Source organism: Rousettus aegyptiacus, unplaced genomic scaffold (assembly GCF_014176215.1).
Source record: "Rousettus aegyptiacus isolate mRouAeg1 unplaced genomic scaffold, mRouAeg1.p scaffold_m13_p_10, whole genome shotgun sequence".
In the NCBI taxonomy this organism is placed as follows: domain Eukaryota; kingdom Metazoa; phylum Chordata; class Mammalia; order Chiroptera; family Pteropodidae; genus Rousettus; species Rousettus aegyptiacus.
In genome coordinates this window covers 24,102,735-24,174,823 of record NW_023416285.1, presented here as the reverse complement: position 1 = coordinate 24,174,823, position 72,089 = coordinate 24,102,735, and positions in this window count along the sequence as shown.

Below are 72,089 nucleotides of genomic sequence, written 5' to 3'. Positions count from 1 at the left end.
AGAGACTATAAAAAGAGAAGGTTTAGAGGCAAATAATGATGATTATTGGACACATATGGAGATAGATATAAAAACAGGTCTGGAATTTAGTTGAGGGATGTAGACTGTGGATAATTATATAAAAACCATTAGTCTATAAACAGGTTGGTGTAGATCAAGATTTCTTATCCTCTCAGTATTGACATTGTGGGCTGGCTAATTTTTTGCTTTGGAAGGCTGTCCTGTGTGCTACAGGATGTGTACTATAGGACTTTTAGAGGCATTCCTGTCCTCTATCCATTAGGTGACAATAGTAAACATCTCTTGCAATTACAACAACAAAAAATGTCTCCAGATATCGCTTAATTCTTCTGACAGCAAAATTGTGGCAAATTGAAAAAAAAAAAAAGTCATAACGAATTGAGAAGCACTAGTGGAGATGGAACCTGCGGAACGGATGAAATTGTCCTTGACTGACCCTTGGGGCTGGTGGTGAAGGAGGAGGGTCCAGTGAGAGACTGAGAAAATGTTCACAAAGATTGGGAGAAAGTGGCATCGAGGGAACCAAGAAAGGCTGAGTTCTCAGAATAAGGTGGTTGGATGCTAAGCATTACCCCGGTGAATGAGAATTGCGGAGTCCATGGATCTGGTGATATGAGGGTCGTTGTGAAACAGATTCGATGGAGACCTCCTGAAAAGTATACTACTGAAGATAGTAGTATGTGGAAGAGTAAACAAGCAGAAGCAGAGACTGTCAATCTATATTACTTCTTTAAGAAACTGGATAGGGAAATATAGAGGAGGCAATAGACACAAAAAGGATAAAGAGATGGATTATTTTAGGACAGGAGAGATTTGCAAACATGGTGGACTGATAGAAAAGTGTCAGTAATTCAAAATAAATATAAAACTTCGGGGAGGCTCGGAATCTTTATTTCACTAAGAGCTCAAAATATGAATAATGTTAATTATGAAGGAGAGTCTGAGAGTATAAATTATAGCAACAACACACTGAATAATTGCAACAAGGTGTTTCTTATTTTACGATAACTATATATTAATTTTTACAATACAAAAATTAGTTAATTGGGGAATGCATTCCATCTGTAATAAAATAAAATCCTGTTTATGAGATTTTGCCTCTGGACAAGGTCACCTTAATAGTAGTAATAATTTTCTTTTTTTTCTTTTTTGACTTCCTCCTTTACCCTTTTCTTCCATTTCTCCATAGCCAGCATGGAGGCAGGAGACCTACAAACCACTAGGAACAAGTTGTCGGCCTTGCATCTGGAACTGTTTTTGCAATTAAACATCTTTTTAAGATGAATCAAGAAGAGAAAAAAGCTTTACTATAATGTATCTTTTCATTGGTAACTTTTTTGTTGCACAAACATTGTCTATATCTGAAGAAATCTAAACATTTTAACTTATGTGTGTGCATGTACGTGTGTGCATGAGTGTGTGTGTGTTGCTTCGGTTTCTGGGTTCCCATCATGGCTGTACAGTTTGGCTTTACAGCTTGGCCTTGGGCATCTTATTTATTCTTTCCGGATTTCAAGTCTGTCATTTGCACAATGAGCAGGTGGGACTCGATAAGCTCTAAGGTCGTTTCTGGCTTTAAAATTCTATAATTACATGATTTCCTTTCTGAATTATCTTTGTTTGGTAAGAGCTTGCCTTAATCTGATCCATTCCTAAGCAAAATATCTCAGATTGACTTAAAGCTCCAATTTTTACTCTGGCTTTCATACCTTTTTGCTTATTAGGTCAAAAGTAATGAGCTCTGAACATTTAAGAACGTGCCCAAGTTCAGGTAGGTAGCTCATCAGTGGTGTAGACAGAGTGACAAAGAAAATAAAAGCTCTCCAATTCTCCACTGCAGTACTTAAATTCAGAAGAACAAGTCACCTATGGAAATGTAGAGTCTTCATATGTCTGTCCTTTCTTTGAAAGATCTCAAAGCATTTTCCAAATGTATTGAATGAATCCTTCCTTTTTGAATCCCATTTGTGAATAACTGGAGTGGTATATTTTAAGCACATTAATAGAGACTGATATCTGAGTTTATTTCTACCGGTAGATACTGTAACTGTGACGAAAGGAATCAACCATTTGCAGGAGTCAATGGATTCCCTAGAGACTGCACTTAAATTTATTAGCGAGGTTTGTATTAACATGCTTAACTTTTAAACACCCACTCTTGTGTTTGCTTAGCTCACAGTTTCGAAGGCTAGATAGTATAATAATAAACCCATCTTGAATTCCCTCACCGCTGTGAGTGATACTCAGTAGGTGGGGAGGATTATCGCAGGGGAGTGACAATGTGTTGCCCTAAATAACATAGTTTTTCTTAGGATTAAGAGTGGACAAAGTTTCACTTCTGTCTTGGAACTTCAATTTAAACGAAGAATTTTTTTCAACTTAAGGTACAAATTGCATTCCTACATCAAACTAAGCATATGGTACTGAAGGCACTTACTTATCTTAAGGTAATGATTTACATTCTTTGCATGACAGTCTATCCATGGAAATTGAGCAAAATATTTTGAGTTATAGAAAAGTTTTTCCTTATAGCACACTGGCTCTTAGGTATTAGAGTTGTGCAAAGTGAGTCCAAAGTATTAGCAGGTGTATGTTCACATGGCCGGTTAGAAGTAGGATTGCTTTGAAAAAAGGGAAAAAAGTTCTGAAACTGTTCTTCCACTCCATCCTTTGCATATGAGCGGGCAGGAAAAAGTGGAATTAAAATAAGAGAGAGGAAATGAAGAGAAGTACTTCGATGGCTAAGGTGAACTGAAGAGGTGTTTGTACTCACTGAGAAATAATGATTTAAAAGTGCTGAAGAAGAACTGGAGAAGAGTCTCTATACATCAAACACTTCAAGCAGAGCCAGGGCTTGAGCGAACACTACTCCAGGAAGAGCTTTTGTTGCCTTCGTTCAGTTCCACTGTTTTGAATTATCGACACTGGCTGGAGTCATAAGTTTTGGAGACTTAACCGTTTTGCGTTAATGTTTCTACCTGTAAAATCCGAGATAGTCTAACATCTGGAGGACGAACCAGTATAACCAAGACTGGCCCCTTCTCTGGGAGTGCGTTATAGCTGACACAACTTCCTTGGCCTTCTTATTTATCTGTCTTTTTTTCCTCCTGCTTTTTAAAAAGTCTGAAATACTTTTTCTTATCTAAATCCCACATCTTCAAAACACATTTTCAAATTCATGTCCTACATAAAGACTTTGATGACTAGACTAGATGTCTTAGCCTTATTTTTTACCTCTTTAGCCCTGACATATTCAGTTTGTACCAGCAAGCTGTCATTGTCCTCCGGATTGTCTACTTGTGACTCAAAAATATCTTCAGATTCTTCAAGTAGGGACTGATTTGCCTGCTTCTTGTTCATCTCCTATAATATCTAGCACATGCTGGGCCCTGAATACTTCCGGAATGAATCATTACATGCTGGAGTCTGTGAAAAGATAAAAAGAAAATCACCCTGAAGCTCTTCTGGCAAAGGGTCAATTGGAGTTTATTACAAATGTCAGTAGCGGAGAACGAGATATGGGTGTTGCTCCCAGATATGAAGGGGAGATGACACCAGCACAGAGAAATGTGAAGCAATTGTTCTGTCTTCTTAACAGTCTGTATATAATCCTGAGTGATACACACGGGCTGGCCTAGTGTGCTTAGTCTGATTCCAGGGATATCTCTGGCTCATTTAACAATGCTGCCCTTGCAACAACATTAGCATGCTAATCTATATTATTAGCCGCAAACCACATTCCCAAGTATCTTTTAACTAGATGGATTGAGATTATTGCCCTAGAAAACCAGGATAATATTTAGCATAGTGGCCTAGGATTTTAAGAGGGCAGCATCAGAGGGAAAACTCATGAATTTAAATCATTTTTCGTTTTCTAAGGTTGTTACCAACAACACACACAGTGAAAACTCCTCTGAAGTTGAAATATTTTTTCCCCCAGCTTGTGCCGTGTTATCATGCGTGTGCACTTCACTGAGCTTGAAAATTGCAAAAGAAAGACCTAGCTTCCCTACTGCCAGCTCCTAAACTACTCTGTTTATAGTCAGTTTGCCTCCCTGGATCTTATGTTTTAACACATGCTGTAGTGTTCAGATTGCAAACACAGCAGAGGGATGTTTAAAGCCTAAAAACAAACTGTTTTCATTGCAATGTGCAAAACAGCATTCCACGAAGACATTTCAATTAATATTAGCTGAGTGAGGGGAGTCCTCTCTCTGTGGCCTGTTCAGTGTTTGGCCTCTCTCTGCTGAGACTGCCAACCAGGGTGCTGCCAATTAATGCCAGCTGTGATCTATTGTTTGCTTCTGACACCTGGGAAGTCCCAGATCATCAGAATCCTGCAAACAGCAGCTGGCTTAGTGGAGGCTGCCAGACTTCAGGGATTCCGAGGTCTCTCAGCGAAGGTAGGGGGCTGCCTTGTTTTCGTTAAGGGAATAGTCTCAATAGCCAGTTTAAAATCCAAGATGACTTACATTAAACAACACCCAAATTTGGGGAGGCCTAGCCCTAGCCTATAACCCCCACATCACGCTCTCGGTCTACCCCCAGGGCAATCTTCTAAAAAATAATCCTAAAATTTTCCTAATATTTTCTTATAAAGTCCCAACAAGTTCCTGTTATGCTGTAAAAGTATTTTCAGGACTCCATATATCTCTAGGAGGTTCTCGATTTAGTCCAGTCGTGCTATGATTTATTGAAATTTTATTTACCTATATTGAAAAATGTGTATATTCTCCCTTTGGTTAAAATGCTTTATATTATTATACTCCATTTGACTGTCTTGCAGATAAGACCTAAGAGCCAACATTTACTGAGTGTTTATAATGTGCCAGGCACTAAGCCCTTTACAAGTTTATCATTTCATTTATGTTTAACAAGCATGTTTCAATGTAGAAGTTCCGTCAAGTAGATTAAAAGTCACTCAGGTGCAAGGGTTTCTTTTTTCACATTTTCATACTCTTGTTCTTAAATGATAACCACGTTTTATTCTGAACTTGGGTTCACTCTGCGGAAGAACTTCAGCAGGTTATGATGCATGACAGTGTGACCGCATTTCACTGTGGTGGGCTTGTTTGGCAAGTTTCCTCATTCTTCTTCCTTCGTTGGGTGGTTTAGGGAGAGTGCTGATATTTCCTCTTAGGCTTCTTGAATGATAAATGTCAGGAGGACAGAAACTGCCTCTCAGTGCCACATTGGTGCCTGTCCAACAATCTGTAAACCTTAATAAAGACCCTGAAGCAATAGCAGATAATACCCAGAGACCTCTTCTCCTGGGAGAGACAATGTCAAGAGGGCTGGTTACTGGCCAGGTAACTCAGACCCTGAAATATGACTAGGTATTTTGTCTCCTGACACTTTCTTTTCATATGAAAGCAAAGGTCCTGAATCCATTTCATATGGATGCTCTTCGGAGCTGGCTAGTAGCCCTCCTTCTATTCTGGGCTCCTGGTTCGCCATGCGGGAGCCTGCTGATTGTGTTAAATACACAGTCACTTTCTAGTGTTGATCATTGGAGGCTACATGAAGCCATTTGCACTTGATTTATTCATTACATGATTCCATGTCTCAAGAAGTGAAAATCCAGTGAAATAAGCCACCACTCTAGCTCTCATTAACAACTTGATCCAGATCCACTCAAAATGCTCACTCTTAAAGTCATCGGGCGATGATTACATGATTTGTTTGTTGAGGTCTGTTAGTTCAATTGGGTAATTATAAATAGAATTTATAAATAGTTTCCAAATCATATGCTATTTATTATAAATCAATCTAAAGTTTCCAAATTTTAAATTTAGTTTACATTAATAAAATACACACATAATATAAAGATGAGAGTACTTCTAGGTTCAATGTGCAAAATTGTAGTCATTGCATATATTTCTTTGAAATAAGGTGTGTAAAATCAAGAAAATGAAAAAGAAAAATTAAGAAAAAATATTCCAGATTATTTCTTCCAGACAAATCATGATCAGTTTTTAATTTATATGAGATATTTGATACATTTTATTTTGACCAGCTCGTTTAGAGTCAAAGCATTTTCTGGTTCAGACTCTTCTGAGCAGAAGACTATCTGTTGGCAGTGAACTCCACCACTTTATTCAGAGTTTGATCCAGGGCAGGGTTAAAACCATACTTTGTTTTACCCCCCCCAGACAGTCAGTCACTCAGTACTGAAAGTTTGCTTCTTACAAATGGCCATCAACACTCTTCTTTTGTTCTGAAGATCTTTGAAAATCAAGTCAATTCTCAGAGGCCCTATATATAATTTTTATAGTCTAAAGAACAAAAGAGAAATATCTCTACTCTCCCCACCCACCCCCTTGACACTATTAGATCTAGAAGATGCCCCAGCATTACATAACGTCCATACTAATAAACTCTCCTTACATTAACCATGATTGTCCTAAGTGTCAGTATTTTCTCCTGGTCTACTGTGTTACATAAATGGGAATACTACGATTTTAAGCAAACCAGATAGCTACTGTACTACGGTAAATGTGGCTTGATGCATATTCTCCTGGTGAAAGATCTATTGAGGGTTAGAATAACATTTTGGGATGCTAGCCAAAGCCAAATCTGAAGACCTTTCTGGTTTTGACCATTGCTAGGGAGCTGCTACTTCTTGAAATAAAGCAAGGATGTTTTACACCTCATAGAAATTACTGAGCATGTCAAGATCAAGTTCAAAAAAAATATTTTCACTTCAACTTAAAAAAGTCATACAGGGAACAAAGGTAAACTTAGAATATGGCTATTTTTAACTGAAAATGACCGACTTTCTTTTTGAAGATGCTGATACAACTTCTGACACTGTTGGTGATGAGTGGTGTGTAACAGCCGTCTCAGCTCTGAGGCTATCAAATAATGAAAAGGAATCTCCTAAGCACCAGTCCCAGGACACTGGACCGGCTCTTAACAGCTCTCCTTTTCCTGAGTAAGCTGGAGGTGAACTAAAAGGTCTGAGGAGAAACTACTGCCTAAACAGTGAAGAAAGGAGAAAACCCCCAAGGAAGACAATGTAAAGATTAAGTCACATGGTTTGAATTTGATACAATGTGGGGAATTCTAGTTTAATTTTCATTTACAGGAATTTTTTCTAACAGCTTTTCTCTTTTACACAGAGATCAGTTTGGATAAAGGAAACAGCTATGAGAATGCAGTTTCTCAGTTGAGTCTAAAAGGCAAGTTCTGTAATCAAAAAGAGGATGTCAGCAGGGAGGGCTAATCATATGTTCTTAAACCAAACTCCTTTTTTCCTTTTCATTAGGCTTTCTTGAGGCATTCAGCTAATTAATGATAATAAATAGTTATTGAGCGCCACTAATATTCTGAATCTTCTTGTCATGTATTTGGAAGTAAAAGGGCCAAGAGATAGATAAACTTAGGAAGTGTGTGTGTATGTGTGTGTGTGTGTGTGTGTGTGTGTATGTGTGCGCGTGCACATGTGCAGCAATATGCCTTAAAACTCGGATCATGGTTGTAAACTAGGAAGACCTACATAAAAGATGGGATGGCCTAAGTCACAGAGACAGATGAAACCTTCACTCCATGTGATCGGTAGAGATCTCCTAGTACATAATAGGTGTAAGAATAATCATTTCCACATCTGTATTTGGACTTTGGTCCCATCCCTTAAATCAGAGTTATAAATCCTGTGAAGCTAGATTAATCTTATTTTATGGATGGTTGTAAAAAAATAAATAAATAAAAAAAGGCTATCCTTCAGCTTTACGTAAGAAAAAACAAGACATCTTTGCAAAATGATGTGAAAAGAGATGTTCAGAGGATATGGTCCCCCAGGACATCCTGGGTTTGCTCTTGTTATCTAGAGAGTGGAATGGATGTGTCTCATGGAAGCAGTGGGTAACAAAAAGAGCTTAGCCTTTGTGGTCAGGCAGCTCTGAATTTGGATTCTGGCTCTATACTTACTCGCTTTGTGACTTTGAACATGTTCCTTACCCTTTTATGAGCCCCAGATTTCATTTGTAAAAAATGGAGATAATACCCAGATTACAGAATTGTTTTGAGAATTAAGGATGGATATGTAAAGTACATATATGTGGCACTTGATAACTGGTAGCTGTTATTATCTTTCAGTTGCATAGATGAATGGGCCTCAGAAACCATAATGAGACAGAAAGCTCATATGAGACCATGATAGGGCACTCTCTTCTGAAAAAAGTACAGACCGATTAAAGCCTGTGAGAGGAATCACAAATGAATTTTTTTAAATGGCAGAGGCCTAATTTCTTACCGATTAAACTTAATTTGGTAGCTCTCATTGGTATGTGTTGGTCAAACCTCTATATTCCCCCCTTTTCCAGGAGAGAATCTTAACTCTGGAATAAAAGTTACCCAGATTTATCAAAAAAGCACATGCTCTTTTGGTCACTTGCAGAGGTTTTTTTTTATTATTATTTTTTTATTTTTGAGATTCTCCCTGGCTTAAGGAGAGATTTCCTTTTCAGATTCATTCAGATGATAGGGTATACTGCCAACTTAAAAGTAACTTCATAACTGAAAGTTTGAGGATCAAACATGTGACATAATGACTATAGCTGATAACACTATTGTATAATTAAAATTTGCTAAGAGAGAACTTAAATGTTCTCACCAAAGGAGAAAAAAAGGTGAATATGTGAGGTGATGGATGTGTTAACTCAATGGGGGTTGCTTTCACTAAACATATAGTACACTTAAATATCTCATAAGATATTTTATTTGGTAATTATACCTCAATAAAACTGGGGGAAAAGTAAATTTGTGATGAAAAATTTAATGCAAAAAGCATAGCATGTCTGTTACAGAATGTTGGGCACAATAGATTTACATTTGTGTAGTCGTAACATTTTTACATTTTTTTTTCCAAGCAGCCTCAAAAAGTATGTTAACAAGACTACTTGAAATTAATACTCTGCTATTAGACTGTATACAGATGGGCTCACTTCCTTCCTTTCCACCGTGCTGGAGTTCCTAGAAGAAAGATGTACTCCCTTCTTAACAAATTCCATCCCTCAGATCAATAAGGATTGGCAAGAGGCCAGGTTGACTTCTCTTGGACTCTGTACGAGACTTTGTCTTGTATTTTCCTTTTATTAGTTCTTACCACTCCAGTTTTTCTCACTGTTAACGTTTTTCATTGGTTAAACTCTCAGTAGTCTTGCTTTCTTGCCAACTTAAAAATAATAATAATAAAAAAGTTAAAACAAGCGAGTCCAGGGGTGGTTTTTCCCCAACTCACAGCATTAATTATATAATCACTACTCAGAACTCAACACGGTAATCCAATTTGTTTTTAAACACAGGCAACTCTTGAGCCTTTGCATTTGTAAATGTCTTTCTGTCCACTTGTTGGATTTAGAACAAACTGCCTATGCAAACGCGGAAGAGCCACTGTGTGTTAGCCTTCCTTCTGCAGCCATCTCCTCAACTGCCTCTCAACAATTCACCCCTACAGTTCTTGTAAAGAAGCCTATTGTCAAAGTTAATGGTTATAAAAAGCATTTATTTACATCTGTTTTAGTGTAGCCATGAAGAGTGCAATTAATTAAGAAGTTTCTGGTGTGGTAAGAATAATCATACAGCAGGAATGCAAACACATGATTTCCAAAGAGAATTTTATTCCATATGGAATTTTTCCCCTAACTAAGAATTAATTGCAACTTTAAAGAAGGTTTGATTGTGTCTATGAAAAAACATTTTAACTACTGAGGAATTCTAAATGACTTCAATTTAAAATTTTCTTTCTTTACATTGTTAGAGTTAAGAGAGAAGGGCTTTGATCAAGCTCTGAGTTATAGAATTTATTAGAGTGGAGGGAAGAGGATAACCTTCAGATGTCTTCTGTGGTGAAATGTTGAAGTTAAAAATTTTAAATGTTTGCAGACTAAAGACTTATTCGGCTGTGAGGCCTAAAAGGATAAACAAAATGTGACATGTTTTATTTTGTTACTTAACCCTTGTTTAAAAAAGCACAACAAAAAATGTATGTAAATCATATTTTTATGCCTTTCTGAAAACATGGACATGGAGTTTTGGTGATTATGCTCCGTGTAGTGGCATCATGCCATATGGTATGAAGTGGTTAGTAGATATGCAATAGCTTTAATTTTGGTATGGCTGTTTCTTAAAGCTGAAAGCATTTAAATATAGACAACATAAATTCTGTGAAGGGGTGTCCTTTCTTTCTGTTGCCATGTGCTACTCATTCCAATATTTTGCTTCAGCCCGGCAATGAATAATGCAAAGAAATGAAGAGGGAAAAACACAAACATGCAGCTGAAGGCAAGATTGGTAGAAGGAAGATGCCCAGTGCTGCTTAGGTACAGAGTAAGAATGTGACATGTTAGAGAAGAGAAAGAGGAAAAAAAAAACCCCACAACTTGAATGCAGGCAGAGAAACTATTTCGATCAAATGCAGTTACAACAGTTGCTGAGAAAAAAATTTCAATCAATAACAAAGAGCTCTTATCACATGCAACTTTAATTTGATTGGCATGGCATTTCCATTATATGCTAATGAATTACGGATGATGAGAACTGCTGTCGCCTTCTGAGTGCAATTGAACATTCATCAATCAGTTACTTAAATGCCAGACTGTCTGAAATATTAAAGGAAGTTGTTGCTATTTTGGAGATGAAAGTAAACAAACTGGAAATCTTGAATTAATTGAGAAAAGGATACACGTTGATAAGTAGGATTTGGCAAGTTATTACTTCTCTGAGTGGATGTCAGTGCAGGTATCCTATTCTCAGTGGAATAAGTGCGTTCCTGCAATGCTAACTGAAAAACAAATTCTCTTAAGGAAATCCTGTTTTTCTATTGACCAGCATTGTACAATTATTGACTATTACTCTTGGGGAAAAAAGAAGCTCATCCTTGAATGTAATACAATCACTTACAAGTACATAACATTTTTGACAATACATGTTTAAAGGAAAATAACCATTTGCAAAAATATTTAAATTAATCCTCAAAATAATAGCAACATTCAAATTACTACAATTGACTAACAGTACTCCAACTATTGCACAATAAAAATATAAAAGAAAAAGAAACTCAAAACACTTGAAAAAAAGTTACTAAGTTTTCATCTTTTGCCCATCAAAAGACAAATTGGAGCTTTAGAATTTTGGGTAAGCTTTTCGTCAGTCTCAAAACATCTAAAGATTTCTAAGTTTGTTTTTCATGATCATTTCCTTTTTTGTTTTTTTTTTTTACTCATTCTTGGCATTTTTCTCTAAACTTTTTTTTTTTTTTTTAATAATTTTAGAATGTTAGGCTAAGGCCTATAATATCTAATCTTTGTAAAACACAAATTCTGTTCTGATGTTTGCTGAGACATGGTCAGCTTGGGTCCTTAGGTAATGGCAAAGACTATCAATTTGCAAATATTTCTTTTGCTATAAAAATTGATTCGTTACTACCACCTCATACCTATTATTGTGCCACTATCACAAAAACAGAAAATAACAGATGTCGGTGATGATGTGGAGAAACTGGAAGCTTGCGCACTGCCGGTGGGAGTGTAAAATGGTACAGCCTTTGTGGAAAACAATATGAGAGTTCCTCAAAAAAATTAAAAATCAGATTACCATACGACCCAGAAAATCTGCTTTGAGGGATCTACCTAAAAGAGTTGAAAGCAAGGTCTTGAGGAGATATCTGTACATCCACGTTCATAGCAGCATTATTCCCAACAGCCAAAAGAAATACACAACCCATATGCCTAGCTCTTGAAGGATAAGCAAAATGTGGCACCCACATACAATAGAATATTATTCAGCCTTAAATAGGAAGGAAGTTCTGACACATGCTACAATATGGGTGAACCTTGAAGACACTACGCTAAGTGAAATAAGTCAGTCACAAAAGGACATAGAAGTAGAATTCCACTTATATGAAGTAACCAAAGTAGTCAAAATTGTAGGGTCAGACGGTAGAATGATGGTTGCCGGGTGTTGGAGGGAGGGGAGAATGAGGAGTAGTTTGAGTACTAAGTTTCAATTTGGGAAAATGATAGAAGTTCTGGAGATGGATGATGGTGATGGTTGCACAACAATGTGAATATACTTAATGCCACTGAACTGTACACTTAAAAATGGTTAAGATGGTAAATTTTATGTTATATGTAGTTTACCACAATTAAAAATAAAATTTAAAAAATGTAAAAAAATTGATTTGTTATTATGTTACCTAAGACAAGGTTTACTAAGTAAGGTAATTCCTGCTTTTCTGCTTAGGCTGGTATTACTGAATTAACACAGTTTGTTGAGCATTACTAGACTCCTCTAACATCCACAGAGAAAGCATCAAACAAATTTGGCTTCCTGTGTTGGTACAGAGGTGACACTAAATGCCCACGTTCTATTGCTGTGGGGGTGCCTCTTCTTAAAACACAGACTTTTATTTACTTTTTTTGTAACTTTTTAAAGTAAATTCTGCAGAACAACAGAGAGTTAGAACAAAGGCCTGAAGTGTTTGAGAAACAGCCAGGAGACCAGTGACTGGAGTAAGGGCAAGAAGGAGAGGTAGGAGAATATGAAACAAGGAGTCAAAGAGTGAACCGAGGACTGACTTCTTTGCATGCTGTGGTTGGGAGGTCATCTTAGGGAGTATCATGCATGTTTAAATGTACACAAACTATACTAAGAGGGAGAAGAAAATGCAGAAATGGCATGTCAGAGGAGGGTGCAAGATTCCTTTTATTTGGGGGAAATCATGGAATGAAAACCTAAGGCAAAGCTACAGAGGAAGAATAAATCTATTCCTTTTCACATTTGAGCATGCTTGAGAAATCTCTAAGTAGCAAGAACTAAAGAGATTCTCTGCTGGTCATACTCTATACTATTAATTTGTTTATTGTTAGTAAATCAGCCTTCATTTACTGAACCCTGTGTGAGCCCAGACTATTTCTATTTCAGTACGTAAGAGTCTGCAGTGATGCTCCAGAGATAGATCTTAGTGTGGCCTGGTTTTTCCCGTAATTTATAAAGCACCTTGAAATTTTTCTCAATAAGAAGAGAGTTTCTCTAAAGAGTTTGAGATAAAATTACTGGCCATATCATTTTGTATTTCAACATTTAATTGTTAGAGAAATTAATTTAACAACCGACATTAAAACACTTAGTCTTTCTTTGCTGCTTAGTGGTTTAGGTGTCTTCAAGGAGACCACCTCTTAAGTTGTCACATAAGAGATACTGGTTCTACTTTTGAACCTAGGAGCCAGTTTAGGTGACCATTGACCATATACTCAGTCCCTTTCTTGATGGAGCTGAACATAATCAAACAAAGGGTGTAACTCATGGCTTGGGCCACAGATTCTAGAGTTCTTGGAGGAACAAAAAGAATCTTGCTTTTATCTCCTTGAGAAAACCTTCTGTATTTATAGTAATGTTTTTCTCAAACTCAGCTTGACTGTAAAGAGTGAGGGAATAGTATAATGCACCAAATAAAGTCCGCATGTGCACACACATGGTAAGAATTATGAACAATGAATTCTAAACATGCACCTCAAGTGTGCTAAAAACCATAATACGATAAAAAATCAACTGATTTCAAATTCGAAGTGCCTTGTCAATGTTGTTTTTTCTTTAACCCCCAAATGCTCGCATAACTCCTTCTCATATTGGAACTTTAAGTCGCCCCCCCCCCAACCCCAACTTGTTTTATTAAAAACAGTGCTTCTCTGACCCTCTTTAAGTCTCTATTCCTTGTTATTATTTTAATATGGATTTTCAGAAGTGAGATTGTTGGGTTATGGACTATTGTACATCTAAATTTTTCATTATTTTACAACGAAAATCACCAGTTTATACTTCCAGGGAAAGTATGTATGTAAGAGTCAAATTTCTGATTCTTTTCACTAGTGAGTTGTATCAACTTAAATTTTTTCCAATCTAAAAGATGAAAAAGTTATTATGGTTTTAACTACTATTTTTAAACCATAAGTTAAGTGAACTACCTTTTCATGTTTATTGGTATATGTATATATATTCTATGAATTACATATTCCTATGCTATGTTGTATTTCATTTGAATTATTTGTCTGAAATCTAAAATATTAACTCTTTCCTATAAGTATTGCAGATTACTTCTTTTAGTTTCTTGCTTATCTTTTAAACTTTGTTATTGCAGCGTTTGGCATATAAGAGTTTGAATTTTTTATATAGTTAAATTTTTCTATGTTGCTTTAAAAAATATTGTCTCATCAAGCTCGAAGAGAAATTAATACTTATATATGTTGTTATTGAAAATGTCAGTAATAGTAAAAGTGAACAATCATAAAATTTAGCAAAAATAAATCCCACCAGTTATCTCTATACAGTAATATTTAATGCAACATTAAGTGTAAGTATAAATTCACCAGATGTTCATTTCTTCGATATTCAGCAAATATTAATCAAACATTTTTTGTATATAAAGCACATGTGAAAGTTTAAAATTGAATATCCAAATTTCCCCTAATATTTTTAATATATATCATGTGGTACAAAAACTAGTATATTTTTGGAATTTTCATCTTTAATGTATATGTGTTTCCTGGAAGAAATGGAAAACATACCATAATGTTACTTCTTCCTGCAATATGTATTGTCATATTTAGCAAAGTTAGGGTTCAGAGTAGCTTGCTAAAGACTAGAGAGAATCAAAATTAAATCTCCATTTCTCTCTTTTTCAATCTCATACATACATTTACACATCTGACCTACGAATAGAACTAATTTTATTTAATTCTACTTTTTAGTTTGTGGCAATTTTTTCAATATTAGTTTACCTAAACTAGGTACCTTATTTGTAATTGAAATTTCAATGATAGAAAACAGTATATATGTATTTATTTTGAGGATGATACAATGACCCAAATTAATATAGCAATGGGTTACAGAAGTTTTTCTAGGTTTTCAGCTTGAAAAATGTTATATTAATCCTTAATGATTATAGAGATTGTTGTGGCTTTGGGGTAGTACTTGCTTATCTCTGCTCAAAGAACCTGACCCATGGGGCCCATGTGTAAAGAATCAAATGTGAAAAAAGCAGCGTTTTTGAGTCTATGTTCACGTACTCTCTACTTTGCAACCCAGGACTCTCTTGACATGCTGGATTTAGGCTTTCCTGCCTTGACCTTCGCATCCACATGTTCGGGTTTGCCTGTAGAGCTCTTGTAGTCTTCAACACAGACTTTGAAACCGTATATTGAACCAGTCGCGTGAAGAAGATTGAAGTTGAAAATCGCATGTTCTGTCCAAGCAGAGTGGAAAGGTAAAGCAGGTCTTCTTACTCCACAGTGACTAGAGGGACACGATGGCCCCAAGCCCGAACTCAGGAAGGTAGAGAACAGAGAAGGGCCTCTCCTGAGTGTGCAAGAAGTTAAAGGAGAAACTGTGCCAACCGGGCTCCTGTTCTTGAGGCACAGCAACCCTAACCACAGTCAATACGTCTTGTGAGTAAAAGGCTCTAGTCAATGGAATTAGCAGCTCATCTTTTGGAATATAGAAATGGATAGGAGTGTAGAGCGGGTCAGAAAGAGCGAGGCGCAAAAAGCCCTCTCCAGCGATTATTCATGTGGAGAGAGGGTGGAAGATTTATTTCTCCAAGCTGAAGCTGAAACGTACGGAGAAGAGGGGAGATGTTTTCTCTAACAGCATCTGTAAGGCTGTCATGCTTTTACATTCATATTTTACAACTTAACTTGAACGTTGACCCAATTAGCACACAAAATGTTAATCTATGAATATCTCTGTGATGCTGTACTGAAGTTTTACCATGTTGAGGTTTACACCTTGCAAATTGTTTTCAATTGCCACAATAGTGGGAATGAACTGTGGAAACCCTGACTGTATTATTTTAATTAACTGGCAGTTGTGTACTTGTTACTGCATGCAGATAATTATATGCTAGATGCTGTGGGAACACAAATATGAGTATGACTGGCCTCTGGCTAGATAAAGGCCACAGTTTAATATAATCGTTAAACGTGAGGCTTTCAAGTTATACTGTCTGTTTGAGTACTAGTTCTTCTACTTAATGTCTTTGGCTGTGAAATGGGGATAACAAAGTTATATAACAATTAAATTAGACAGTGTATATAAAACATTTGGCACAGTGCCCGGAACTAGGTAAATGCTCAATAAATGTTTACTATTGTTATTATTATGATTGTGACTACTGTACCACTGCTGCTACTACTATGGCACGGTGCATGAATTACTAATTGCCTATTAACCTCCAAATCACCATTCTGAAAATAACAGAGTTGTTACCTGATTTAAAAGTGACCATGTGACTCTGCTATCCTGACCACAACTGATTAAACTAGGAATTAATCAATGCCTCTGAACTGTTATCTTCATGACATATTTTTGAACAGTAGAGCTTCTATCAACATTGAAGAGACTTAAGTACATTTATAATACTAACGTTGGTGACTCAGTCGCCTTCGACGCCATGCGGCTGTCTAATAATTTCTGTACTGATTCCACCCACATGCTCATGTCATAGGTCTGGCACTGAACCACAGCTAGTCTAAATCGTCCTTGCAGTAACTTATGTCCAATGTTCCCCGTATCCCACATACACAGCTCGATAATCTATATTGCAGGCATTGCCTTAATAAATAAACTCCTCAGATTTGTGAGTAATCGAAAGGCATGATGTGGTGGTGAGGGGTTATGATATATTATTTGAGAACTACAGTTTTTGCCTAGGAAGCTCACAGAACAAAGGATCCCAATATTTCTGTACGTGGATGGGGTGTGGAGCAGGGAATAAATGTATCAGAATTACCTCCACTCCCAATAAAACATTTGAAAATATCGCTATAATATAGTGGATAAATAACATGGAATTTTTGTTTATTTCTCACATAAGTGTTTCCAACATGGCAGGGAAACTTTGCTCTTTGTGTTCTTTTTAAGACTCAGGTTCCCTAAAAGTCATCTTTCTGACAGCTGCCAGGGCACTGTCATCATCTGCATGGTCTTCACTGGGCCACCACCATGTCCCTGTTTAGGCTGATGACAAGAGAAATAAAAACATGGGAGGGGCAACCTCAATACCTTAAGGGCCAGTTCCAGAAGTGGCACAGAGGGCTTCTCTTTAATCCCATTGGTGAAAACAGCATATGGCTATTTTTAACTGCAAAAGAACCCGGAAAATGTAATCTAACTGGGCAGTTATACTTCCAAGATGAAGGGGAATTGGCTTTTTTGTAGACAACTAGCAGCTTCATCATCGAGTCCTTGTTGAGGAACATTAGGTACACAATGAGAGCATCAAATATTATCTGTAACTAAAGCACTGTTAGAAAAATCAACTATCATTGAGCGCTTAGATAAGATTAAGTTTATGGCTTATTAAGATTAGAATTTTATACTCGATTCATTTACATATGTATGTATGGATAGGTATGTCAATGTATAGATATATGAGTACATGAACATATATATCCATACTCATAAATGTACCTTGATTGAATTCTCAGGATGATACTAGAATAAACATATTATAAGTGTGGAACATGATGTGAAAGACTATAACAATTAGTGTAAACCAGGGCATGTGGGTCTCTGATCTGGGATACTGGGGATTTTGTGCCAGTATGACCATTATCTGCATGACTTTGTCCAACGCATTTAACAGGATAGTCTTATCTGATTAATTTTATCTTCAGAATATATCTTGAAACCAGCTACCCTCCTTCTACTACCACAAGCCAGGTCCCATCTCCTTCCAGGGTCCATAAATCCAAGCCTCATATCAGCTTGTTTTTGTCAAATTTATACCCAATAATGGTTTTCAACTTCTCGACCACTCTGAGTTTTTCTTTCTTGGAATCTCTGCACCTATTAGTCTCTCTGCCAATATCTCTCTCTCCATCCTTTGCGTGACCATATCCTCCTCTTCTTTTAGGGCTCAGCTTTGATATTATCACCTTTTTAGAGAGACTTCCCTGATCATTGTATACAATATAGATTTCTTCAAACAGTATCTGCCTCAAGCACAGGTAACTTTTTTCAATCATATTTGGTGTGGATCCCAGGTCTGGCTGTGATCCAGGCTCACAGCTAGGGAGAGGACTCTGGATTTAAAATGTTACATTAATGTAGTAAGGTACCTGCCCCTAACTTATGCAAGTATGACTCAGCTTATTGTTTATTATGCATGTGTGGCAGAATACCTTTATATATGTTCTCTGTCATATATAAAGTCCATGTGGTCCCCTAGCACAGAAACACGCGGTTCCCCACAATAAAGTTGGTACCTGCCGTTTTATTCTCATGTTGGCTCCTCGTGCATTGAAAAACTGGGCATCTTACCATTGAAGCCTTCTCTTCCTGATCAGTTGGGCGCTGACATTTGGCAATTGTCTTTATTTATTTATTCGTTTGTTTGTTTGTTTGTTTTCTCTCTATTTATCTCATTGCACCTTTAGACTTCACTGAATGATTAGGTTTGTTAAGAGAAGGTAAATGTCTCACTAGTCATCCTTTTGACTCCATCACCCAGCACTGTCCTCCACTTTGCAGGTGCTCAATAAATACTGTGGAATAAAATAATATAGGACTTTTCAAATGTATAATTAGTTAATTAAAACATGATTTAGTGCAATTAAAATAACATCATACATTAACTTTTATAAGGAAGGCATTTTAAATAATGTCAGTGAGTGAGTCCTATTTTAAGACAAAAAATATATCATAATACAAATTTCTTTTCAAAATTTTGTCTACTTTATTTTATATTTACTATCTTATCTATCTTTAAATATTCCATGATTCTTGTAGTTTCTCAACCCAGTTAAGCTGGGAGGTTTTTGAGGAGGGAATTCATTATTCTTAGGCCTTCATTTTGTTTTGTATAATTTTAATCATGATGATCTTTATCAAATCCGCGTTTATTTAAATATTTGTTTCCTTTTGCGTATGTTGAGATTGAATATGTTGTTTTAATTAGCGGCACTGCTTTCTTGTTGCTAGATGTATTGCTTTGGCATTTGACCAAGAGCAAAACAGAATCAACACAGTGTAATCTATGGCAAGGGAACTGAATCTCACTGTATAATGCCATTTCATTAGCCATAGGCTCAGGGATGGCCTATTCAAGAAAGTATGCCTTGTAGCAACTACCACTAGGTACTCCATAATAGTCATGGTTGTCATTTCTGGTTCTCAGAAGGAACTTTTTTTGTTTGGCCTTGGATCAGCCTATAACTGGATGGCAGTGAAATAAAATAAAGATTGAAGAATAAAAACAACCATTAAAAAAGCACATTAACAAGTTTCTCTTCTGAATGTTTTATAAGTGAAAAATCAAACTTCTGAGACTTTGTAATGAGAGTCGATCACATAAATGTAGTTGCTGTGTAGAAAAAATGACAAATGCCTTTTTGTGAGAACTGACTTAAGGGTAGTTCATATTTCTGACTAATTTTAGCATTTAAAAGTAAATTATCATCGTACTTTATTCTTATTATTTCACAATTATGTGCTGATTTTCCTTTCGCAAACTTTATATTTATTGAATTCTCTCTATGCCTAAGGTATAATTGGATTTTTTTTTTGAAGGGGCAATAATCTTAGTGACATTATTGTAAAAGGTACAAATACGATATTATAATCTTTAAAAGGAAATCCTGGATCTGTAATATAAATAATGTTCTTTAAAATCAGCCCCTATCTATGAACCGTTTGCCTCTCTCTCTTAGGATATCCCTTGATATTCTCTGAGTATTGGTTCCAGCTCCCTGCCTCCAATACTCAAATCAATGGATGCTCAAGTCCCTTATATAGAACACTGCACAGAGTTGGCCCTCTGCATTTGTGGATTCCCAATCATGAGTGGAAAATACTGTTGAATCATGGATGCAGATATGAAGGGCCAACTATGTATTTATTGAAAAAAATCCATGTATAAGTGGACCTGTGCAGTTCAAACCTGTGTTGTTCAAGGGTCAACTGTATTTGCGAATATCAAAGTTGTGGATTTACCAAAGATTAATAAAGGGAGCTTACTTTAAGTTTTTTTTAAGGATAGAGCACTTTTTCCTTCTTAAAAAAAATCTAAGAAAAAAAGTAAGGAGATAAATGCCTAGGAAACAAAGATCACTTAAGATTCCAGGCTGTAGAAATACAACTGTAGAAACAAAATTATTAAACATGGCTTGTTGGCAACTCAGCTAAGATTTACCACTTGCCTTACGTCATCGTAGTGACATATTGGTAATTGCAACATTTTTTTCAGATGTAAAAGAATCAAACACTTTGGAGTGTTAGTGTAACTGAAAAACATTTTAGGACAATATGTTTATTACTTATTATTCATTTACGATAACAATTACAGCCCAAATTTATAAATGTGTAGCTTGCAAAATGACATTTGGATGTAATATGGTGAATTTAAAAAAACACAAAATTTTTTGCTTTATAACACATTCACAATAATTACCAACCTAAGCTACAGCTAGGTGTATACCACTGTCACCTGTATGTAAAAAAATTTAAGATTTGGGGAATCTTTATGCAATAGATTCAATTTTTATTGAGGATGGAAATCTTTTTTTGATAAAAAATTTATAGTAAAGCAACTATTACTGTAATAGTGATTGTTTTCTTTTAAGTATTGAGAGTTAGGGTCAAGGGAGAGAATTTGAAGAAATCTATTTTCCTCCTCTCTAGAGATGGTGGTTAATTGTGTAATATTTTGGGGTTCATATTTGTTGTGTAACTATATATACACACACATATTTGTGTAATTATACATATTAATTATAGTGTAATTACATATATTTTAACTTCTCTTTCTCATGTTTATATACATGAGAATATTACAATCACTCTTTTCTTGAGTAGATGGTACTTTCAGGTCTCCTAATAAGTGGAAAAAGGAGGAATAATTCACCACAAGTCAGGTGGAATTTTAAGAAATCTTAGCACTCATTACCATCATCATAAAATGTTAATTATGAAGCTATCACATGAGATGCATACCTGCATCATGTATAACTTCTAGAATTCTGCAGTTGCTCACCAACCTTATCTCTACAGACTGACAAAAAGACTATACCCCCTACAGTATAAGGACAGATACAATTTTAAAAAGTACATAAAACCCTACATAATAGGATTGAGTATCACTGTCAGGTGATAACTGAGAGACCATGAAAGTATTTCATGTTTAGTCAAGGTCAGGCCAGGAGGAACTTGTCATTGTCTTTCAATATGTCGAGAAGAGCTTCATGAAGATCTAGACTTTAAAGAAGAGAGTGGAGTCACTAAGTTTGCAGAGAGAGAGAATGTATCAGGTATAAAGTATGTGGTCATGAAGATGGCTTATTGATATTAGAGTAAGAAGATTAGACAAAGAAGGCAAGAGTAGATTTGTTTCCTAGGAGTGGTGTGCTAATAGAATAATAAGACTTTTCCCTGAACTACTCTGAGCAAAAGAGGCCGTTGAGTGGAAAAATAAGCTCATTAGAGTGTCAAGAATCAAACAGACAAAAGCATACCTGGCTGGGAGAGAGTCCATTGATACAGTACAGCTCATAGGATTGAAAGGAGGAGAGATATGAAAAGTGAAGAAAGATGGGAAAGGTTTTAGAAAAGACCAGAAGGTGCACTGTAGTGGGCTGAATGCCAAACAAGTAAGGGAAGAGAAAAAGCTCAAGAGCAAAAGATGCACATTCAAATACTCCTTATGCAAAGAGTGAATAATTCTATTTTTCATCAGAACGTGGATAAACTGATATGATTTGGGCTTTGAAGAACTAATTTATAAAAACTATTAAAATGTTTCCCTTGTGATTCAGTATAGGCCATGGAGAATTGATAATGCCTTTGGAGGCTGTAATTCTTTTAACTGAGTAAGAATGACCTACCCCAGGGCCATAGCCATTGTCACAGCTAAAACTCATCTGAGGGCCCACTGGCCATTTGGTCCAGTTCTAGGTATTATGCAGCCATGCTTTTAGGACACAGTTTTCAAAATCATACCAACATTTTTCTGAAGCATAGCACTAATCTGCCTGCAGAATTGTGTTACTGTGAAAAGTTATGTCTTAAAATCCATAAATTTGTGAGGTTAGAATGAATCATTTTTGATATCCTTTACAAGCTAAAAAGTACTCAGGCCTGTTGACAAAGCAAAGAAATGGTGTCAAAAATAATTTTAAAACCTTTTGACCTATAAGGTTTAAAAGAATTAGGCACAGATTCTTTGCTTTAAGCCTCTTGGTGACAAGAAATATGGTACTCTGCCAGATTGTTTGATTGACAGTAGCGTTTGTAGTTTCAGCTGCTAATACAGTATGCTTCTTGTATATTCTGAGGGGGTAAATATAGAAGACTATTTGTCACCTGGGTTGATGGATTACATATAAGTGAGACAATGTGGTTAGGGTTCTGAAGCATAAATAAAAAGTCAAAAACCTTATATTATTTACAATACAGTATTTTTATGATTTAAGTTTTGTGGTTCCTCTTACATGATAGAAATGGTTTGGTTTTAAAATAAGCACGTTACTCATTTTTAAACACTTCTTTCCATGACATAGTTATTTGCTACAAGAATGCATCAATTAAGTGTACCAAAACCTGATTAGAATGAAGAACTTATTATAGATAGCTGCATTTATTTTTAAATACCATGATTCAAGTATCTTAAAATTTTTCCACTCATAGGACCTATAACTAATGCCATGTTTCTCCACCCAAATAAAGCTTGTTGTTTTCGGTACCTAATTAGTATTCGAGCTTGTTCTCACTTATACTTAGAATAGCATTTTTAAATAGTGTTTCTGAAAAATCTTTCTTGGTCAATAGCCCTCTAATAATATTGACTTCTCTTTGTACAACATTTTGCATTTGCTAAAGTGTTACAAGTGGTATAACATAATTTCAAAATGATAACATGAATAGTTCAGTAATTAATATTTTCAAAGAATCGTGCTATTCAAGATGAAAAGATTATTAAGGTGATATTACAGAGTCTTTGGATTGAGAAAAGAAAATTTGCTTTGGAAAGCACATTATCACCTTTCAAGACAAGAAGTAAAATTGGCATTTTTAGCATGCTACTCTTATCTTTATTTGCTGATAAAGAAAGAATCCAGAGTTTTTGAACACTTTAAATGAAAGGCTATGGTGAGGTTCACATTACCCAATCCTAAAAAAAAAAAAAGAAAAAAAATACCCAGAAAAACAACAACAACAAAAACCCTAAATGGATGGGAACAAAATAGAAACAATAGCTTTAACATTTTATTTTAGAACTTAAAAAAAATTACTATTCTAAACAAAACAAAACATATGAAGTCTATTTCTTTTCATCTATATAATTAATACAGTATTATACTGAAGTACATAAAAATGTATAAGTTCTATGTCTATTGCTTCATGTCACAATGCTATCATTTCAACATGGATAGCTTCTTTTCAAATCAGTTGTTCTTTTCAAATTGGTTGTCCTCTCATCTATTTTTAAAGATCATTTATATTAAATGGGAGAGAACACAATTATTATCCAACTCAATTATTGCAACTTGTTTTGTTTAAAGAACTGTGTAGAAGCAAAGCTACCATTTTTCTTGAATCTCCATCATGACATATTTGCTACACAAAACTACTTGCATCTGACTTGTTATTTGCTCACAGATAATGGGAGAATTAGGCTTAAAATTTATAAGTAAATTATAATTCAATACTTTGAAATATGTAGTATTTTAAAAATCAGAATGATATAAATGAGAACTCTATATCAATAATATACACTTGGTAAAATAAAAGTTAAGAATTCTTTAAATGTGATTTTTATCCTCTCTTTATAAATTATTTTTATGTGTTACAAAAAGTCTTTTGGATTCTTGTCCCATAAGCGTAGCATCATAATCCAGACAAAAATAGTTAATTCTACGTTACTTGAATATCAGTTTAATTTCTCACCTGCTCAGAAAAACGCTAGATTAATTTACAAATTTAAGTTGAGTAGCTGACATTAAATATACCATACATCTTGTGAAACTTGAAACCAGAGAGAACATGTCGTAAGCTGGGATTTCAAGCAAATGAGGGCTAACCAGTATGGCTAATGAAACCTAGCTATCAATTTATTATTCTGTTTTCCAGAAAGAATCATCATTGAATGTTAAAGTGTTAAACATATTGCGGTCCAGTCTGCTCATTTTATGGATGAAGAAATGGAAGCGGGAGGTGAGGAAGTACTGCAATAAAGGTCACATAATAGTAAGTGGGAAAACAGGACTCGAGAGCAGGGTTGCTTTTACTACACAGCGTGGTTTCTAATGGATTGGGATAATTTAACCCAACATTTCCTAGAACCTGTAGTCAAGAATTCCTGATTCATTACACAGAAATGCTACACTCTCTGTTGCTTACAGGAATATGTATATATAGGGCAGTAGATGGGGTAAAGGGGATTAAATATAGGAGGGTAGGGGTAGGGCGAAGTGGGGTAAAGGGGATCAAATATATGGTAGCTGAAGGAAACTGGACTTTGGGTGGTAAACACACAATAGAATATACGGATGTCAAATTATAATGTGTACCTGAAAATTATATAATTGTGTTAACCAATGTTACCCAAATAAGCTTAATTAAAAAAAAAAAAAAACTACAACTATGACACTCTGAACAAGCCAGATCCCTTCTGATCTCGGAAGCTAAGCAGGATTGGGCCTGGTTCGTACTTGGATGAGAGACCACCGAGGAAGACCAGGTGCCGTAGGCGTAAAAAATAAAAATAAAAATAAGGGGTTGTAAGCCGACAAGGTCCTTGCAATCTTTGAGGTCAACCGAGGATCGCCTCACCTAATAAATAAATAAAAATAAATAAAATAAAGATAAAAAAGAATATATATATATATATATGATGGTGACACTGGCATTTTAAAAATCGTTTCTGTGTGTTAGGACAACTGTCGGAAATTTTCAGGCAATTTTTGAAAGAATCGTTGTGTTAAGTTTCCCATATCTGACATTTTGGTTTCTGATGTAAGAATTATTATACATATATATTAGATACTTTTAGCAACCAAAGAAGGAAAAAATAAACCATTAATTGAGAGAGCACACGGCACAGCTCTTTAACAAACACACGACTCAGGAGCTGCCTTAGTATTTGCTCTGACACATTTGTGTTACTAAAAGTGGAGGGAGTTATGGGACATTTCCAGCTGCATTGAGGCTTTAATTTTTGAGGAGATTGTAGTAGAAAATATTTTCCATCTTATTTTTGTCGATAGGGGATGCCTTAAGAGGATAAAAATGGACAATGTCTCATATTTATACCAAATGTCTAAATTATTTGAAGGTACTTAGACATCACTTAATTGAATGGTTTCCAACAATTTGAAACAACTCTTCTAAGAAATAATAGCAGCAGCCTGGCCACTCTGGATGTGAAAGTCTACAGAATAGGCTTTTCTAATTGAAGTAAAGATTTAACCATCCAGGAATCTAAGAAATGAGGCAGAAGACCAATTCTTTGAGGCATAAATCAAAGCCTGCGTGCCCTGTTAGGAAAGGCCTGTTGTTACTACCCATTAATATTAGTGTTTCTTGAAACATGGACAGAAATTCTCATTACTTTATTCTTTTTTTTTTTTTTTCTGAATTAGATGTTAGTTATGAAAGTGCTATAAAATGCAAAATATTGTTTTATAAATGTAAATTATTATAATTTTAATATGACGCACAATAAAGAAGGCATTTTCAGGTACAAAGTCTGAAAAAAATGAGAATACATTACATAAAATGTTAATAAGAATAGGAATAAGAATTTAAAAAGTCAATCAAGAGTCCTGATGCTAAATTCATTGAGGCCACTAATACCCATTACCATTTATGGTGACAATTGCATTATAAACATTGTTTTTATGTGTGAGGACAACTGTCAGAAACTTTCAGGCAAATTTTGAAAGTACCATATATGAAGTTTTCTGTGTCTGGTATTTTAGTTTTTGGTGTGAGAATTCTTTTAAGAGAACAGAGGATAATTCAATTACTGGATTTTTATTCACACTACTACATTTAATATTTTTCATGCAAAATCTAAATTCAGAAGAAAAGATTCATTCTATATCTAATAGGAGCCCAGTAAACAATGTTAAAATTGTGAATAAATCAAAGTTAAAGCAAAAGCAAATCAAAGTAAAACCCGAATTAAGTCCAATTTAAACAAGCATTTATTTATTACTTCTGGTAAGTACAATTAAATGTAATAATTCATGTAAATCAATTGAAGCAATCTGACATATAAACCACTGGTAAATGTATCCAATTTTATGTGAGAGATTCAGGGTTTTATAGACTATCAGAGTAAGACTTAATAAAAAATTAAATCATAATTAAATAAGTTTATATTGTGTGAGGAACATTTTCATACCAGTGCATGAAAAACTAGTTGATCATTGACTAGACAGTCAAATTGGCAATGGTTGATTTTACCATATCATTTTCTTGTGTGTTGTGCTATACACATCACTATTTTGTATTTTAGATAAATAAAGTGAAAGGGCTCATGCTTATTAAACATCCTCCGTGTCAGGTGCTGTGAAGGCGCCTTAACGTAAATCACTATAGTTAAATCTCAAACAACAGCCCCGTGAAACAGAAAATGTTTTCATTAACTACACTGTAGAGCGTTGAGGAAATTAAAGGAAAGCCAAGTAACCGTTCCAACGGTCTGTGATTGTAGTCAGAGGAAGGATTTCGATTTCACGTCCCCTTTCTACTGTCCTGCTCCATCAGTGCAACGCGCTTCTCTGTAACTGGGTGAAGGAAACATAGTAGACTTTGCATAGAACTCGTCTCATCTACAGGCTGTTGGATAGGAAGGCCCTTTCAGTGATACTTTGATTAATGAATTCTCTGGGAACAAAATCCTTTCATAACAATAACATGTTTTTAAAAACCCTCCCTGACTTTCTGGAAGTGTGATAGCAGAAATTGCAGCTGTGTAGGACAGAAATACCTCATTCTACGGTTTCTATTTGTCGTTGCCCAGCTGAAGAGAAACAAGGCCAACTGCGACTCGAGCTGAGAGCCTTGATTTTCCTATTTTAATTGACCACATATCGAGTAGTTACATTGTGCCAGTTAGTGTGGTAGGTACTGTGCATTCGTGTTTTTTTTTTTTTTTTTTTTTTTTTTAAGTAGTGTGGTTTATTGTTTCCTGTTTTTACCCTTTTTATCCTCCCCTTCCCTGCCGCTTGTCCCTTCCAACTCCATACCAGGGCGATTCATTCTGTCACCACCGAATCAGGGAAGAATCTACTACCAGGCAATTATATTTCTTTTCTAAGACACAACTACACTTCATTTTGAAGTTATTTTTGTGTTTTTAAACCCCTGGTCAGTGTACGTCAGAGTCATTGGTGAACTTGTAAAAAAAGCATATTCCTTGCCACCATCTAGATATTTTAAATCACTGCATTTTTAATTAGCATCCCAGTGACCTACATGTAAAGAAGCCTTACCTCTTGATGGGAAAGACTTCTTTCTGGACAGAATCTAGAGATCAATAAGGAGCCTGATAGAAGCATCTTAAGAATCATGATTTTGTAGGCTTTCCAGGCCCAGATTTATGCTCATCTTCTTTTCCTTCTGTCTTTATTTATTTATTTATTGTTTGTTTGTTTGTTTTCAGGAATTTATGGTTTGTGGACAACAATGGGTTAAGAAGCAGCCTTTTTTTGGAAGAGCTCATGGTCTATGGGGAAATATACTTATATTCATGTAAACAGCATCACCCTTAAGCCCTGGCAAGAGGGGCTCCTGTTATGGCCTTTGTGCTTCAGAAAGTCTCACTCTGGTCTCTATTATTGCTTGTCCCATGGGCTGGGGAGTATGGAGAGCCAAAGAGATGATACAGAACTTGCCTCCCTTTCCAGACCATGCACTGGACCTGGAATTCTCTGCACTGTCCTCTTTCCTGAGTTCATTCCCTGGACTGTCTCACTAGTGTGTACACACCTCAACCCAAAAGATGGTCTTTTGGTAATTGTTGGCAAGGATAATAGATGTAGCTTAGGCAGGACTGGGGTGTCCACATGTGCACATGTGCAATTATTGAAAGGTGAAAGAAAGCTTGAGGAAGGAGTTGGTTAAGAAGAGATGTTGATGGTCCTGGGGTTGGGGCCAGCTCTCCCAGTGCAGCAAGTTCTGGCTGAAAACTACAAGGAGTTCATGAATTCTAACCTTGAACCCAACCATCTGAAAGATATATTTCTCAGGCAGGAGGAGAGAATATATTTTATTGCACAGTTTGTCAGTTTGATTTATAACTTTTAAATATTTGGGTATATAACCAGTGGCCATCTGCTTGTACTGTTGCCCTGGGCCCTGCAAATGTTAAGGAAGAAGTGCACTTGGACTTGAGAGAACTCTGAGAAAAGGAGTCACCCAGCATGGGCGAATCAGGGAACACTCGAGCTGAATGTTGAACAATAACTAGAAATTATTTAAGCAAGACAGATGAAGAGAGGCTGAGAGGGGAAGGCAGGGCAATGCAGGGCCAGGCATAGAATGGAAAAACGCATCCAATGCTCAAGCAAAGGCAAAGAGGCAGCAAATTTCATGGAGGGTGTTTGGAATATAATTTGGCTTATTAGGACTTCAAGAACCAGTAGAGCAGAATTTATTGGAAAGTTAGTGAGGTTAGCCTTTGGGTTCTCTCCTTTGAAGAGTCAGTCCCTGATGAGTTCTGGGGGTTGCTGGAAGTGGTAAAAGCTTTAGGTGGAACGTGGAGGCTAGATTGCAATTTGAAAGGCTTTCTGTTTTTAGAAAAATCCCTGCTTAATTCCATAAGGAGATTTCAAAGGAAAGGACCTGTATTTTTTAGGTTTCAACATTCGTCGTGACTTTTTTTTTCATTTGAAATAAATGTTTACTTTTGTAGCTACTTTTGATATACCTTACTTAAAGAGGGTTCCCTTCCCAAATTGCAGGTGCCTCAGGTGCCATCAAAACTGGGTCTGCCCTTGAGTCAAATATGTCTTGGAGAGATGAGCTTAGAGAAGTTGCAGAGGACCAGCCTAGATTCTTTGTAGGTTGTGGGAGCCACATGGGTTTTAGTAAAAGTGACTGGGGTATATTCCAAATGATAGACCATTTAGAGACAATGATTCGATTGGAGATTCTTCTCAGTCCCACTGAGTCAGGGTGTGTTCCTAAACAAGGGTAATGAAAGAAATAATATTAATTGAAGGAAATTAGCAGGACTTCATGTTTGATTAGGAGTGTCTAGCAGAAAGAATCGAAGACAAGTCTGAAGTTTCTAATTTAGGTGTCTTCATGAATGTAGCACTGATTGGGGAGAAAAAAATACATCTGATTTTAAAAGGATTGAGTTTACACTTGCATAGGACATGCAGGCAGATCTCCAGCTGTCGGTTAAATATGTGATTCTGAAGCTTGGAGAAGACACTGGGCTGGCTGGGGATACCTACAGATATTTTTGTGATTTGGGGTATGTGTGTACTTATACACCCATTCACACACACAAACACATACACTTAGGTACATTTATATGCACACTATGCATACATGTGTATCTTTGTGAGCACAATTATACATTTGGGAGTCATCAGCAATATTTAAAAGCACCAGAATGAATGAGGTCAATCAGGGAAAGCATTTAAAATTAGTAACCCAATGAACTGATGACAGAACCCCGAGAAAACAAATGTTTTAGTAATGAGCAGAGGCAAAGGAGGACAAAAATGAGAGAGGAAAATAAGCGATTACTACTCAAAAGTGTAGAAATCACAGAAGCACACTTTTTCCAAGTAGAGAATAATCGACTGTGTTGGTAAGTAATGTACTAAAAAGTATCCATTGAAATAGCAACTAAAAAAATTTTTGGAGATTTTTCTAGGGTAAGATTTAAGTGGGGATAGAGAGCAGCTTTTGGTGGACTGAGAAGTGAATTGGATATGGGGACTGGAGACTGAACTTTTAAGAGTACGTTACTCTTAAAAGTTAGGTTGCAAAGAGGAGAAATGTGCTTTTCTTCACCTTGAAGGGGATTGAGACTCAAGTGAGATCTATCTAACATCTATCATCTATCTATCTATCTATCTATCTATCTATCTATCTATCTATCTATCTATCTATCATCTATCTATCTATAAATCTATCATTTATCTATCTAATCATCTATCTATTATCTGTGTTCGACCTATCTACAGGCTGAGACAGACTTGCACTTGCTCGTGATGACTTGTGGAGTAGATCTCAAGAGACTGGGAGGCAGATATGATTTTAGAATCTGAGCGGGACTCGTTATCTGCTGCACCTGAAGGAAGTCAGTTTTGGACATATGTCAGACAGTCTGCTAGGTACTCTGCATATGCCATCTACATAATCTGTGCAACAGCCCACTGAAGTGTGTATACATGTCCCCATTTTATAGATGAGGACATTGAGAAACAAAGAGATTAAAGGGGCTATACTCACTGATTGTTAGGAGAAAAAACTTTGGGAACTTTGGTACCAGGTGGTGCTGAAGAAATTGGAAAGTGAGTTTGTGATGAACAAGTAAGTGTGTGTACTGTCTTATGTTGAGATCATAATTAGTAAATGAGCAATGTCTTTTCAAGTATAGTGACTAGATTTAAATCCTAGTCAGTTGTTCAATACCTGTGTGATCTTAGGCAGGTTATCTAACTACCCTTTAATTTTGTTACTAATAAAAAAGGAAGTGAGCATACTATTTCCTTCAAAGAGCTGTTGTGAGAAGGACATGAAACAGTTAAAACACATTTAAGTTAAAACATATAAAGTTAAAACATATCATTCAATGTTTTGCTTCTTTTTGTTTATTTTTTTTTTTAGTGATAAAGTTGTATTTATGGTTAAAAAAATCTGGTTCTAAAATTTGTTTTAAACGATTATATACAGTTGCTACGCTTAACTGTATCAACAGCCTTATTTTCTTGATTTTTAGAAAAGAGACCGTATATTTGTAAGTTTTTTCAGGGATCCGGAAAACATCTTCTCTAGAAATTTGTCTTCTGGGCTCACAAACCATATGTGCTCACCAGGTAGGTGTCAGTTGATCTAACTGCGAGCAAAGCACTTACGAGGATGTAAATGTTCTTAGCAGTGTTCAACTTTTCAACTTGCAAATTTAATTTTAAAAAGGACAGTAACAGCATATATTCAAGGTTAACAGGAATCCAAAATATAAACAAATGGAAGCAGCACTGGATTTTAACAAGACCAGGAAAACAAAGCGCGCCACCAGAAGCCTCCTCGGCTGTTGCATTACTGAATCTTGGCACTATGAACAATTTTATGGCTTTTATATCATGCAGTCTTTTGGAATCGTGATTACACTTTTCCATGAAATGTCTTAATTCCCTGGAGAAAGACAGCAGTTGTAAAAAAGCAAATAACATAACATTTTACTGACTGGAAATAAAATAAACAAAAGATTCCTGCTCGCTAGAATGAATGAAGTACCGTGTGGCTGGCAACATTAAATTCATTGTTTAATATTAATGGTAAGCTTAGGTATGTAAAGCAAGACCTTCTATTATTTCTACATGAACGCATTAACATCAGAGATAAAAGAATCTCAAAAGGAGAGGAATTTGGTTCATTTTCCATAAGCACCCAGAAATTCAGATGCTTATTTAAAGCTTATCTGAACTACCTAAACATAGTTAAGTCTGTAGATTTTAGCAGAGCAGGATTACATGTGAGATTGTCAGCATTTATGCTGCCAATTCAGACACAAGTGTTGAGAAAGGAGACTTTCGCTGGTGTGCTATGTTATTTATAGATCTTTCATTGTCGAACTTGAAATGAGAAAAATCAAATTCCTTATCTGGTTTAGGATTTGATGGTCATTTTATTCCGAGCCCCCCAAGATGACAATTGACTTAATTCATATTGACAATGAATTGTTGCTTTTAGATATGTGTTTGAGAACTCTCCAGTGTTTTAAAAGTTAATTGTGCATAAAAACACAAAGGAGCAGAGTCCTAACAGGTTCATGAGTAAATGTACCTATCGCTTGAGCAGTTAAGTTAGCAAGTTAATTTAGATGACTCTGATTATATTTATACTGGCTTGCCCTTGTCACCTTCCAAGCGTTGTACTTTGCAATGCAACTGACACATCATGACTGACCAAGAGCAGGAAGGCTTAACTATCTAGAATGATATTGTAAGGTTTGGAAAAGAGTGGCAGACCCCCAAATAAAACTATGAACCATTTCTGGACATAAATGATGCTCTTAAAATCCTCTCTCAAACATGTTCTTACATGATCAAATCTGATGTCCCCAGGAGCATTATTTTTTTTACTCCAAAGGTGAGGAAGGAATCTCTGAAATAGGCATGGAACAGTGAAAGGGGAGCATTAAGATGAGCTGATTTATTTCAAACTGTGAATGGGGCAGAGACCCTGTAGGGACAGCTAACAGGCCTCCAATCTTTACAAAGCCCTATTAATTGTTTGATATCTTAAAAAAAAACAAAAACAAAAACTTCATTTGATCCTAAATAGGAGAAGAAATTGAAAAACTGAGATTAATGTTTAATAAAATCTTTGTCCTTCATTAATTTTTAATTTTATCATTTATAAAAGTTCTTACATTTGAAATAATTTGTAGGTGACTTTTTTCCACCCTTTGGAAGATTCTCGAAATATGCATGGTAATTGCTGAGAAATTATAGCCAGCCGTGATTTAAATATAACAATTAAAAATATTTATAGGAAAAAATTATATTTGATGTGATTTAAGCATCATGTTAATATGTTTGATATAATTTTGAGTTAGTTCTCTAAAAATAAGAGGACTAAAGACCTGGATGTTTTGATTTAGAAACAAATTGAAGAATTTGAGAACCAGACACTCTAGATACATGGAAATGTACTGGAAAAGTTTTTTTGGAATGTTTATGTGCTCAGCAGCTACAAGGGTCTGAATTGCTGTAGCTACAAACAACTGTGAGTGCTGGTCAGGGAAGGCAAGTGTAACTCTTTGAATATATCTAATTAGTGTTGGGTTTAAAGTTGTGGTTAATGCATATTTGTTATTTCTTTTCATTTTTTTGTATAATGTTTCCATTCCTTTCCTCAGATTTGTATATACTGGTGTAAATAACTCTGTCTTGTTTATGTTATCCAATAACAATTTTTCTTAAAAGGGAACATATAGAAAGGTACACATCATTTATTTTGAAATGTCTTTAGTACACTGAGTTTTTGCTGTCAGAAAGAGGCATGGATTAGATTAAATCATTAGTGAATCATATCATAAAGTCTGCAAGTTAATTAAGTATGTGGTAGATGACAATGACTTACGGTGATATGTTAAAGCTGTCTTAAATTTGCCTGGTTGTTTGAATCATTTTAGATTTTTGTTAAAAGAAAAAAATTCTCAGATCCCACACTTTATCTACTTAATCTGACTCTTTAGGGGAGAAGTCTAGAAATCAAATGCCATTGGGTGATTCTTCTGATTGGGCATATTTGATAAACATGGCATTAACCTATGTTTCTCAGAGAACTTTGTTATTTGGTCTAAAACTGGAAATGCTCGTTATGATAAAATCTGTTCTGAACCACTCTCGAATTTGGCCAACTTTGTTGGTTAGAGCATGTTGGCTATGTGGTTGAGGGCCAGTCAGTTCCTATCCTACGATTGTGGATTATATACCTAACCTTGATTTGTCATCTTCCACTGATGTGGAAAAGATAGGAAGGAGGGAATGAAAGACCTAATCAATAAGAATGTAGAGGGAAAACCTCACTAAAGTGTAGAAATGCAAAAGAACTTTAACTCAAAGCTTGTGCCGTCTCACTTCTCAGAGTCATCGTTGTTGTTGTCATCCATGACAATGGCACATTTAAGATTAGAACTCAAGCCCTAGGAGCAGAGAGCTCACACATTTATATTATAAAACTGGCACTATTTCTAGGTTCAAAATAAAAAATCTAAAAATTGATCGTTTAAAGGGAAAGAAAAATTTTAAACACGTAAAAGTCATCTTCACACTATGATTGCTCTTCTATGGGGCAATATAAGATTATATAATGGAGTCAAGAAATAAATGTTGAGAAGAAGGAGGTAAAGGCAAGAGGTCAAAATAAGAAAAGAAGTAATAGTTGGCTTAATTTTCCCGTTAATCAATTATTTTACATATAAGATAGCAACATGTTAAGTAGATCTGAGGATGTATTTTCATCTTTTGGACTCTCTTAGAAATTTATGTAGACCCTTATTCTTGCATCTGTCACCTTTGGTATAATTATTTACATATTTTCCTTATCAAGTTACTTGAGCTCCTTAAGACAAGAAATATGTTTTTTTTCTTTTTTTTTTTTTTTGGTGTGGGGGGAGGTGGGGTTTATACCAAGATGCTAATATTAGCTAATATAAAACGATATCATGATAATCTAATAAATTACAGATAGAGTGAAAGAAAACATGGTTCTTATCCACGAGGCTACTCAGGATAGATCCAATCAGAATAATTGTTCTGCATTACTAAAGTTAACTCTATATTTAAGTTGTGGGCAATTAATAGTTCGAGAATAATCATTTCTTTTTCTAAACCAAATTTATTCAATAAGGTGCAGCAATAATTCTAAATATATTTAAAGTAATCAACTATTGGGCTTTTAAACTTAAAAAAAAAATACTAAGTATCATCAGAAGGAATTATGGAATACCGGAGTTGAACAGGTGTTAAAGACACTGTTCCTTGATGATTTTAATATTAGTCTCAAGAGGTCTTCCAACTCTCCTTGGAGGCCTCTAGCACTCAGTTCAGAAAACTCTGTGGTGATCTACAAAGTAAGTTTAATCTCTCTTCTACATTGATGAGCCCTTACACATGTTTAAAGAAAGTGTCCATACACCTGCAAGTTTCTCATTGTTATATTTTCTATATTAGAAAAAACATATTCAAAATCAGATTGGTTTGCACACACAGCGCTATTTGTTATTGTCACTTTGTACCTGTGAGAACAGACTAAGAAAGCTGGCAAGGATCCAGGAATCGTTCGGAGGAGGCTGCCTGTAGCACAGGTAAAGAACAGGTGAAGTTCTTCAGTTTGAAAAAAATAGAGGATAAGAGGAAATATTATTTTCATTTGCAGGTAGATACAGTTCATATTTCTAAAACTTTAAAAATAGGAGCTGTTTCTGAATAAGAAAATTTTAAGATAAATCAACAGGAATACTATTTATACAATGACTGCAAAAATTGTGGTAAGAACCTTCTTTTTAAAAATTATTTTATGTGGGTGTAGAAGAGGACTGGGAGTGAGTGGGCTTGAGTGTAAGTGGGTGTTTATGGAAGTCAGCTTGGGGTGTATCCCGGGGTGAGGGGAATGTGGGTATGGATTGGGGTCCGTGAGGGTGCCTGGATTATGTGTATGCTCACTTATGCACGCAGAGGTGAGGGCAGTGATGTGGTGTGGGTCTGTGGGGTGTGCCAAGAATCTTATAAGAAGGAGAATTATCAATAGGTTCAGAAATGATTTAGATGCACTTGGTGGCAAGACATATGTTAGTGCTCAAATGCATGGATTTGTCTATGAATGATAGAAAAGAGTTAACAATATGATCATGGATTTAAAAAGACTTGGGCTAAAATCCAGCTTCACCATTTATTAGCTGTGTAAATTACTTAAGCATTCTAATTTTAATTTTCTTACAAAATAGAAAAGATTATAATACCTATGTTACAGTAGTATTGAAAGAATTAATTGAATTCAACTACATATATATGTTACATGTATATTCAATATATATGAAGCTTATCAAGGTTCTTGATGATTGGCACATGTTAGAGACCCACAGATATTGGCTATTGTGGTCACTGTTGCTATTACTGTCTTTACAGTTGCACACAATGACATGATGTAGGAAAAGCAATTTTGGGGGGAGTTTGATTTTAGATGAATATAAAATGTCACTTCTCTCCTGATGCACAGCCACAGAGTCATACTGGAGGACTCTGGGTCTTGTGACTAGACACTTGTCATTATTTCAACAACCCTCCTTACCAGGTCACCTCTTTCAAAATGTTAGGAACCTCAGTTTGTGAAACAGTCAACTTTACAGAAAATAATCTGTAGTTAATAAGTAAGAAGTATAAGAAATTGCTTTATTGAGGCTCTTCTTCATAAAAGCATTGTCGAAGTTTGAATGAAAAATTAAAGAGTAACGTTAGATTTTCATCAAGAAAGAACATTTGACTGTTTCCCAGGAGCCAACGTAAGTGGTGTGATCTTGGTCTGTTCTCTGCCTGGCTGACTCAGAAACTTCATTGACCTAGAGAAGGTCAGACTCAGCGATCTTGATTCATGCTAACAAAGCTTGCAAAAGACTAACACACACACAAGCAGAATGCCAGTGTGTTATTTAACAGTGAACAAAGCTCAGGCGAACTGGTTTTACTGAACAACCTACTTATTCCCTTGTCTCCTTCTGGTCATGTTGTCTGAGGGAAAGAAAGCATGGGAGGAGGTTAATTTTATAATCTTACAATAGACATCTCTACATCTGTGTCTCTTTTTATCCTAGGCTTTAGCCAGTAACCTAACCCTTATTTGACTGACATTTTTTCTCAATTTAGATTTAATACGTCAACGAGGTTGCAATCAAATCCTTTTGACCATGTCCTCTCCAATTTATTTTATATTTATTATGTATTCTCTCTCCCAGAATGCAAGCTCGTTTCCAAGTTTTTGGAGTGGAGTGAGGTGGTGTTGTTGTTGGTAGTAGTGGTCTTATTGTTAACTCTTTTCTGTCATCCATAGACAACTTTGACAAATGTAATTAAGGTGCTTCAAATATAATTCAATGTCAAATTAGGTGCATAAGCTCTTATGAGATCAAATGAACAAATCACACAAGAAATGAACGAAAACAGAATCGAATAATGACATCTAATTGTAGTTTTTTTTTTTTTTTTTTTTTTTTTTTTTTTTTTTTTTTTTTTTTTTTTTAGCAAACGCCAGTGGGAAATATAAATCGACTCATATTGACCATATTAGGGAATGAAGTACTTTTCACATAGGTTGAATTTTTGGTCTGCCCCAAATCTTTTATGGAATAAGATAATTTTTTTTTTAAATACAAAAATAGTTATTTAAATAGCCTCTGTTAACAACTTCCAAACATACCTTTTCATGCAAATGAAACTAAGGCAGCATCTGGTGCCGGTCAGGTATTACATTTGGATCGAACTAGGATGCAAGTACCACAACAAAATTGTTAACAGACTTGGTCATTAAAAACAGGTCAAAAAAAAGAAAAGAAAAGCAATTCGAGTTTCCTTTTCATGTTTGAGCTGGGCCTGGAAAATAAAAAAGGTAATAATTCGTTGACTTACTAAGTGTCCACCATGGCAGATCTGTGTGGCATTTTAAGTCGTAAACTCAGATGGTTGCGTTTGTGCCATCCTTCCACATACATTTTTCAGTTCTGGTGACTCGAATTCAATTAATAACTATGTTGTGAATGTAATGAGTGCTCTGTACTTAATCACTTCTCATAATAAAAACACTTTAAGTAGGATCAAGGGCCCCGGATTAAGAATAGCCCATTATTAGCAAGTTTTCACACTGCTAAACCATACCTAGAATGTATTCCACTTCTCCCAAGAAAGTTCTGCTATAAAACAGGAGAAGTTATATTGAGGTCGCTGCATTTTGAATGCTAATGCAGTGATTTACCTATTAAATGCACTACATAAAGCAGAATATTGTTTTGCAAATCCCAAATTTTGACACAAAATTTCTTTTATTTTCTAAACATATGCTGTTAAAAGTCTGTGAAACTACTTTTGACTTTTTAGTACATTCTTTTGTCTCTTAGAAAATGTATAAACTTTTAGCAAATACTAAAAGATAAAAATACTTGTTATTTATCTCTTTGTTTTAATGAGGCCCATAAGAAAACACATATAACTAGAATTGCAAGACAATTGTAAGTTTTCATCAAGTTCTAGGCTCTCAAAGGCCTTGTCACTTATGTGACATTGAATTTCATCTTTCAAGTAATTAAGATGCTTAAGTGGGATAGGTTGACTGAAAAAAAAAAACACTGAAATAACTTTCTTAATCAACAAAGCTTTGTTTGGCTGCGGGTTATATTCACTTGCAGAAATATGTATTTACATTCTCTCTCTCTTTTTTTAATTTGTCAAATGGATTAGTGATAAGAAAGAAATTAATTTGCTTGTGAAATGAGGGAATATTCTTCTGGAAAAAAATGTGTGTGTGTATGTGTGTGTGCGCATGCTGTCACAGCTCTTACAAATCTAAAAAGTGATGGATTCATATTTTAAGAGTAGAAGATGGATACCAGGTACTAACACTATAATAATAGCTAATATTTATTGAGTGTTTTTTTTTTTATTTTCCTCTTCAATAATCTTGTGAAGTTTATTTTATCCTCATTTTACAGATAATGAAACAGCAGTTCAGAGAAGTTGAACAACCTTCCCTTTTTTTTGTTGCCGTATTAAAATGTTTATACTATTCGTTATTTTAAGACTTTATAACTCATCCACATAATAATTCTACACTCCCTTCTATCTTAACTCTTGAAGTTCAGTTTAGCCCATCAAATATTTGCTTTATTTTTTTATTAACCCTTATCACCCTATAAAATTTGCTTGTATATTTAGTAGTTTGAACATCTGATCTCATTTAAATGTAAACTCCACGAAGGCAAGAAATTTGTCAGCTCTGTCCAATGCTGTTTTTTAGCCCATAGGGTAGTGCCTGGCATATATGAGATTCTCAATGGATATTATTGATGGGAAGACTATGTGAATGAGTACCACCAGGGAAATGGGGCTATGAGGATGAAAGAGATATGCCTCTTGCTCTCCAAGAACTGACAGTTTAACCCGCAGCCTATGATCCTGACTCTTTATTGGATAGATGGAAGATGCTTTATGTCAGGTCCATATTCCCTCGACTTGTATTTCTTCTCTTTCTGTCCTCCAGGTCTCTTATTTCTGTGCCACATCAAGTCACTTTTGCCTTTAAGGTCCTTATTTTGACAGTTAAGTGTTTTGTTATGTTTTTGATTAGTACTTTTCTCCACGTGTCGCACCATCCTTTTACATTTTGAAAAGTAGAAACAGAAACATTTACTATAATTCCAATCATGATTTTTGCATTGGACAAATAGCCCAACATGCTTTCATCTTGAAGTTGCCCTGCCAAGCTTCATTTAATTATTTCTATGGGTTTAGGATGCCCCGAGCATCCTAAAGTATTATCCATGGTAAAGTCCTTTGCGTCGTCATTCTTAGAGAGACACACATCTCTTTCAGATTTATATCTGTCCTAAATTACTGGAATTGAGATTGGAGTGGGGAACCAAGAGGCTAGCATCTGCTTGGTATCAGTTACTCTTAGGTGTGAGATAATTGAGAGGATCAGGCTAAGAATTTCTTTTTTCACTAAATGAGATGATATGTTTATATTTTTAGGCGTATGTTTATGGAAAACACAATATATTGTCCTGGGTGAATCGGCCAATGGATGATAATAGAATGAGCTTAAACTTTCTTAATGACAGTTTGCTAATTACGTGCTTTTAGGTGAAATTCTTAGACTCATGGAACCTCTGTTTCTTCATGTGTGACATAGGATATAAGTGCATTTCAGATTATTGCTAAGAGGATTAAATAAAGTGATGTATGTGATCAGACATCTCAAAATGCCACTCTAGATCCCCACTCCGGGCCCAGCATTTCACTGCGATCAGTCCTGTGCAGGTGTAGTCACTGGAAGGGGGTCAAATTCACGCAGACAAAACCTGCCTGTACCTCTCCCTATGGTTGTGCCAGGTGCTCTGACTGTCTGTCCTGGGTCTTTCCTTGAGATACTGAGGAGATGGGAGCCTTGGGACACTGCTCAGGGCCCACCCATGCTCAGCCCGGTGCGGAAGTGATGAGCTCTGTGGCAACCTTCGACAGTCGAAAAATGGGGGCTAGGATAATATCTTTCTTTTCTCCTTCTGAAAAGACTCCCTGAGATATAGTTACGAAGCTTTTGGGAAGGTGATGCAGTGAGGTTAAGCAGTCAGTTATGTTCAGAGGTGACCAGCCTGGAAATGTGTCCTCTTCATGGCTTTTCCTCCCTTCCTGCCTCCTTGCCTTTGCCCCTTGCTTTTGCTCCCGAGGATTGGAAGTCCTTTGTAAAACAGCAGCCCACAAACTTTTGCCTTAGGCTTTGCCTTCTAGAGGCAGTCTAAGACAGAATGTATGGCTGGCTCAAAATAAATGCTAAATGTGGCTATGATTATTCTAAGCTAAGACTAATATATTAGTAATTGCTGATGCCAATGAAAATAGGTAAAGGTAAAATTATGTTTAACCAGATAATTTTCATTTTACAAACTCTATGATCACTTTCAGGAGACAATATACAATCTCCAATAACAAAGAATGTCCTTATCTATAATGCTATATACCTCGATAAAATTTATGCCCAATAGGAAATTTTAATGGCATCTCAGAGGTGACATTCTTCATCATGGCCACAGGTTCCTAAAGATGCCACACTAGTAAAAAATGTTTTCTCCCTCTAACAAATTGACTTTCTGTATTATAATGACATGTGCATTCATACATGAACTACCAATGTGTGAAACCTAGAAAAATCCTTGTCACTAATGCTAACTAATAAGTCTACAATGGTAAATACTACGTGAGCACCAATATTTCTCCCCTTATGCACTGAGCAGTGTGAAGAATTCCAGCTTGAATTTTATAAACTAAATGGTTTCTTATATTCTGTCCTAATCCCAGATCCTCTCTTTTAAAACTTTTTAAATTTAAGATCTCTTCTGTTAAGGCTCCTAATTTACATGAACAGCCTTTATTTGTTCTGAATATTAATGTTAGAGGACTACTCTGGTCTGAGAAATCCATTTAGAAACAAAAATAAGACCCAAGTTCCTACTTGTATCTTCTGATCCACGGAATTTCTTTCCTTGTCATTACATGTTTGTTTGCCAGATTTTTCCTCTGTTGAGTATCTCTCAGTTTAAGAGACATACCCTTTCTCTAAACCGAAATGAATTTCTTTTCTTATGGTTATATATTCAGTTGATAGTGTGTTGCTCACTCTCATTAACTGCTTTGTAAATATTCTCCACTTATTTACAGGCATGCGTTTGGAGTTTTCTAACAATGTTCTTTAAATGACAGGGGTCCTATAATTTCTTTGTGTGTGTGTGTTCCACAAGCTGCCTAGGGTAGTGCCTATCGTAAGCTCATCAGAGTCATTCATCTTTATGAAAATCTAACCAAGGCCTTTTGTTTTTCTAAATGCATGACTTGACCCATGTCTGAGCATTTCCCTTATTAATAGGAGATATAGTTAAATGTGTTCCAATGCTAAACATGTTGGAGAGGATAGTGGTTTTTTTTTAGTCATTTTGCAAAGTGCAATGACTTCGTCAAGCAGAGTGGTAGGAGCTGTGTTGTCAGTAATTGTAAAGGAATAAAGCTCTGCTGGTGTAGGCATCAGAAAAGCTGCCAAAGCTGAAAAGTACCTGGCTGGGTTTTAAAGGACAGGAATACAATACTCTTACTAAGACACGCTTTACAGAGTACAATTCACAGCCAAGGAAAACAGCTTTTGGAGCTTTTGGGTGTCCATAAACAGCTAGATGAATGTAAGGAAGCCAAAACCAGGGATGAGTAGGGTATTTAAATGCTCAGCTTGCTCAGCTGCCACAGTGTCCTCTCTGCACACCAACGTGCTGGCACAGAGAGAACCAAGAAACGCCCTACTTGATTGTGATTTATGGAAAATCTACATGTCGGGGGCAGACAGAGAACACCCATGAAATAGTCTCTTTCTGTGATAAGTTATGAAAAAAATATGGTTTGTTTTCTTGACATGATCATAAAACATGATGCTAGAGAGAGAGGAAGGACAGTCTAGTAGTGACCCGTAGATAATACCTTGTGGTCACTCCAGTTCTAGGTGACAATTGCCCGTTGATAAGTCAGTTCTAGCATTTTCTTAGCCAAGACACTTCATAAACTTTGACAAGAGAAAAGGGCATGTGGCAGTAAGTTGTAAAGTGAGAAAAAGCAGACATGGGTGGAAAATATTTTATCAAGAAAGATAAAATAAAGAAATTATATGAATATGATAACAGCACAACAAAGAGTATTTTACAGAAAAAATTTTGTAATGTTGCCAACACTAAGGCAAAATGAATGAAGAGCAAATGGGTTGTATTTCAAACACATACCATTATACTGAGCAACAGTTACGTTTTACTACCCCAGTCACATTTTTTGACTGATGCAATAAAATTCTCAAAATACAAAGAAAAACATAGGATTCATATCATTTTTTTTAAACTTCAAATTTAAGATGGATTTTATGGTTAACTGTGCCATAAAAAGTTTTTAAAGTGTTTTGAATCCTCTTATATCTCTGAGACAGTGCCACACTATTTATAAAAAGGACAGAAATATGAAGTTCTCTATGGTTGTTGGATATTCTTAACACTTTTTTAATGAAGAGATTTTATGCTTTAATACTTCCACAATTATTATATTTAATGGTTCATAGTGATTAGAATAGTCTAGTAGGGCATCATGGATTATAAATTGAGAATGCTTTTTATTCATAGAGTTTATTCTACATATGATAAGCTTGTTCTACATTTAATTATTCCATTTGATCCAACTTCTGTTGGTAGAACCCTAGATCGAAGATAAAATTCATGAAATATGAGAAGAATGATTTTTTCCAAATCCTTTCTACTTTCTAATATTTCTTGATGCTTTTGTTCCCCAACAAAAATAAGCATTTTTTTTTTTTTGTAGGGATATCAGATAATAGTTATGATCTCAGCTTCTGGAGTCGAAATTCCCAAATTCAAATCCTGTCTTGACTTTCTTGTTGTAAGAACTTGGGCAAGTAATCCTACCCAGTACCAAGCCAAACTTTCTCATCTCTAAAATGGGGATAATAGTAGAAACTTCTTCTGTTGTTCTGAGGATTTGGGTGATAAATCATGTAAAGTACCTAGCAAAATGCTTAGTGTATAGGAAGCACTCAGTCATTATTAGTGTTCTTTGGAAGAAATGGATCTTATTAGCTCCTCGTGCATCTGTGATACCTCCCAGAGTACCCTGCACCCTCAGGTCCTTGCTTCACATTTGTTGGCTGTTTATTTTGTTGATATCTTTTCACATGTTTGTTTTCATATGTAACTTCACTTCTCAAGCCATTCTAGTTTGGCTAATCAGGGATCAGGAGGGTAGTGCAAAGAAAAGGGCTTGAATTACATTAGAAGTAGAAATAAAAATAGACTGAGCTTCCACAAGAGGAGTCTGTGGAATGCCTGCCCGTCAAATTCCTTCCAACTGGAAGACGCAATGAGAGGTGCATAGTTTCCTCTGAATGAACGTCCAGTCTCTGCCCTAGGATCTCTCTGCCTTCTCTGACTCTTCACGTGAATGTGAGGTCCTAATTATTGCCTACTTATTCTTTAGTTGTTGAGGCTTGTGACCACATTTTGAAATTGTTATTCTTGTCATGTGTGATGTTGACCTGGCCACTCCTAAGGCTCGGAATGCTGACCAAGTCACTACTGATGCAGTAAATAATTCTCATTAATGCATTCTGGCTCTCTATACCTCGGAGTGCATTTCCTGTCTCATTTGGGACACTGTCTTAGCTTCGTGTCAGTCATGATAGGCTAGGGTTTGTTTAAATATCGAATAACCCCCAAGTGCCAGCAAAATGGTGCATGTCTTACACACATTATAGGTCCACCATGGGTCACCTAAGGTGTCTGCCCCATAGCATCACTGCCCACTCCAAAACACCAGCTTAGAACATAAGCCAGGACCATTGAAGAAGCAAAAAACAACAGTGCTGTATACAATCCATTAAAGCTTCTACCTAGAAGTCACATTATATTGCTTCTGTTCACATTTCATTGGCCAAAGCAAGTCAGGTGGCCAAATTTGACTTCAACTCGAGGGGGGATAAAGTCCTCCTGCTAGGAGAGAAGCTAAGTATTGGTGAAGCATTCTATAGCTGAGGCTAAAAGATGACCATTGTTTTTCTCTTTTTTAATCTCCTCCATTACTTGGTAAAGAAACCCATTGGAGCCATCAGCTCCAATCTGCCTTCTTTCTGGGCTGTCTAGAAGACTTTTATACATGAATAGCCCTCAGTTGCTCACTTTTGGCTTCCAACATGACTTATGCTAGCTTCCACGGTCAATGAGCAGAATAGGCTTTTTTGGGGACTCTTGCTACAAATACACTTTTAATTACATGGGATGTATATAACTATGTCTTGTTTCCCTTTTCATTAATAATAACAACAATGCGAATAGCAAATGTTTGTTATGTGCCATGCATTGTTCTAAGTGTTCTATATGAACTAACATATTTAAGCTTCACAACAGTCCTAAGAGGGCAGGAGCCATAATTATCACCATTTTACGGATAGGGCAATTGAGTCATAGAGAAGTTAAGTAAGCTGCTCGAGGTAATTCAGCCAGAGGGTAATAATACCACTGATATTGGAGCGCTGTGGAGTTTGGGTCCAGAGGGTGCATGCCTAACCATTTTGGTATGCTATTTCTTGAAAAGAATGGTATAAGTAAAATACCTAGCACAGCGGCTGAGACATAAGTTCTCAGCACATAACTGCTGTTACTGATGCTCAAATTGGCTAGCTTAACCTTTTCTTTCTTCTAAAGATTGGGACCTATTTTTCATATAACTTTTCAGTCTTCACAAAATTACTGTAAGGTAGCTATGAGCAAGACAATGCTATTGCCATTTAATAGACCATAGCTCAAAAATGTGATTTTCGTGTAGGCTTGTGTATCTTTTTGTCTGCGATTGATCCACTGACATTATACCATATCCAAAATGCAGTGGGAACTTTATTCAAAAAGATATAGTTCAATATGAATGGGCTTATCTCACTGTGCTATTTCTCTGTCTATACAAGAACACAAAGCTAATTTGTAGGTGATATTATATTCTCATCTCATGCTTTATATGCAACCTCTATCCATGTTAATGGGAATTTTTTTTGTGCTTACTCTAGGGAAAATTGATTCCAATTATTGAGTATAATTTATTCCAACCCCTTGATGGAATAATTTATACTCTTGAGATACTCTTGAAATGTGTAACCAATAGGGATCTCTATTTATACACAAGTTTTTACACATCTTTCAATTAAATAAGAAATCCAAGTGCAAAACCCATCACTCAAGGAAAGCATATGAGTTTGTAACACTCCCGAGAGGTTTTTTGGTCCATAAACCAATAAATGGATTACACTTACCAGGCAAAATTCTCCTCTCAGGTCCCATGTGAAGCTCCTATTGACTTACCTGTGAGGCAGCTCACAGGGGATGGGAGGTACTTTAGGCTGCAAAGAGAGAAATGGTTATATTTTCATATAATCAATTTTAGGGCTCCAATATCGATTTTTATAAAGAATATATTTATCAGGATACAGCTATTACATGTTTAAATACACATTTATTTGTTTATATGTCATATGGACAATAGGTTTTTAGCAAGGAAAAGTGTGTACACTTTCTAACATAAAGAACACCAGATTTATTTATCTTCATTTGTATAAATGAAAGAATAGGATAAGATTGCTAAGTGGATTTTATTATAGTAGTCATATCAGTAAACTTTATATGAGAAATCAGAGACATTTTTACCTCAGTATTTCTAGAATTTCATGAAAAACTAAAAGTTATATTAAGCATTGTAATTTATATTTTTTACCTAAATTGTATTATTTATAATAAAAATTATGAGAAAAATGATGTTAATATAGACTCTAGTGTATTTAACATTTGTTTTTTTTGATGTGGTTGCCCTATGGGGAAGTGGTTTATAAACCCATTATTGCTATGTTTTATAGTAAATTTTTGTTGTTATATTTGTTTGGACAGAGGAGAAAAATATCTACTTTAAAAAGTCACCATTTAATAGAGAGATTTAGAAATTATGTAGCCCTCTGACAATTCAGAGTAGCCAAGTAGATTTTTTGATAGTTTCAAAACCTGCAAATAAATTTACTAATGTGTGAAATTCTTATTGAATATCATCTTATTTTGACTGTGATCCAAATACTTCTTATAAGTCTTGAAGGCCCAACTCCACGAGACACCAATTGCCGATGCTTAGTTTCTAAGTTAAAACTGTGGTTTCTAATTGAAGACTTTGCAAAAACAAATAACATTTATAGTTTTAATACTTTCAAATTTTAAAAGAATTTATATTTTCTAGTATGGAAATATTTCCAGAGTCTTTGGGGGGACAGTAATCTTATCCTCTGAATGGTAAATATTTAGATAAGCATTTATGATTTTTTTTTAAATCAAGGTATTTAACATATTAATAACATTGACTCTAGGTATTATATAACAAATAAAAAATTTTGTTTCTTAAATATGAAAATAATATGTAAAGCCAATTGTGATCTTCCAAGCCATTTTCCAACAGCGTTTTTATTTTTTATTTTTTCCTTTTTCTCAACATCAGGTAAGCTCTTGGGCAAGTTGAAAAACTGCTATGGAAATAAAGCAGTACATACAAACACACTCACACAGACATTTCTTTGGTCAGTTTAACCTCGCTGAATGCCACCACACTTCTTGTAATGGTAAGTAAGAAATGCCAGACTGTTTTACATCCTTGAACACAACCCAGGAAAAGATACTCTCTTAATAATACATTTGGGATGTTGACCAGTTGCTTCTTAAATTATGAGAAGCCAAGTGCCATGAATTTTATTGTGTTATAAAGGGTACGGGGTTTACACTTGTGTTAAAAATTAACTTCTAAAATAATTTTAATATATGGAGAAATAAGATAGTAATTTTAGTTTCATGTTTTTAGGTTCAAGGAAATATTGATCTTAACAATAAAAATATTTTCATTTTAGTTTATTTCATAAATAATATCAAAGTGGTAAAAAAATAAAACTTCATGGCCAGATTCATTCAGTTTCTTGTCTGAGGTCACACAAATAGTGTTGAAATCCGGGCTCGGAATCCCAGTTTTGTTTTCCTCAGACCAGCATTCTTTCCATCCCAGCTTGAAACAAGCTCAAATGTAGCCAAAAGCTTAGAAACCATCCCCAGAGGCCTGGCACCAACTACTTAATTTTTCAATAATGTGCTTTAACCAATATAAGTCAATGACTGTACACAAAAAGGGTTTGAGATAACTAGTTCAGTCACCAAAGTACAGAGAAATGATAGCCCAAGAAAAAGTAGGTTTTTAATCAGCTTATATTGAAGGAGATAGAATAGCTCAGCTGTTCTTGGTAGTGGTCTTGGAATCAGGTAGGTTTCATTTAAGTCCTGATTTGCTACTTAAGAATTTTGAGGCCTGAGTAAATTATGTGATTTCTGCTGAATTTGTTTCTTCATCTGTAAAGTAGGAATAATGATAGTATCTCTCTCATTAGAGTGGTGGAAAAGATCAAACAAGATGATGCTTAGAACTGTGTCTAGTTATAGTAAACACTTAATGTATGTTGTTAATGTTTTAAATTACTGTTGTTATAATGTGAATTTGCAATTATATTAAAGCAGAAAATAAATGACCTATACAGATACATATTTGAAAGCCATCTTATTAGATATCTATCAGAATTCTTATCCTAAAATACACATAATAATAATTGAGAATGCTCATTTTGTTTTAAACGAACATTTAAAGAGCATTTACTATGTGCCAAGCACTATTCTAACCACTTTGTAAATATTAACTTATTTTCGCAACAGCTCTGTGAAGTAGGTGTTATTATCCTCTGTATTTCATGATGAATAAACTGAGGAAGGGAGAGGCTGATAGGTGAAGATGCCATAATTCAAAACCATGTAGTTTGATTCAAGTGTCTGTGTTCTTAACCGCTGCTGTCCCTGCCTCACGTGGAAGAATCAGCTCTCAGTGTGGCACTGATCTGCTTATCTGTGGGCACATGACATTCCAAAACAATAAGAACTTGAATTTAAAGCCAGTGTAGAAATAGAACCCTAATTACATAAATATCTTTGAAGCACTAGTATAAACAATCTACTATTTCAAAAGAAAAATAGTACAGTTGAAAATTTGTGTCTATGGAGACAGTATAAAATAAATCATTAGAAGGAGATTAGAAGTAGTATGTGTATGAACATAGTGTATTCTCTGTGTATAAATATTTGCAAACTTTTCCTATTTCTTGGCTCCACTCTTGTATATATGTATATTTGTAACATCACAAGCAAATTTGAGATTATTTAACATTTGGCTAAAACAGCTTTTGAATATTTTTACCTTTAGTCTCTTGAATGATTTTAACAAAGGACTAATTTCCATATGCAATTATTATGGCAATGTGATAACATAGAATATTTTTCTTCTAAACTAAAATAAGGGCAAGTATGACAAATGCGGAAATACGTATTATTTGCAGGGCTCCCTACTTTTAATTATACAAAATCTCAGTTGCATTCTATTAAATGTTTTCAGTATTGCTTGGAAATAAAATACCTTTTTGAAAATAATGATAAAGTTTATATTAAATAATTCAGTTAGAAATCTTTTCATGTCATTAAAACTATCTGTTTGAGTTTCCCAGAGTAGAGATCTTTTTCTATATGAATTTGTTGCTTGTTAATTTATATTATAATTTAGACTAAGTAGAAATAGCTTAGTTTAAAAAATGAAATCTTGTTATCTGTGGAAATACTGAAAAATAATACTGAAATTTTTCTCGCTAAAATTAGTTAGCAATACACATGCAGGCATATACGATGGATCATTACACACACGATTAGTTCCCTTCCTTATTCTTTTGCTGCTGGAAATGAGTAACTGACAGTTCCAGCTAAGAGCTCAACTTTATTGCAGATGATTCATTAGCTGTTTACAAATGTCAATAGTTAGGTTGTGAGAAATAAAAAAAGTGCCAATGTCTGATGAATGAAGACCAACAGCAAGCGTTATTCACATTTCCAAGTTTTCATCATTATTTACTATAATTTTTCTCAGAGCAAATGAATCATTTTAAATAGAAGCAAACTGATCCTCCCATTAACAAGTCTAAATCAGTAAGGCAACATCTATTTTCAGAATCTTTGTAGCTATAATGGGATCTTTACAGTTTGCAACACTTTGCCCTGTCCCAAAATGACAGCATTCTGTTACAAATAGATTGTTTGAGCCCTGGTGCCAGCGTCTCTATTGTGGAACCTTTGGTTGGGACAGCCAACAGCTGGGAGGAGTTCAGTGTTTTGAAGGTTATGATCACAGCAGTTTCATAAGTGCTTTATTTCAGTTCTCTTCTGGCTGCAGAAGGGACAGGTGCGGTCTGGTTCTGATTTCACTGGTCTTAATTTCTTATCTGACCTGGTAGTCAATCAAGGGCATGGGAGAAAGAGAATGAGCGAGAGATAGATGGGTGGGAGAAGGGAGTTAGGCTAAAGCTGCAGGGGGTGGGGTGCCTGTGTCTGCCAGAGGCAGTGCGTGCACGCGCGTGCACATGTGCGTGCGTGTGTGTGTGTGTGTGTGTGTGTATGTGTGTGTGTGAGTGTGTGTAGTGCTAAGCATCTGACTTTTCTCATTGAGGAACTGGCAGCTCTGCCTGTTATCCCGCACTTCTGTGTGTACGAATGCTGCCCTGTGCAAAATGGATTTCTGAGTGTTAACCATCATGTTCTTCTTTTCCAAAGGGTCTTCTGTAGGATTTCATTTGCAGAGCACAGAGGGCAATATCTAGGGTAATTCCAGGGCTTAGTGGCTGTGATCTTTTGTCAACTCTCCTTGTGAGAGAAATTAAACTTGGTCAGAGCACCCATGATCACGGAGAGTACAGCGCCATTCCTGGCCAATGGATGGGAAATAATAAACCCAAGTATTTATGAGAGAAAAAATGAGATGTCAGAACAAGAATATATTCATTAAATCTTTCAATTTCTCAGAAACAGAGAATTCCCACTTCGGTAAAAGGCTTTGAGTAGATTTATCAAGTCTTCAAGAAAAATATTCTTTTATGAGATTTGACTATGCTAAAATGAGATATATTTAAAAGGAGAACAGCCGTGCAAAAAGAGGAAAACTACTAAAGAGGTGGAGTTAATATAACACTAGCTGCTGTTCTTTTGGTGGATAGTGGATAATGCCCGTGATATGCAGTGAAAAAATCTGAGCACAACATGAGTACTGAAATAAATTGTACCTTTGAATGCGTGGAAGAAATGAATATCTGACCTATATCATGTTTTCTGAAACAGTAGCCCTGACAGTTTTATAGCCTTTTATAATGGTTGAGCAATTTCATTTTATTTTAATACAATCAAACGACAATTTGCACTTAAGGTATTTGCCAGAAACACAGCTTTCATAACTGCAGTGTGTCTACAGACTGATTTCGTACAAGACGCCCTAAGCATACTGAAGCAGAGCATACTGGACATAGGCACACTGGACTGCACTCATCCATATCACCCTGTCTGTTTTTGATCTCAGAGATCCAAACAGGTGTGTTAAGATAGGGACTGCTCTACTAATGGTTGGTGGTCAAGAAATATTTTTTGGTGTGTGTGTGTGTGTGTATGTATGTGTTGAGTTCAGAATTTCCTTAACCTATTCATTGCAGATCAGACCAAGGTGTAATTTGGACAATGTTTTCAGTAGGGCAAGGGGGAAACTGGGACTTCCCTCATTTTGATTATCTCAGAGTTGAACCAGTGTTTGGACATCCTCCACTGTGGAAAGCACATTAGAACTACTTTTCACAGCAACATGCTATACTCTTGAACTTGATGATTAACAGGCTCTGAGACCAATCTCAAATCTTAGCTTAAAACTGTGATCGTTATCTGACTGGTATTCATGTTGAGATGCTGCTTGTTCTCTAAGAAGTCTGTGCTTATCTTTGGGAGAGTACAAGTACTTGGCATGCTTGAGAAAAGAAGACAAATTTGTGGCATTTAGAGTAAGTTCAGATCAAAGAACAAAACCTCAGTGGGCAAAATTCAGTATTAATTCCATATTCTAAATCATTCACAATATCTACTAGCGTTTTATGATTAGAGTTATTATATAGTATGCTGATCCCTAACAGTACATCTTAGAATAAAAATACTTAAAATTAATGTTTGTTTGAATGAGATTTTAAAAATGTTAGTTATGCTCCAAAATCTTGTTTTAGATGACTTAAATATAGCTCTTTCTTTGTAGTTTTAAAGGAAAAACAAGTTACCTATAACAGAGAGAATAGAGACAACTCTATAAAATCATGGACAATTTGCAGTAAGAGTCCTCTAAAGTAAACCTGAAACCAGTTACTTCAGATAATAATTTAAGTCTATTGCAGAAAGAGTGAAAGAATAAAACATAATTGAGCTTCAAAAATAATTTAGAAAAGTTTGTTTCATGTATATACTTGTTATTTTTAAACTGTAAGCTTCTGTCAGCCCAGTCAATCAGTGTCTGGTAGACCCTCTACACACTTATATTTTGGGTTTGTTTATCACTAAGTTTTTCATTGTGAAAAATTTCGAACATATATGTGTAGACAGACTAGTATAATGAGTTGTCATGTAGATATCACTGAGCTCTAAAGGATTTTCAGCTGATGGCTCATCTTCTGTCATTTATTACTTTTTCTTTTACCCACATATTACTTTGAAGCAAATTCCAGACATCATTATATTTTACCTGTAAATATCTTAGCAATTATCCTTAAGAGATAAATATCTTTTAAAAATACAACCACAATATCATCGTATACCTAAAATACTAGCAATGGTTCTTTAATATTGTTAAATACTTAGACATTGTTTAAATTTCCAATTGTTTCATTAAAAAAATCATAATTTTTAAGTTTATTTTTGGAATTGGTTAATATTTTCTTTAAGACTCTTTAACTAATTGTCTTTCTCTTGCATCTTACTCTTTTTTCTCTCTATAGTTTGTTTGTTTAAGAAACTACATAGTCTATGGCCCTGCTATCCTGAACAAGCCCAATCTCATCTGACCTTGAAGCTAAGCAGGGTCAGGCCTGGTTAATACTTGGATGGGAGACCATCTAGGAAGACCAGGTGCTGCAGCTATAAAAAAAAAAAATAAGGGATCGTAAGCTCACAAGGTCCTTGCAAGAAACTACATATATTAACTACAGAGTTTGAAATTTGCTGATTACATCCCTATCGTATCTTTGAACTGTTCTTTTCCTCCCACATGCTTTAATAAATTGATAGTTGAGTTAGATTAAGATTTTGTTCTTAAATTATTTCACTTATTTGTATTATAGTCTTATTTATAAATATAGTGCACCAATATAATTTTTTAAGTGGACCACGTAAGATACTTTAAAATGCTTAACGCTTGTTATTACACCAGTGGTTCTCAAAGTGTGGTCTCTGGACCAGAATCAGCAGCATCACTAGAGAACTTTTATACATGCAGGTTATCAGACCTTGCACCAGATCTACCAACTAAAAAACTTTGGGCATGGGACCCAGTAATCTGTTTTAACAAGCCATCTAGGTGATTATGATGCATATTATATTATAGATCATTGGTCGATCTACTCGGTGATTGCCAAATAGTATTTTTTTTTAATTCAAATATTTTTACACTTATAAAGAAACTATTGTGTAAGCTATTTCTTGCATGTATTGCCAAATAAATTATTTTAATAATTACACTACTACTATTGTCTTGCTAAATAAAGTATGTTTCTCTAATTCTTTCTTCTTTAACCCAAAGCGTGGCTCTAATTCTTCCATCAGTTATCTCAGTGAAAAGAAGACAAGAAATCCAATAAATAGAGGTCTAATGCACAATATAACGAAAATAGAGAATAACGTTGTACGATAACTATGTAATGCAATAAGTATCGCTACCATGGCAATCATATTACAGCACATAAATGTATCAAAGTAACAGTCTGTGCACCTTTAATTTACACCATGTTACATTTAAAATCTATTCAATTAAAGATTAAAAGAAATCTGGTAAAGAATTATTAATTTTTCAGCTTTCTGTTAAATTTGCCAGCACCCTATTTAATCTGACTGCTACTGTTAACTCTCCCTCCTGCTCCTTTTCACTGTCTTGACCCAACTTAACACATAACTTCCCATTACCCCTGGAGCAATCCAAGATTCTTGCTCTGTACTTCAAAGACCTTGTGTCTCAGTTCCGTCCGTGCTTACATGTAGCAGTTTAACCGTTTTGTTCTACTTAACTTTTATTGACTTCACCTTAGAATAGCTCTGTATTCTTAAAAAAGTTTCTATTGCCCAAGTACCCAAGAATTTATATAACCCATTATATTCCACATCTCGTCTTCTTAAAAGTCTTTCTAGATTAACCATATAATCTGAAAGTGGAACTTATTCTTAGCTACTGTTGTATTTTCCAGAAGTCTCATATTCCTAGATGTACACCAGTGTCATTGAATGAGTTCATGGACAAGAAGCAGTAGCGTAAAGATCAGAAGCATGGACCTGAGGATTTGCATCTTCTCCTTGCTACTTACTACCTGTTAGCTTTGATTTCTTCATTTATAACATAACAAAATTAATAGGACCAACCTCATTGTGTTGTTGTGAGGATTAAATAATTTACTATATGTAATATGCTGTGAAGAGTGCTTAGAACATACTTTTCCATCATTTTCTTATTATTTTATTTGATTACATAATTCCTAGAAAATCTTTCAGGTCAGGAATTACACCATTAGATTGCTATTAACATAATATTTTTTAAATTTAATGCCATTTGCAACCAGGTGCTTTCAGTGATGTTCAAAATGCAAATTGTTGAAATATAATTACAGAAAAATAAAATTCAGAGTAATATACAGGATCTAAATAAAAACTTTGTAATCATGTATCAAAGAAAAAAAACTTGTAGTTAACATATATGGTATAATGTAACGTAATAAAACATAAGTTTTTACTAGCCTCTTACTTATGTACCATGAAAACAGGTAGTTTATAAAAATGTACCTTCCTTCTTTAGTAAAGCTGCTTTGGGTAACTGAGGAAATCAGTGACCTATTCTATCATCACTTGCAAATCGTAATAATTACTTGTGTTGAAAGGTCTCTAAGTCTAACTGTAGTTAAAGAAAGCTTGAAAACTGAGACAAAGTGTTAATGGTCATGTGAAGGTAAATCTAAAAGACATATTGACAGTTACAATTATTCTGGCAACATGGTATTAGTGAGTCAGATACTGTAATTCCTTTCAGTCCTTAGTGCTTACTACGCTATGACACGAATCAAACTAGTTATTAAATGCATGTTATTTATAATATACACATAACATTATTCTCCATATGACTCCAATATTTGTCAATATTAAATAACACTATCAAACATGCCCATAGACTAGTGCTTTGGTCAGTGCTACCGTAATTCACAGATTTCTGGTTTTCGGATAAAATATTTCCTTTTTTGAATGATTTTATAATGTTCATTTTCTGAATGCTTGTCACTCTCAACTCCCTCAATACTGCTATCTACATGCACGTGGATTCTTTGCCCGGTTGCTCTAGGGATCCCCTTAGTTCTCTCCTGATGCGAGGTTAGCACCTGACTTTCCCATTTGGGAGCTGATATCAGCACATAGGACCACAATCCAAAGTCCATAGGCAGATTCTGTGACTTCAGTTGCCCCCCAACAACCTCTTTGATGAAAGGGCTTTAAGGGACATAGGTTAGCTATTTTCTTAGTGGTCTGTGCTCCACAAAGTTGTGGGGAGGAAAAGTATTTCTGAAATACTTTGGAAATAATTAAAAGAAAACGAAGCCTTTTTTTTTTTTTTATTTAGATTAGCTGAGAATCTTTGTCAGAAAGAAAAAATTAAGGTTAAGGTAAATAAAATGGGGGAATTATAATTTGTCATAAGTTTGTTCACGAGGATAAAATATTAGTATTTCTAAAGGTTTTGCATAGTGCCTGGCAGACAGTAAGTGCACTCTAAGAGTTAGTTACATAATTATCATAATTTTTTTGTTACCTTTATTATCAGTTAGTTAGGAGGTTGCTTAGAAAAGGTATTTGAAGATAAGGCGGGGTTGGTGAATACGCACCCTTCTTCTCTTTTAGACTCTCATTTCTTTTCTTTTAATTCCCTGACTGCTCTCAGACCCATGACTTGATGCCCATAGATCCTAGGTAGTGGGGTCTGTGTGCATTTGAGAGCTATCACACAGTAGTCCAATAATATATTTTTTCTGAGTTTCAGGGACACAAATTACAAGATTTTATAGAAATCTTATAATTTTGAATAGATATATAATCAATCCAGTGATTAAAGCATAGACTGAAAATGAGAATTAAATCACTTTGACTTGTGCATATACATACAAATGTATATATACACACACACATATACATACACATACATACATATATACATACATACAATGTGTGGAAGAGATGTTGAGATGAAAACAAACCATCATTCAAGCAGGTGATCATGGGGCAAAACCATTAATTTATAAGATGGGGAAAAGAAAATGAGAGTATAACACTACCCTATTATTCTATATTTAATTTTAATTGTTGTAGGTACAAGAAGCCTTGTAGCACAGAGGAGAGAGCAATATACATTTCAAAGTTCCATGTCAATAATAAAAGAGATATTTTTCATGCATTAAAATTTGTAAAGTGTATTGTATTTACAGGAGCAGGTCACATTCTAAGGGGAAATCCTACTTCCTACAGTTGCATTTGTGTATCACCCAAAATACTTGTGAGGACCAATTAGTGTCCACAACTTGCCATGTTCCTGTTAAGTGAACCTGGCACATGCACACTAAGCTAATCCTTTGGCAGCCTTGTGTGAAGTACTTCGGAAACTTGGTATGTCCTTCCTCCAACCTTTTGACATTTGAGCCAACTCTGGCCACTGGCTATTGACCCTTTATTGTGCACTGGTGAATTTCTGGCACAAAACAAGTTGTGGAGGTTACTGAGCAAGGGGCCCACAGTGATTTTGTGAGCTTTCCTTCAAGGTCTGATCTTTAGACCTTCAGAAAAATTAGCTTCAACCTTATAAACGTATAGACAGGGAGGTCACTTCAAACATGAAGTCCTTAATTGTATCAAGTAATAAAATGAGTCAGTATAATTTATTTCAATTAGAAATAAAACATTCTAAAACGAGAGCCTATTGACTAAGATCAGAATGCTGAAAGCAAACTGCCTGGTCTGGAACCATTTGGGAAATCCCTTAGTCTGTATCTCCCTGTGCCTACATATCATGTTCACCATCTTGGGGGTACCTTGGAATCCTGGGGTGTCTTCTCATGGCCTTTGGGCTTAGAGTTGTGGGGCTCCCTACTGGGATAACAGGGGATCTGACCATCCTTAAATAATCATGTCTTTAAAAAGCGGGAGTGGAGCAGGTGGTATAAAGGGTGCGCCCCAGAAGAAAGGAGCATAGATGGCTGCCCCCTTCCTAACGGGGAGAAAAAGGGCAGCACAGCCCTGTGGGAATCAACCTCCCCACTGACTCTTAATCAAATTACTTGACCTTTCCTATCTCAGTTTTCTCATCTGTGAAATGATGCTAATAACAGCACTCACTTCAGAGGGCTGTTATGAGGATTAAAGGAGATAATAGATGTTCAGCATTTAGTACACTGCCTGGCTCATACATGATAAATCTTAATACATGTTAGCTAATAAATACTCTTTTGCTCCTTGCTGCTACCCTGGAAGTATAGATGCTGCCAATTGCTCTTTGTAAGAGGTTTGTTTCCAAAAAAAAAAGAAAGGAAGGGAGGAAGGAAGGAAGGGAGGAAGGAAGGAAGGAAGGAAGGAAGGAAGGAAGGAAGGAAGGAAGGAAGAAAGAAAGAAAGAAAGAAAGAAAGAAAGAAAGAAAGAAAGAAGAAACACATTGAGTAAATTTGGAAGAGGCAATATTCCCTGAGACTAGAAAGTCATAGCTCTCGAATGTGTGAAATTTGACTGTTTCCTAAAGTCTTTCGATGAATAGCATGAAATTATAATAAATGATACGTTAATACTTATAAATTCACCTTTTTTAGACTTGCCTGATAAAAAATACAAGACACAGCTAAATTTAAATTTTAGATAAGCAATGAGTAATCTTTTAGCATAAGTATATCCCAAATTTTATCATGCTGCAAATGATAAATTTTTATCTGAAATTCAAATTTAACTTGGTGCCCTGCAATTTTATTTGCTAAACCTGGAAATTCTAACCTTTATATTCACTTTTTTTGCTGATGTGGTATTTAGTTTTGTACTTTTCCTTATAGATATTTTTCTCATAATTAGTAATTTATCTTCTTATACTTCAATCAAGTTAAATTGTATATAAAATATTAACATAATTCAGAATTTTATGAGATGAGAATTTGAGATGCAAGTTAAGAAGAAAAACTAAATAAATCCAAATTTCAATTCCATAATACCTTTCACATTTCAGATAAACTAATCTGATGTAACATTGTAGCAGTCAGTGATGAACGTAATGAGGAATAAATCAGCATCTAGGAGAAATATGGATTCTTGCCATAAGAACAGAAACCCAGAAAAATATGAATTTTCTAGGTTTCACATTTGTATTATTTTCTCTGCTAGTGTTATTCATATTTTTGGGGGGCATACTTATAATGATTATTATTACTATGTTAATAATTTAAAAATCTCTATTAATATTTTTGTTATTCAAATAGTATCTGAAATTTACTCTGAACACAAAGAGATCTCAAGGCAAGCAATGTCATTAAATTAAGGAGTTTTAGGTCATTGTTATTTTGAAACCAATGTGTTATAAACTAATATTTTTAAGTAGAAAAAATGTATAAAGAAACATACATATACACAAACATATATGTCAATTTTTATTTTAAAAATAAATCTGCTTTATAATTTCACAGATCTAAAAGCAACATAGTACCAGTGTGATTTATATCCCATTGAAAATGCTACAGATAAATCAGAAATCCTATTTTCAGATGCTTACATCTTAAACTTATTTGAAACAAAAGCTTTGAGCCTACAGAGACTTACTGAAGATAGCTGAATAATTTTGGATTTCTGCCTTTTTTCCCTGTGTTTTAGACTCTAAATGGATCCTCTAAAATATCTAACTGGTTTTTTTTTTTTTTAAGTTCTTTTTAGAGCGATATGTCATCCAATTGCTCTATTACTCTTTCAATTTCCTTTTACTTTTTCAGAATTTCTTTACTGCCCGTAGGTAACATAGGATCTAAATAGGTCTCATATAAGGAAAAAATAAAATGCTTCTTTCATATGCCTGATAAATTGCTCCATTGGTTTTCCTGATTGTGTAAGATTATTTGAACTGAAGGTGCTACCATTTTTTGATATCATTTTATGGATGTTGCCCTTATAAAACAAAACTATGATAGAAGCACTTGGAATTTTATGTATTTCTGTGTTAAGCTCCATAGGAAAAGATCATTAGCACACCCAAACATATCCTGATAATATTATGTACTTTGTTTTTATAGCAGGATATAGTTAAATATATTCACATATTTCTTACAATTATAATTGAATTCCCCATCAAGTCACCTTTAATCCCCATTGCCAATGGTTTCTCTAAAAGTTCATGTTTAATGTCATAGGTGAATTTTGATAACAAACTAAGGAAAATGTAGAAGTTCAAAAATAAGTGTACCTTAAAAAAAGACAACTTCAATATTAAAATATTTGAAAATCGGGAAGTTTAAAGAAGTTGTAATAAAAAAGCAAATACCGTTTTAAATGATTACTTATAACATGTTAACTCTGAAGAATATTTTCTAAAATCTACATTAAAAATACATTTATGAAAAGAGTCATACTGTTTTTTAAGGCTAGTTAAAATTTTAACTTTTTACTATAATGACCCCTTTTTTAACATAAGCACATGGCTAGCATTACGATGGTTTTTTTTGTTTCAAGATCGAGTATACATAAATCATGGAGAGTGATAAAGAAGAGCATGGTATAAAACTTCATTAATGCATGGAAGGATCTGGGTGGTTCTGAAATCAGGGTTTCTGCCAAGGCTTTTAGCTCACTTCACTTTCCATCTCGTAAAGTGGTGATTTCTTAAGATCTGGATCTTTATAATCTTATTGTTCTGGAACTAGATGGTTAAAGGAAGAAGGATCATTTATTTTAATACAATGGCTTACTTTTGATGTGAGTAAAGACATTGTTTTGGGAGTAAACTATGCCTCCAGTCTTAATGTTTCCTCCTCACTTACAGATACCTGAGTATAAACTTCAGTGAAGCAGAGACTTATTCTGTTTTGTTTACTGCAGGATCTGTAGTGCCTAAAAACAGGGACTGGAACAGAGGAGGTTACCTAGTAAATAACTGCTGAAGAATGAAGAAATGTGGGTTGATTTCATCAAACTGGAGATGTGGAGAGTTTCCCTTCATTTGGAAATTCCTAAAACTAGTGACCTCCAGCATAAGAAAGCCCAAGGCTCTGCGTCTTGCTTTTGATCCAAAAGGGATAGTCCCCCAAGTGCCCTGGTGCTGGACTTTTACTTACTTGGAGATGCTTATCTTCTGCTGTGAAATGATGATAGACCAATGCCCATTTGTGTAATTCTTTGTGGTTTATAAAGCACAAACTTAATTGTACTAAGATCTAATTCTTGAAATTGAGACCTCTGTTTTCTTTTGCCTGCCCTAGTTTTGTAAATTGTCACAATCTATAACTCTTTAAAATTAGAGAAAAGCTCTGAATTCCTGGCAGAAAATTGTATTTTTTGAACATAGAAATAGTTCAAACAATATGATTTTATAGTTTTGAAGTTAGGTATTGTTGTAGGGCTGGCATGGCAATTTCAAATAAGATGACATCAAAGATCACTGCAAAAAAAAAAAAAAAACAACCCGAGCTTTTATTTTATTTTTATTTTATTTTAGAAAATCTATATTAAAAATCAATGTTAGGTTCCCTGTATTCCAGAATCTTGCAGTCTAGTAGGGGTGAAGGACATATACAGAAAAGACAATCACATTGATAAGTAGGTGCTAGTATTTTTAAATGTTAAGGGAGCAGAAACTAACTATACTGAGAAATGTCAGGGAGGGCTATGCAGAGAGCGTGGTGGGTAAACAAACCATTCATTGACAGAGAAGTAGAAATTTCCCAAACCGAACTGCAGTGTATTGGGGAAACAGAGGGAAAGGAAGCCTTATGGGAAGGAGTAGGAGCATATGCCAAAGCATGAAAGCTTGAAATTATAGAGTTCATTTGGGAAATTGTAAATTAGCTGGCACGGCTGGAATAGAGATTGTGTGAAAGAAAGTGATAGGCAAGAAAATTGAAATGGACATTTAAAAGGACCTTTCTATGCTATGCAAAGAAGGAAGCGATAGGGAACATTGATGAATTTTGATTCAGGGGTGTGACGTAATATTTGCAATTTAGACTGAAATTGGTGGTTTTGTCAAAATGGTAGGGCAGTGGGAGATGCTGAGTGTGAAACTTGGAGGTTTTATTTTATTTTACATTTTAAGAAATTCAGCATGTTCTGGCTAAGTTGACAGTAATAAAAAATGATGTTAATAGTAATAACTAATTTAATTCAATTTTTTAAGATATGTTTTTTTTTTAAATAATCTTATTGTTACAGATGGTGCTTTAGCTTTGTTTTTTAATTTGAGTTATAATTGACATACAACATCGTATGTATTTTGGGCTTTAGCTTTTGAATATATGCAATGTCACTAATCCCTGTAGCAACCTGTGACTCACAATGATTATTATTCCTATTTACAGATGAGCAAACTTAGGTCTGGAAACGTTAACGAACTCGTCTTAGGTCACACAACTACTAAAGACATGAGTCCAAGCAGTGTGATTCCAGAGCATGAACACCAAACCAGTGTACTGAAGCCAGTTCCTCACTTGATTATTGTCACCCAAGATGCCCCATGCCACATCTGCCTATAGGTATCATGGGCCCTTACTACTAATGTCTCAAAACATGTCGTCGTGTTCCTTGCCTGCTACACAAAGACCTTATGCTCCTCCCTTAAATCATACTTGGCTATTTACGGTTATCCCCAGAGACTGTCTCATGTGCAACCTGGGACTATCTGTTCATATCCTCTCTGGAAATTTATCTGCAGGTCACACAGCTCTATACTTGTCTGTATCACAATTTAGGCTATCTCTGGAATCACCATCATATTAGTACATATAACAACTCCAAGAGGAAACTTGTCCGCCTCTGAATGGGTCGTCTGCTCTACTTGCTAAATCTATTGTGTTTCATATGTTTAGCTGTATTATTATTAAGTTATTATTACATTTATATTAAGATATAGTTATTAGTTTGTAGATTTTAAAAATAGAATTGAAATAATTTTCTCTCCACATTTCTTTTGCTGCCTTCCCACCATCTCGAAAAAAGAGAGAAAAAGTCGCAGTTAGAATCATAGAAGGAGGTATTAGGAAGAAGTAAAGAATATTTCTCACTAACATGGAAATTCAAATCTTAAAAAAGGGACTCTGAATAAGTTATCAATTGTTTTATCTCACACCCAAAAGGAGAAATATAAATTTCAAATTATTGCCATACTTCAGCTCTTAGACAAAACATTGTTTCATTAGAAAAGCCCTTACTTTGGTCAGTACTTCAAGCTTTAGCTCTCATTTTTCCTTTATAGAACCCATCTGCCTGAAATTAAATACCAAATTGACTAGTATATGGTTCATTGCTTATCTCTTCTGATAAAATGATAGCTTTTAAAAGACACAAACATTCTTTTGTTTGTTTGTTTCAGATACACTGTTGCACCAACCCTGAGTACAGTGCCTTACTCTGGCAGACTCTCAATAAATATTTATTGCACACAAGGAAGAGTGAGTGATCAAACAAACTGATAGCAGTAGTATCTGGCATTCACACATTGTGGGTGCTTGATGGGTAGGGGTGACGGTGATCTCTGGCAAAACATTTCAGAAGGAGGGTGTTATGTTCAGAAAGCTATGGGCTGCATCAGGTGTGATTATGTATCATGATAGAATGCCTCATGTTATCTAACCTGAAACGAGCCTTAAATCGATGTTTCTGTATTTTCTAAATTCCTTGGATCAATAGCCGCAGCAGGGAAGGGGATTTCTTTCCTTTGGAAAGAAGCTTCTATTAATGTGCTTCTTTGCTTAATTGTTTCTAAAATACGGTTTCAACAAGTTCTGTACCAATGCTTGCTTGTGAGTGATTTGTAGAAAGAAGGCTCGTACCTTATCCTTAGTGATAACTCCAAATAGCTTTCTAATACCCAGACTCTCACAGTTCTTAAAGAGCACAGTCCAGACTTTACAGCCCTACAATTTGAAAATCCTTTAAATAACTGCATATGGTTTAAATATTATTTCTGGCATATTTGATGACTTTTATTTCTACTCTGAATCACCAATAGCCTCATTTGGCAGAATTATAGATTTTGAAAGCAGAGCCCTTAAGAATCCCTGGGTACTATGAATTCCATCTAGAAGAATTTGAAATTCCCTATTCTTTTTGTCATGGAGATCAAACCTTTTTTAATTGAATAAACACACATTCTAGAAAACAGTTTTGAGGACATGCTCTGTGTCTACCCTCTGGACTATCTAAAGATGAGTAGATATGGTTTTTAACTGTAAGATTATTACAATCTGTACATTTCAACCTGAAATGTAAAAGTACCTTCTGCCATATTTACACAATGTTTCTGGGTAGCTCTTTGCTGCCATACGACAGCTGATATTTAAGGAGCCATGAAACACTTAGCACACTTGGCAGGAGACCTAAAGAAATATTATGGACACTTATAGTAGAACCTCAAGAACTAACTTGTCTAAGGTTTACTAAAAGGTCAAAATGAAATCTAGAAGAACAAATGACATCTTTACTAGCATATCATCATTACAAGTCATTGTGCATTAAAAGTGTTTCTTTCAATTTATCATGTTTCAGTCACACACACACACATGCACACACACCTTTATTTCAGACATTTATAAGAATGATACAGTGTCATTTCATTTCATGGAGTATCAGTCCTCCCACAGGAAGTGGGTAGGATCACTAAAGAAGTGAAAGTAAAGTTAATCCATTTGGTTGCTTGCTTATCCTCAGTCTGATGAATGCTTTCACCCTTACCTGAATATTGTCATCAGCCTTTGCTATGTGAAGAAGGAGAAATGGAGATTATAGTTTAATCGACTCCACCAGGGTCAAAACTATATTTTCTTCCATGCCTCTCTTCTCCACTGAAAGGCAGAGCAGAAAATGAAGCGTTGTTGTTCAAAGAACGTAACCGTTGTCCTACTAAAGTTATGGGCCAACTAGGGGTTTTCAGTCACTAAGAGGGAAACGTTGCTGACAGCGCACTAATATTGGCAACAGTAGCTCTGCAGTTATAACTACCTCTTGTTGTGTTGTGTTGGATCAAGAGAGAACATGATGTTGATTTTGTTTGTAAAAGAAGTTGCCTTTGCCTCTGCTGGGATCATTCCAAGAGCAGAGATAGAATGAAAGCACTAAAAGGAAGTGACAGTGATGACTACAGCCTCAGCTGGCACAACTTCAAAACATTTCAAAGGATAGTGTTCCAAAGATATATTGCAGTGCAGCTCCAGTAAGTGCTATACAAATAGATTTAGTGCTGCTCTACAGGAGGTAAAATAAGCCGAAAGAATAGAGAATGAAACAAAATGACAATGCCAACAACAAAACACTCTGGTAAATAAGTTGTTGCATCACACAGCTGAACTACAGAATCGTAAACCAACAAAATATTCCAAATATGATAAAATCATTTCTAGAAGGGATCACAGAGGCTGACAAATGGCTAATTAGCCTCCCCTGGACACACATCTGATGAGCGAGAGCTCCCTTTATTATTGTGAGGCTTCCAGTTGAATTCTTGAATTATTTTTAATTTGGTAAATAATTTTTCTTTCTATTGAAGAAAATTTCCCTTTCTGTGTTTTCTTAATAATTCTTAATTCTGTTCTTTGGAGAAACAGGTACACCAGTCTCTATGTACCAGTCCTTCACATTTTAGAAATTGCCATTATGTCTTTCCTTAGTCTTCTCTTTACCAAGATAAACATCATCTGGTTCATCTTTTCTTATATTGCATTGCATTTGGACCCGTCTGTTGATATCTCTCTGAAAAAGCCGTTTTCAGAAAGTGAATAGATGTGATTTTACAATGTGTGATAACTGATCCTGAAGGGTGATACTATGCTTTTATTGTTAGTCTAAGGTTTCACTACTTAAAAGTATTTCTCATCAGAATTTTGGATAAAGTTGAGCTCCAAGTCAAGTGATCTTCATACTCTTTGTTCATATAAACTATCTCCAAATGAAAATGTAGCAGAATATGCTTAGAAATTGATGTTTTAAAACTAAATTGAAGCTCTCACATTTATTTTTGTTAAAAATCTTTTTCTCTCATTTCTGTTATGGAAATTTTGATTTTGAATGTTAAAGAAATACTACAAAAACGTCTACTATATTTTAACTTTCTTCTATGCTAAATGCTGTGCTTTAAGACTCAAAAAAAAGTAATATAAGATTGAAAAGAGGTATAATAACATTTTTGACAAGTAGAAGGACACGTGTGTGTTCTGGTAACGTCAGAAGAAGTAGTCCATTAAATTTCTAAAATGAGTTAATAATGATACTTGAATTGAGTCCTAAAGTATGACTGGGAGTTATCAGGAAGACAAGGGGTTGAGGCTATGTAACAGATGTCTATATGTGAAAGAGAAGGGTCAACACTGAAAAAACACTGAAAAGCATTCCTTGGAGTTTACAAGTTTATCGGTAACTTTAAAAGCAGTTTCATTGGAGCGGTGGCTGCAAAAGTCAGATTTCAATGTTGGATTTGAACAGCAAGTAAGGAAAAGAGTCGACTTTTTGAAAAAGTTTGGTTATGAGGTAGTTTGCACATGGGAGTGAGGGCGGTGGTTTAAAATGGCAGCAACATCAGTGTATTTGTATCCCAATGAAAAGGAGCCAGTGAGGAAGGAGGAATATACAGGAGTCAGAAGATACATGTGATCGAGTAAGTATCGGTTAACTTCTGCGGTATTCTAAATCACTCCCACAGTTTGTGGCTTAAATCATTTATTTTTTTTTTCACAAATCTGTAGGTTGGCCCGCCAGTTCTTTAGGTCTGGGCTGGCTGAGATGATCTCTGAGGTCAGCAGGTAGTTTGCTTGGGTTAAATGGTTTAGGTTGGCCTCGTAGATCTGGCAATTGGCTCAGTGTCAGCTGGGGCACTGACGAGGCCATGAATCTCTCTTCCGCCTATACGCCAGCCTGGGATTATTCTCACAGTGGTGGTCCTAGGATTTCCGAGAGCAGTAAGAAAAGACAAACTTCAATGCACAAGCTTTTTCCAAAGCTCAGTTTACGTTGTGTTTGCTCTTGTCCCATTAGCCCCAGCATGTCACATAGCCAAACCCAGGACCACTGTATGGTTACCAGGAACTGTTGGAGGATATTGCTACAGCTATCTACTAAAGCAGAGGTCAGATGTAGGTCTCATGAGAGGCCTAGGCTTGGAGAAAAGGAAGAGCATAATGCAAGGATGGTTCTTGAGGTAGCTAACTTTGTAGGTAGGAGGGCACTGGGTCGAGGGAGTTTATTGCCAATGGATTCTTTTTCCTCTTTGAAGTAGGGTCTCTGTCATCTCCTGGGTATAATGGGAGTAAAGGTATGAAAGGGAATTTAAGGAGAGTTATAACCTTTTAAAATGCTAGAAAAATGAGAGGGAGGTGACTAGAGACATGTAAAAAAATGATTGCCATTAAGTATTGAAAGTTGTTTTAAGATTTAAAACCATAGAGTTGTAGTAGTATCCATCTACAGGTTGTTTTGATTTTTTTTTTTCAGCTGCGCTCAATAACTTGATTATCGAAATAGAGAAAGTATAGGTTAGATTGACCCGAGGTTAGAATTTTATGAGATAGGTGAGAGTTGTTGAGACAAGGAACTACAGAGGCCATAAATTAAGCATAAATAAAGTTAAGAGGTTTTTGGTCCTGGTAAGTTCAAGATGCAAGTGATAGGGGACAAAAAAAATTGGAAGAGGAAAATCTATGGTCAAAATAGGCTATTGGAGTTTATGCTTTCAGAGACAAAGGAACTTTGAATTAGACTCAGAGTGGGTTTTACTGAAGTGAGGTACAGAAAGTCATTACTGAAAAAGGTAATGGAGTGGGAAGGGTTATTGCATATCTAACATCCATGTGGATATTGGCATTTCCCAAGAACAGGAGGAAGACTAAGAACAAGTGATTACAAAGCGTATCTCCTTTTCTAGGGAATGTTTTTCAAACTATCCTTCCCTTAGTGAAAAAGATGAACACAATGTAAGCACTGGGTAAGTCCGTTGTCTGTTTTCTGCAAATATAAAATAGCTTTCATAAACAGCTGCCATTTCACTTCCTTTTGGGAGGTTTCTCTTTTATTAGTTTTAAAAATCCTATTGATGACTAGAATTCTTTCTAAGCCTAAGTGCATTCAGGTTTAAGACCTCCTTGCATTCTTTCAATAGATGTAAGCTCCTCCTTTCCCCTCGTTTATCTTCTCTTTTGTGCTTGCTTCCAGTTTTTACATATGTTCTCTTGAAATCTGAGAACTGTTTCGTAACTTGATTGATTTTTCCAAATATCTTTTCATTTTCTTCTGTACTTGGGCCATTCCTGGGCCCATGTTGCCTTCTAGAATATTTGTTTCTGACTCCTACCTACTTTTTTATCTGAACTTAAGAAAAAAGGAAAAGAAAAAAAAAATACCTGTTTTCAAATTATAGGATAGATATCTGACTAAAAAGTTTTTACGGTTTAAAAAAACACAATCATTTTTTCCTAAAGTTGGTCAAAGGCATAAATTTTGGAATTGAATAGAGCTAAACTTAAATCTAGCTTTAACGTTTGTTATCTGAGAATCTTGAATTAGACATTTTTTTGAATGTGAACTCTTAGTTACCAAGTAGATAAAGGAATAAAATTTCTTATGATAGCAACCTGAAATAATGCATGTCTTCTATGTGTGAAGCGTGGCACAAAACAGACTCTTGGTAAATGTTAATGTCTAGTCCTGAATATTTATTTCTTATTAGTCGGATATTAATCTAGAGATTCTGCTTTTCCTGTATTACTATTCTCAGGTGAACTTGAAAACCAGAAATATTTTTTTCTTTAAACTGATGCATGGAATTATTATTGCAAGCATTACTACTACATTTGAAAGGATATATATTGGCTACACGGAATGATAGGAAATACCTGGGAGATGTACTAGCTAAAATGTCTCCAAGAGATTGGCACATTTTCTGAAATTTTTTGCGCTTATTGAAGTTTAGGCTTTGTCTACTGAAAACTACCATTAAACTTAAATACATTATTACTTAGGGGTAATAGCGCGCGTTATCAGGAATTAGATTATAATGCTTTAGCAAAGGGCAAGTTTCTAAAAGGAGATGTGACATTAGGCAGGTATATTTTTGATGGGGAAACAAGCAAAGGAAAGTCAGTAGTATTTGACTGTGTAAATAGAAAGTATAATGTCTGAATACTATCTGTATTTCTTACTAGAACTTCAAGAAGACTTAGAATTACTAACAACGTATGCAGTTTTGAGGGGAAGGAAACAGAGTGCACTCTGGCAAATTATCAGTGGTCCCAACCCTGCTCTCAGGCGAACAGGTAAGACTTCCTCTCTGCTGCCACTGAGGTCTGTGTGATGTCCATTTCCAGCTCATGTGTCAGCATTTTTGCTTCTTGTTATATAGAAACACAAAAGCTTTTCTCTTTTATTGCGCATGAAGATGATTTATGAGGGAGAATATGTAAGTTTGAAGAAGGCATTTCTTTCCTTTCGTTTCTTTGGTAAAGTTATCCTTATTAATGCTTCTAAGATTATTTTAGATAGCTGTCATTGTATGCTGTCAATTGGCTTATGATAATAGTATTTTAGATTATGTACCTAATCATTAAAAATATACATCAATTATCTATTCTAAGATCGACTAAAATTTCAAATTATTAAATGTCTTTGGCCTCACTTTTCTCCCCTCCATATCTAAATGTTTAAGCCATTATTTATCCATTAAATAGAAGTTAGAGAAAACCTTACTTTAATAATCAAGTATTTGTTTCTGCTGATTTTCCTTTGAAAATTGAATGTGTGATTAAGGATCTTTAGATAATAAAATTATGTCTTTACATGAGGACCATTAGCCAATCCTGATTTTGGTTGAAACAAAATGTAGAATTCTTTTTTTTTTTAAATTTATTTTATGTGACATTGGTTAACAAAATCCAATAAATTTCAGCTGTTCATTTTAACAGTAAGGCACATATATATTTACAGTGTGTGTTCACCTCTCATAGTTAGATTTTTTCTGTCACCACATATTTGACCCTCTTTACCCATTAAATTCAGACTTCACTTACTTACAATATCTCACATTTAATCTTTTTAATATCTCCAGAATAATTATTTTCATTCAGTCACAAGGATACACTGAAATAATTCAGAGAACATGCATGAGTTGAGATAGGTTTTATCTGTAGTAAATGGATGTAATAATAATTACAGTTAGAAAAAGAGAGACGTTTGTTTTCCTTCTGATACAGGAGTCTCAGGTGAGCATACTCAAGGCAATGTGCTACTTTGGTCCACGGGGTCATTCAGAAATCTGTATTTTTACGTCATGTTTCTCAGTCATCTCCTAGTGCCCCATCCTCTTCCTCGTTTAAGGCTGGATCATAACGAGTTCCAATTGTGGAAAGAAAAGAGAAAGTGCACAGTCTTAAGGTCTTCTGCCAGATGTGGCAAACATCATCTCCTCTCACTTCCCTTGTGCAGGAACTTAGTCACGTGATCACATTTATTTGGAGGGAGGATGGGAAATATGGAAATGGAAAGGGATCTTAGCCTGTTTGGGCTGCTATAACAAGATACCATAGCCTGGGTAGCTTAGAAACAATAGAAATTCATTCTCACAGTTCTGGAGGCTGGGAAGTCCAGGATCTTGGCACCGGTTGAGCATTTGGTGAGGGCTTCCTGGTTCATAGACAGGAATTTTTTATTGTGTTCACACATGGTGGAGGGGACAAGGGATCTCTCTGGGGATTTCTTTTATAAAGGTCCTAATTCCATTCATGAGGGCTCTGCCCTGGTGACCTAATCACTTCTCAAAGGTGCCACAGCCTAATACTATTACCTGAGGTTAGGTTTTCAATATAAGAATTGAGGGACACAAACATTCATACTGTAACAAAAGTCTTGTTCAGCTTCAATTCCATAAGTTATATATATCAAAGAAGGACAGATTTTAGGAAACAACTGGTAGTCTCTATCGTAGAATATATTACTAATCCTACGATTTTCAAACATATGTCCTATTTCTAAACCATGCCATCTACATCACACTATGCATATATATTTTTTAACTTCTATGAATTATTTCACAAATAGCACAATTATATTTTAGTGTCATTTGTGTGCATGTTAAAAGTAAAAAAAAAATTATGCAATCGAATGTTTAGAATATATCTTAATTTTTGTAACCTTACTTTGGGATTTATTTACTTTTATAAGCTGGGGAATTTAAAAATGGACATGGCTCAGCTCTGTCTCAAGTTCTGAGAGAACTTCTTACTATAAAGATCAAAGCAATGACTAAACATCCTCTCTCATCTATGAAGTACCTCACAAATGTAGGGTTTTCCTATTATCTACCACTCGTTCCTGGTGTGTGATAGGTTCAAATCTTATACGAATATCTCAAGCACTTTGCTCAGGGGTATGCCATGGAAGGGGTGTCTCTGAGTGGTCAGAAGGATACCGCTGAGGGCAGACGAGAGAGTGGGGATAGTTTCATGAAAGAGCACTTAGCCCATTTCATAATTACTCTTTGAATACTGACCTTGTTTGTTAGTCCCTGAAATTTCAAAATAAAATGATGGGAAATGATTATTTTATTGGAAACAGATTCATTCTAGGATTTTCAGATCTCAGCTGTCAATTTAGGAAGGATGAATCAGGAACAAACAATTGCAGTAAGAATTATTAAGGGTGAGAAGGAATAGGATCCCAGAGTAGAATCAGTTGTTAAGGGCTTGGTCAGAGAACATGGACCCGAATCTTGGCTTCCCTCCTTCCTTTATGAGTGGTGTTGGAAGCGAATCTTCTCACCTGTAAAATGAAGATGATAATTGTGTGTTTCTCATTGGCTTGGTTTGGAGATTAAATGACAGCACGCATGTAAAATATCTCACATTGGCTCACACATATTAAATATTCAGTAAATGTAAACCATTGTTTAACTCCCTAAAAGCAAGCATAATTACCACACTAATAACCATGCTTTTGATTTTGCCATTATACAGTAGAGAAATAGAAACTGTAAACATGTACTTTTTTAATAGGTCAGTTGGTTGTTGACTCTGGTGGTTATTTAAGTGAACCATATTAAATGATCCAATATCATAATGACTTTGAACCCAATTGACAGAGTTTTCCATGTGCTCCATGACTCTAGTATTCCAAGATGTGGTTTTGTTGACACCCTCTTATTCTAGAATATAGAGGTGGATTAGGTTAAGGTAATATTTTAATTGAATATCAGAAAACAACCAAAGCAATGAAGATACTTTGAATATTATTCTGTAACAAGTCTCTTAATAATTTAGAAGGGTATTGTGGATTAAGTAGGCTTTGAAATGAGCCTTGAAAAACTGGTAGAATTTGGATAGGTAGGGTCTAGAGACAGAGGAGGACATAGCATGTAAATTTGGTGGGCGAAGATATAGAGCTTGATAAACAAAAGAATGGTTGGTTAGCAGCAGGCCTCCATAAGACAGATGTAAGGAGAGCTCTTGGATATTTGAAGTGGGGACAGGTGACAAAGCATATGATAGGTACAGAATGAATTCTCCTTCTGGAGAGACATTATGATAATAATAAAATTTAGAAATTTCGACTGTTGCATAAGAACAAAAAGGCTAATACTTTTCTTGAGAAGATTAGTTACAGGAAGCAACTAGTCTCCAGATTTCTTTAAACTTCATACATTTTGTGAGATGCATATGAAAAAGATAAAGTAAGGGATTAGTATAAACCTGAAGGAAAAGATATACCATTATTTCCCCTGTAGTTATTGGTTTTCTTTGAAATTGATTTGCTTGAAATAAAATGTGCTTTAAAATATATTGGGCAAGTGGAATTTTTATGGAATTACATACATTTCTAACTATGTTAGGGTAGATGAAGTATACATACAGCCATGCGTTCTCAAAATTTTTTAGTAGTACTTTTTCAGCCTGAGGTTGAGACATGTGATTAAATAAACTGATGTTCCTGTTTACAGTGACTCACTTGGTGGGAACAACGCATTTATTCTAAAGTCTGGGATGACCTTCGTAACCTTTCCACTAAAAAGCAGAGGGTGGTGCATCATTGAGCTTTTTACACTAACAAGTACTGAGACGCAGGGGCGATTTCCTCTTCTTGTTTTCCACTATGACACCCACTGTTCTACACCTGGGGTTCTATCATATGCATGTGTTGTAGATTATAACTGATGAAAGGTCCTGTATTGCCAGCCCAGCCCATACTCTTCTACGTGAACCTGTTGGCAAATTATAGCTGTTTCTCCTGCTAAATTAGTCAGTTCAGATGGAAACATCAGTTTGAGACGATGTGTGCTTTTTGTTGTAAGAATACAATTTAAGGAGCTGACAAGATTGTCATACATTTAAGTTTTAATTTAGTAGCCATTATAGTGGAGGCATAGAAAAGACAGGAGAGATAGTTTTTATTGTATCAAAATATCAAATGTTTTAATTTTATCGATATATTATTTTATCAAACTATGAGAGTTATTACTTGGCTTAACACAAAAGGAAACAGAGCAAAACCTAAATAAGCAAACACTGGATACTTCTAAAAGGAACAAGTCAGGTCTTCTTTATATGCATATCTATGTGCATCTATGTGTCCTCTG